Below are 72,089 nucleotides of genomic sequence, written 5' to 3' on the forward strand. Positions count from 1 at the left end.
CTTGAGAAGATGGGAATGGTGGCCTGTTGTTGAACCTATTCTGGTTCCTTCCACCTTGATTATTATTGAAGCCTTGCTGAGGCTTCTGTTGATCCTTCCATGAAAGGTTAGGATGATTCATCCATGAAGGGTTGTAGGTGTTTCCATAGGGTTCTCCCATGTAATTCACCTCCTCCATGGTGGGTTGATCAGGATCATAAGCTTCTACTTCAGAAGAAGCTTCCTGAGTACTGCCAACTGCGGTTTGCATTCCAGTCAAATACTGAAAGATCATATTGACCTGCTGGGTCAAGATCTTGTTCTGAGCCAATATGGCATTCAGAGTATCAACTTCAAGAACTCTTTTCTTCTCAGAGACCCCATCGTTTACAGGATTTCTCTTAGAGGTGTACATAAATTGGTTGTTTGCAACCATCTCAATGAGTTCTCTTACTTATGCAGGCGTTTTCTTCAAGTAAAGTGATCCACCTGCAGAGCTGTCCAATGATATTTTGGACATCTCAGATAGACCATCATAGAAAATTTCTAGGATAGACCATTCTAAGAGCATGCCAGGAGGACACCTCCTAATCAGTTGCTTGTATCTTTTCCAAGCTTCATAGAGGGATTCACCTTCTTTTTGTCTGAAGGTTTGAACTTCCACTCTTATTTTGCTCATCCTCTGAGGAGGAAAGAGTTTGGCCAAGAAAGCATTGACCAACTTTTCTCGAGAATCTAGGCTCTCTTTAGGTTGAGAATCCAACCATATCTTAGCTCTGTCTCTTACAGCAAAGGGAAAGAGCGTAAGTTTGTAGACCTCAGGATTCATCCCATTGGTTTTAACAGCATCAAAGATCTGCAAGAATTCTGACAGGAATTGATGTGGATCTTCCAGTGGAAGTCTATAGAACATGCAATTCTGTTGCAGAAAAGAGACTAACTGAGGCTTAAGCTCAAAGTTGTTAGCTCCAATGGAAGGTACAGAGATACTTCTGCCATAAAAGTCAGAGGTAGGCATGGTGAAGTCACCAAGAACCTTTCTTGCTTCTCCTTCCTCTTCGGCCATGCCTTCAGCTTCTTGTTCAAAATTTTCTGAAAGGTTTCTTCCAGAGTATTGTGCTTTAATTTATTGTAAGCTCCTCCTTAAAGTCCTCTCAGGTTCATGATCAAGATTAAAGAGAGGTTCTTTATCCCTATTCCTAGTCATAAACAAGAAAAGAAGAAACCAATGACAAAGGAGAATGGGAGCTCTATGTTCAAGAACAGAGGACTTCCTGTGAGATGTGAAGAAAGAAGAGAAAGAAGAATGAAGATAGAAGAAGGAGAAGAAGAATTCGAATAATAGAAGTAGAAAGATAAACAAGAATTAAAATATTTTTGATTTTATTTTATTTATTAATGCAATTCGAAAATAGAAGTTAATTAATTAAAAATAATTAAAAATTAATCAATAAATTTCGAAAAATAAGAGAGAGAAATAGAAGAAGAGATTTCGAAAATTAGAAGAGAGAGGAACTAGTTAGGAAATTTTGAAAAAGAAGAGAGAGAACAAGTAACTAATTAAGAAAGATTTGAAAACAAGATAAGATAGAAGATTAGAAAAGATTTGATTTTGAAAATATTTGAAAAATTCAACAAGATGAGATAAGAAATGAAAAGATTTGAAAAAGATTTAATTTTGAAATTTAAAAGAAGATAAGATAGAAAGGATAAGATAAGCTAGGTAAGAAAGATAAGATAAGGAAGTTAAGAGAAGATAAGTTTTTAAATTAAAAAGATTTGAAAATTAAATTTTGAATTTTAAATTTTGAATTTTTGAACTTGAAACAAGATGAGATAAAGATTTGAAAAAGATTTAAATTTTGAAAAGGTTTAATTTTTAAAATTTTGAAATTTGAAATTTGAATTTGAAATAAGATAAGATAAGATTTTTGAATTTTGAAGAAAGATAAAAAGATAAGATAAGATTTTGAAAAAGATATGATTTTTTGAATAGATTTGATTTTGAATTTTGAAAACTAAGATAAGATAAGATAAAAATTAAAATATGAATTTTTAATGTAATTTTTGAAAATTTTAATTAAAATAAAGATAGAAAATATATTTTTTTGATTTTTGAATTTAATGAAGAAATAGAGAAACAACAAAAAGACACCAAACTTAAAATTTTTAGATTTAACGGGACCTTGTGTGTGAAAATTAACAAGAAAAACGCAAAGAGACACCAAACTTAAAAATTTTAAGATCAAAACAAAAAGAAAAACAAGAACACTTTGAAGATCAAGAAGAACACCAAGAACAAAACTCAAAGAATTCAAAGAACACAAGAACATGCAGAAGACACCACACTTAAAGATTGACACAAGATTTAAAGAAAGAAACTATTTTTGAAAATTTTTTTAGAAAGAAAGACTAAAAAATTTTGAAAATTTCAAGAAGAACAAAAACAAAAGACTCAAACCAAAAACAAAGATTAAACAAAGAAAAGAAAAAAAATTTTTGAGAAAGGTTTTTGATTTTTCGAAAAAGAAAATTAAAATAAAAGACTCTAACAAAATTAAAGACAATACCTGATCTAGGGAACAAGATAATCCGTCAGTTGTGCAAACTCGAACAATCCCCAGAAACGACGCCAAAAACTTGGTGCACAAATCCCCACATTTCGTACAACTGTACCAGCAAGTGCACTGGGTCGTCCAAGTAATACCTAAGCGAGTCAGGGTTGATCCCACAAGGATTGTGATTTGAAGCAAGCTATGGTTATCTTGTAGATCTTAGTCAAGTGAGTAGCAGATTTGTTGGATTTGGTTAAAAGCATAAAAGGAATGAAAAATGGAATTACAAGGTTTGATTATAAGTAGGGATAAGAAGATGGTTAAGGCTTGGAGATGCTTTGTCCTTCTGTATTAACTCTGGTATTACTGTCTCCTTCAATTGTGAGTGATTTCTTCTATGGCAGGCTGTATGTGATCAATGTCGTACGGTCGCGGTCGCCGATCTCCTCTAGATCTGAACCCCAGGGTTAGTGCGGATTCATTCTGATTGAGGGTGAAGCTCCTGTAGCCCATTCTCCTTAATAATGCTACTCAAAACGCCACAAACAAGGTCGAATCTTCCAGATCGGAGGATACTGCACCTTTGGGCTCTAGCCTCTACCGTAGAGACCCTAATCTCCCCGTACTTCAGCTAAACTGGTATCTCGAGAAGTCCCAAATGAAGTCGTGGATTAGCCGTCTAAGAGATGTATAATCAAGTTGGTGGTTCGATGCTTTCCAATCACGTATTCACACGAACCCAAGAAGAACACGGGTGGTTGTCAGGCACGCGGTCTTAGTATGAAGAATGAAGATGATTGTCACGGGTCATCCCATTCATCAAGTTGAAGAACGAAGATACACCTTAGATTTGAATCAAACATGGATTGAAGAGAAACAGTAATACTTTTATTAATCCATAAAACTCAGCAGGGCTCCTCCCCTCAACCTAGGAGGTTTAGAAACTCATACTGATAGAAAATACAATGTGAAAAATGAAATATGCCATAAAGGTCTCTATGATTATGTAAAATATCCCTTAAATACTAAACTAATGGCTAAGGATTACATAAGAAAGGGTAAAACAGTCTTTTAGTGCTAAAATCCACTTCCGGGCCCCACTTGGTGAGTGTTTAGACTGAGCTTGATTGATATCCATGTGATAGGAGGCGTCTAAGGCGTTGAACGTTGGCTATGAGGTCCTCTTTGGGCGTTTGGACACTGGTTTCCTCCTTTAGGCACTGGACGCCTGGACTGGGGTAGGAGGCTGGCGTTGGACGCCGGTTTTGGGCCTTTAATTCTGAAGCAAAGTGTGGCCTCTTTTATATTGCTGGAAAGCTCTGAAAGTCAACTTTTCATAGCCGTTGAGAACGCTCTATTTGGACTTCTGTAGCTCCAGAAAAGCTCTTTCGAGTGCAAGGAGGTCAAATCCTAACAGCATTTGCAGTGCTTTCTCTGTCTCTGAATCAGACTTTTGCTCCAGCTCCTCAATTTTAGCCTGAAAATATCTGAAATTGCATAAAAGCACACAAACTCAAAGTAGAATCCAAAAATGTGAATTTTACACTAAAACCTATGAAAACTTAATAAAAATTAAACAAAACATGCTAAAAACTAGATGAAAATAATGTCAAAAAGTGTATAAAATATCTGCTCATCAGTTTACATTCATTAATTATATAACCAATAAAATTTATTATTTTTTTATCAATATGGACAACTCTAAATACCATAGTTTTAAAAATCAAACTGAACAGATTAATTGGGTTAAAAATAAAGTGTTGACCTAAAGTGTTCATTAATATTGATTAAAAATGTTAGTCCCTAACATTTCTTATTAAAAAATATTTTGACAAACAATAACACAACAAATCATGATATGTGTACACTAAAAGGTAGGCACCAAATTAAATTTGTCACCCGTTTAGAATACAAATTGAAATATAAAATATATATTGAAAATAAGTTAAACAACAGATGTATTTGCATACAAATATATAGTAGCTGATTTGTTAGTTAGTTTTTTGTGCAACTATACTAGATATATATCAAAATTAGTCATCAGTGTAGAATACACATTGAAATTCAAAATACACGTTAAAAATAAATTTTATGACACGTCATTTTGAGTAGTTTTTAAGGTTCTTTTTCATTTGTTTTCTTATATTTTAATCAAGTATTTGGAGTCGTGTTCGTATTTTTGTATTTTTAGAAGTCTTTATCTCAAAATATCCAAGAATTAAAGCCTTTTTAACAAAAAAAAATACAAATACGATTCATAGAAGGTCCAACCAGGCCCAAAAACATCAAATCGAATGCCAGCCTTCAAGACATGGATGCCTAGCGGCTCAACACACAAGCCTGGCAACCATACATGCATGCCCAACGGCCCTCTCCAAATGGCATGCACGCCCGGCATGCCTCCTAGAAGCCTGGCGGCTAGCTTTCCCTGCAAGATAAATTGGGCCAATGCCCAAATTTGAGGATGCAAGCGTTCCAAAGGATTCAACTCCCAGCATGCAACACTACAATATTATTAAGCCCTAATCTCAATTATACAAATACTGAGAAGCCTTAATCTCATCCGAAGATTCAAGATTCAAGAGATTAGTTAGCATTAACTTCTTCTAGAAAGATAAAAATTTGGTTATTAGGATTTGTTTCTAGATTAGATTTGAACTATTATTTTGATTTGAATTTGAAGTAGGTAGTTAGCTATCTTATCTTTCCCAAAGATAAGATTAGATTGAGTTTTTGAATTTGAATTTTAGATAGAACTTAAAATATAAATAAATAAACAAAGTTCATAAGAGGGAAGGCATCTGGATAAGGATCTTCGAATCCCAATCCATCAGCTGATCACACACCTCTCTCATCATTAGTATTAGTTTCTTTTCTATCACGAGTCACTAAACCTCCCTTATTAAAGGTTAGGAGCTCTATTTGGTTTAAGGATTAATAACGTAAGTATTTTCTTTATTTTGATTCATGCTTCTTTATTTTTTTAAGATTGAGTTTTGTTCTTCATCACTAATCATTAAAACTATTGAGAAATATTCTAATTCTATTTTGGATTCTAATTTTATATTTGGGAAAATTAATTTCGGAATTAGCTTAAGACTCATCGCACAATCTTTAATTATCTAGAGCTGATTTGAATAAATGACATATAATTGACTAGTGATAGTTCATGAAGATTATGTTGCTTAAAATCAAAACTGTTTTTCACCTCTTCTCTTGATTATTTGACCAAGAAATTGACGATTAATTGAGTTTTCAGAAATTAAATCACCAAGGAATTGGGGTTTGGTTATAAATGATTTGCTGTGAAAAGATTTTTGCATGAATTAAATAAGAAATGATAAGTATTGTTCTTCTAAGAAACAAACACCTCCGGGACCTTCAACATTCTCATATATTGATTTTCTTTCAACTTCAAGCATTCTCCTAATTCTCTTCTTTTGTTTCTTCTTTCCTTCCAAATCCACAATCCAAAATTGAAGGTTTGATCGATCTAATTAGATATTTAATTAAAAATTTCTTGCCTCAATCCGTTAATTCTCGTGGAAATGATATCCACTCACCGTGGTATTACTTGAATGATCCGGTGTAATTGTCGGTATCTGTGAGCGTTAATTTTCTCTCATCAAAGTTAAACTACCCATATATTTATACATAAATATATGACGACTAATTTTAATATGCACATATAGCATTTTTATTTTTGTGTAAGCATAATATTTTTTTAATAGTAATTATCTAAATCAATCCCCAAGGATTTTAAAAGTGGACATTTTAGTCCTTATAAAAATTAATATACAAAAACATCCCCAAGATTTTACTCTGACAGACAAATCAGTTTCCAGTCTATTTTTCAGCGAAATAATTACCCAAATCAATCCCCAATAATTTTAAAAACAGACATTTTAGTCTCAAAAAAAAATTAATACACAAATCAATCTCCAACATTTTTCTCTGTCACACATAATAGTCTCTCTTCCATTTTCGATGTAACTCACTAACGGAGAATACAAATTTGACACACTTTTTTTTATGTTAACATGATTTTTGCACACATTATAAATCACATAAAAATAACATGTATGTGCCAAATGGATGTGAATGTTAAGTTAGTCTAATTATGAAGTAGAAATTCAGTTAGCTTTTTGAATTAATTGATAATTTAGTGATCAAATTAAGATTCAAGTGAAAATAGAAGAATAACTTTAATTATACTTAATTACTAGCTATTGAACCAAGCTAAGTTATATTAAATACAAAAATATCAAATGATTTCAATCTTAAATTTTTTGTAGAATAATCTCTAATAACTTTATTGAACATTATTATTATTATTATTATTATTATTATTATTATTATTATTATTATTATTATTATTATTGAGTGACAATATATATACGTTTGCATATTTTTAATGCAAAAATTCTTTTTATATTATAAATACTCACATAAGAATCTAATGAATAAATTTATTATTATTTTTGTCCAAAAATATGCAAAAACAATTATAGTAGAGTATTATTGTATAATTAATAAGAATAAAAATAGGAATAAGAATAAGGATTTTATTTTGTTTTACTTTTTTTTATGTGGTGTAATTGATATTCATGAAAGTCACTGAATGTGCCTTCGATGATGATGATGATTGTATGAACATATCTACTTACAATCTTACATATAGTGCGTACACATGTATATAATCAATGTTTGGACAATGAAAGATATATCTTCGAGATAGAGAATATTCAACATAACAAAATAAAACATACAAACAACAATACATGAAACTAAACAAACCACAATAATATGCTTTTAATTTAAGAGAATATGAGACTTAGGGTCCGTTTGGAAAACTCCAGAAGCTACTTTTTTTAGTTTTTGACTTATAAAAAGTTACATTAATAGTGTTTGGTACAATTTTTTAGATAAACTTTTAATTTTTCAAAAAGTTATTTAAGAGCTTTTGAAGAAGTTAAAAAATGTGACTTCTCCTATTTTCAAAAGCTATTTTATCACTCTTATTTAATGCACAACTTTAAAACAAGAATTTTTATAATAACTTTCCAAATACAAAATAACTTATTTAAAAGTTGTTATTAATAAAACTCCTTATATTTTAAAAGCTCCTTTTTCAAAAGAACTTATTTAAGAAGTTTAGCCAAACTGACCCTTAATACCTCTCTTTTTGTTAGATTTGAAATTGTGTATGTAGTGAGGATGATTCAATAATAATTTTTTTTTTTGAAAAACTACAATATTAAAAATCAAATAGGTTTTACTTAATCTTAAAATTTAATTTGATTATAATATCTACTAATATTCTTTTTCTAATAAATACTTAAAGAATTTAGTGAGTCATGTAAAAAAATAGATAAGGACTGTTATGTCTGACAGAAAAAAAGTTAGAAATTGATTTGTGTATTAATTTTTTTTGGAACTAAAATGTCCGCCTTTAAAATCTTTAAAAACTGATTTAAGTAATTACTCCGCCAGAAAATAAACTGAGACTGATTTGTCTGTCGAAATAAAATATTGGGGATGTTTTTGTGTATTATTTTTTTTTAAACTAAGATATCTACTTTTAAAATCTTTAGAACTAATTTGGGTAATTACTTTTTTTTTAATAAAACTATACAAAAGTTTCCAACTTTTGCAGCAATTTTTTCTTTCGTGACAATTTCATTGTTAGGAAAAATGAGTATATGGCGTGACTTTCTAGGGTTGTCTTAATTAGTTTAATTTTAGCCTAGCAGTGGTTAAGACTATAATCATTGTTGACATAATGAATCATATAAAGCAGTCGTGGTAACAGTTAAAATTCAGATTCATATTATTAATCGATCTTTAGACACCAATTAAAGGCGAACCAAACTAATTATATGTTGGCTTTTTGCGGCTTAGTGCTCATTCTGCTTATTTATGAGACTTTATTTAATTTCGCATTTTTCGATGCCGCCACTACAACATAAGACCTTTCAACTATACATTTTCTTTTTCTTAGTTTAACAAACATGTGTTATTAGTGAAAATTTTAAAATTTTTTAATAAATATGAGTTTAAATTTTTTTAAAATGTTAAAAACAATTAGGTATCATCAGACCTCGAAAAGATTGTTAGGAAGTATTCGAGAGGGAGGAAGAATCACAGCGAGATGGTGAGCTGAATAATGATTCTGGAAATGTATTGAATGAATGTTGAAGTAACTACAGGCTACAAGTGTTCTATATTACATATTGCGGTTGCAGCTGTTGCGATCGGGGCAATTGCATGCAATGTGTTTGACCAAACATATGGTTTGTTTTTTCTTTGCGAGATGTTTAAATAATATTTTTTATTTGTAAAATATACTATTTCTTTTTCTCTCATGTAAAATTAAAATAATCTATCTTTTATTAAACTATAATACCCTTCAAAAATCATTATATAAATATATTTGCAATAATCGTTTGGTTTATTTAAATAATAATAATAATAATATATTTATTACTAATGTAATAAATTTATGTTTATCTTTAATATTTTATCATTAATTATAAAATATATAAAAAATTTTAAATTAAATATTTTATACTATGTGATAAAATTTGAAAATAAATACAATTTATTATAAATAGAGCTTGCATGCATTTAGTTGTTGTGAAAGCATGGTTATTATGGAAATGAATCTCCTAATTTTTTTTCTCAGGTGATATGTTGCAAAGTGTGTTCTTTTATCATATGGTAATTTTTTTCATATATTTTCTCTTTATTTCACTTAAAAAATATATACTTGGGAGCATTAAAACTGAGAAAATCTAGTTTTTGGTAATTATTAAGAGAACATCCAAGCTTGTTAAGGTCGGATAAGGTTGAGTCACCAAAAAAAAAAAAAAGGTCGGATAAGGTTGTGTGTGTAATTTGAAAATTATTGAGATTAGAAGAAACAAATAATAATCCTTATAGCTTTTGTTGATCAATTGGTTTTAGTCAACACATAATTCATAATCAAATTTTTACTTTTTTTTTCCCATTTACATAAAGGAAAAAGAATATGCACATATGTACTCTTAGTTGAGGATAATCCGATCCATCAGAAAAGATTCGGACCGACATCGCTCAATTCAGATCAGGTTCAACTAATTTTCATTTTAGATGGGTAAAAGTTGAGATCAAATAGTATCACTACAACATTTTAGGTCTATGGTCACGGTTTTTTTTGTCACGGTAAAAAACCGTGATTATAGACCCTCTATGGTCACGGTTTTTTAGGATGAACAAAATAAAAAAGCTATAGCCACGGTTTTTTTAGAAATGGTGACCATAGAGTACCTATGGTCACGGTTTTTTAAAAAAGGGTGGCCTAAAAGGGTCTATGGTCACGGTTTTGAGGGGTGACCTAAAGGGGTCTATGGTCACGATTTTTTACAGTGACCAAAAGGGGTCTATGGTCACGGTTTTTCAAAAAAGGGTGACCTAAAAGGGTCTATGGTCACGGTTTTGGAGGGTGGCCTAAAGGGGTCTATGGTCACGGTTTTGGGGGTGGCCTAAAAGGGTCTATGGTCACGGTTTTGGGGGTGACCTAAAGGCGTCTATGGTCACGGTTTTTTACAGTGACCAAAAAGGGGCTATGGTCACGGTTTTACAAAAAAGGGTGACCTAAAAGAGTCTATGGTCACGGTGTTGGGGGGTGACCTTAAGGGGTCTATGGTCACGGTTTTGGGGGTGGCCTAAAAGTGTCTATGGTCACAGTTTTGGGAGGTGGCCTAAAGGGGTCTATGGTCATGGTTTTGGGGGGTGGCCTAAAAGGGTCTATGGTCACGGTTTTAGGGGTGACCTAAAGGGGTCTATGGTCACGATTTTTTACAGTGACCAAAAAAGGGCTATGGTCACGGTTTTTCAAAAAAGGGTGACCTAAAATGGTCTATGGTCACGGTTTTGGGGGTGACCTAAAAGGGTCTATGGTCACGGTTTTGGGGGTGGCCTAAAAGGGTCTATGGTCACGGTTTTGGGGGTGACCTAAAGGTGTCTATGGTCACGGTTTTTTACAGTGACCAAAAAGGGTATATGGTCACGATTTTTCGGAAGGGTGACCTAAAAGGGTCTATGGTCACGGTTTTGAGGGTGACCTAAAGGGGTTTATGGTCACGGTTTTTTACAATGACCAAAAAGTGTCTATGGTCATGGTTTTTCAAAAGGGTGATCTAAAAGGGTCTATGGTCACGGTTTTGGGGGTGACCTAAAGGGGTCTATAGTCACAGTTTTAACCATTTGAGTTTAAATTAATTAAAATTTTTATGTATTTTTTATAATTTTAAATATTTTATCTTTTAAAAATTTTAATAATTAAAAACTAATAATAATTTTATATGATTTATTTTAAATATTAAAATTTTAAATTTAATTTTATAAATAAAAAATTAAGTTGAATACTATTAATTTTAAATTAAAAAAAGATTTAAAACTTAATAACATAAAAAATGATTTAATAACTTAATAATGATTTAAAAAATGATTTATAATTAGTTACTTTATAGAAATTGAAATTAAAGTTGTGATAGAAAAATAATGAAATGTAATATAATTTAATTTAGGTAATCGATATTTTAGATTTAAAATCGTATTTTATAAAATGTGATTTGTAAGACCCATAATTTTCGAAAAAAAATATTATTTGAGTTAATTTCAATTTATATATTCATTAAATACTTTATTTTTAGAAATTATTTTATTAAAAGTAATTAAATTAAGTTTTGATAATTAAATGAAAAATTTTACTTACTCTTATAATATTGAATAATTTTTTATATTTAAATTATAGAACTTAATAATTTTAAAAGAATAAAAATTTTGTATGATTTAGTTTGAATAATTGAGATTTTAAAAGTTAATATTTTAATTTTTATAGATAAAAAAAATTAATTATAATATCTCCAATTTTTAAATTAGAAAATTTGATTTAAAAGAAAATTAATAAATTGATAATCAAATAATATTTTTAAAGTAATTTTAAAAAAATAAATTAGATTTTTATTTAATACTCTATACCCTAATTTAATTAAAATTACTAAATTTCAATTTACTCAAAAACCCTAATTCCTAAATTAATTTAGAAAACCCTAACCCACTTACCCTTCACCCTAGCGCCGTTTCTCCCTTTCACTCATCAGCTTCATTTTTCCTCGCACACAACAAAGAGAGAGTGAGACCCGAAAGAGAGAGAACGAGCTGAACGGAAGAGAAAGGGAGACCCAGAGGAGGCGCCGCTGGGCCAGAGCTGCCGCTGGGAGTGTCCTCGCCGCTGCCGCCATAGCCACGCAGCCGCTGTCTGGTCGTCATCGTCGTCGCGCTCGCCAGAAACGAGGCAGAGAGCAGCGCCGAGAGGAAGCCCGTCAACCCCATCGCCGCCGTCGTGCTCGCAAGTATGGAGGAAGCCCGTTGCTGCCAGCTTTGTCGGATCTCTGTCATCGAACCCGTCCTTGCCGCCGCCATTGGAGTCGCGAATGGAGGAGGGAGAAGAGGCAAGAAAGGGAGCGTCGCGGTGTTGCCGTGGTCATCGAGTGACTGGGCTTGCCATCGTCGCGTTTGGGTGGCTATTGCGCCGCCGTTCGTTGCTGCCTTGTCGCCATTGAAGCTTCATGTTGCCGCTTTGACCGCCGGTAACCACCGGTGGAACCTCATCTTCTCGGTAAGCGTTTCGTTCTAGAATCTTTGAAAATCGAAATTCTGATATGAGTTATTGAAGGTTCTGAGACATTGGTAACGTAGGGTTGAATTCCGAGTCTTGCATGCTGAATTCAATGGTTGTTGCCTGCGACATCAAGCTGCTGCGTCATTGTTGTTGCTGCCCCAGAAGAAGTGAGGCTGCTGCTGCTGTTCCGGCCGCATTGGCTGTTGTAAACTGGAAAAAAGAAGGGCATCATTGCGTTTAAATTCGACGGTTTCGATTAATTGAGGTAGGGTTTAAACGATTTCAATTTAAGAATGCCTACAAGGTTTATTGAATAACTGCAAATAGATTTAATAGCTGTGAGTAATTGATTGATTATGTGAATATTGAATTGTGGCTGAAATTGTGATTGGAATAGTTGAGATTGTGATTTGGAATTGTTGATTAGTGATATTGATTGATTATGTGGATTGGGAATTGTTTGATGACTAATTGTTGAGAATTTCTGAATTTTAATGGGTTATGTTGGATTTGTTGCCGTTGAGCTGTTATTTGGTATATTGTAATGTTAATGAACTTGGTTGGTGGTTGATTTGGAATTGGTTTTGAGGGGTATTGAAGGGTTGGATTTTGAATACTAAATGGTTTGCTGAAAATCAGGTTCTCTTGAAATAAAACGGCAACTTTGAAAGTGATTTAGTAACTCTATAGTGACTGAAATTATAAGAATTTAAATGTTAAGTAAAATATATTTAGTGTAATTGTGAAAATTCAATTTTTAAGGTTTCGTATCAACTAGAGAATTAGTTATGATTTTTCAAAGTTGAACTCTAAAATCTGATTTTCTGCATAATTTTAAACGAAGTCAGAAACTTTGAAAAACTATAACTACTTACGTAATGATCGGAATTGCATGAGACAGGCCTGGGTTAAACTTGGGGATATAAGGAACTAAACTGGTAAATTTGAGACTTTTTCATTAAGTTTATGATTTATGGTGAATTTTTGAATTGGGGATGTCAAATCTGGTTTTTCTGCAGAACGTTTAACATAGCAGCAACTTGATTCCTCTATTGGAAATTCTGCAGTTTAAATTTTGAAATGGAACCAATTTTAAATGAAACTTTGGTCCTAATACTTTAATTTCATAAAAATTTAGAATGGTTAGAGTTGTGGTTTTAAAGATTTGGATTTTCAGAGAAAGATGTATTATGCAGTAAAAGTCAGGCTTTGTTTTCTAAGTCAGTAACTTTGAGGCTTCATAATTTTTAATTCTGGAATGATATTGAGATGCAACCAATTGGAGGTAAAAGATGAGTATGTTTAGTATATATGATTCAAATTTCAGGGTTTTCCATGTTTTAGTAAGTGAGTTATGGGACTTGGAAGAGGTTATGTTCAATGATTTGTAAAACAGACTTCAGTAGAAAATTACCTAACTTCCAAGCTACGTAACTCCTTCATTAAAAATGGTATGACCCTGGAACTAATTGAGAAAAAAATTTGAATAAGTTATGTTTAACCACATAAATTTTGAAGGTGGTTGGATTTAATTTGGATTTTATATGAAATTTCGAATGTTGTACGCTGCTGCTGTCTTCTGGATTTAAAACACTGCAGAGCAGTCATGGTTTTGCTTATATTCCCGAAGCTAGAGTCAGCGAAAAATTCTGAACTACTTTGAATAAATGTGATTGCTTACTTGCCTGTGGCTAGTTCTGAATATTTATTTGATATTGAAGTAGTGAATGAAGGATTGATTTAAAATTCTGATTCGAATGTTTATCAAGTATAATTTGAGAATTGGAAAGTGATTGGATGTTAGATTTAGTTTGATTTCGGAAAATGATTTGAGATTTGTGAATGACTTGGGTTTGAAAATGTTGGAAAGTATTTGAGAAGATGTTAGTTGACTTTGTTGGAAATGAATTGGAATTTGGAAAGGGTTATAATATTGGAGATGAGCTTGATTGGTAGAAAAATGAATTTAAATTGAAAATGGTTTGAGATATTGAAATTGTTCAGATTTTGAAATTGAGTTGAAAGGAGTTTGAGAAATGGTTTTGTTGGGACCCGGAAAGGCTAGATTGCTGATGCAGATGAGCATTGTAGTGCTTTCCGGTTGTGTGCTTTGCCAATGATAATTGGCGCTTCGATGAGATTATATTTCTAAAGCCAGTCTATTCTCTTCATCTTTAATATCCTAGGTTTCAATGCATCTTTTTAGGCTATTTTTATTTTCTCTTTTCTGTTTTCCAGAGTTGCTTTTTCTGAAACATCTGACCTCACTCTGATTTAAATTTAGTCAAGTAGTAGATTCCCTTGTTCTCAAATGTGAATCCTTATGGCTAGTTCTCAATGAAAATTTCTGTGTTTTCAATTTTTCAGTGCAGCAATAAACAACTTGTTTGGTATGCTTGTAGGATGGTTATTTGTTGGGACTGTCTGTGAATTTAGGATTTTTTGAACTAACCTAGGGATTAGCATTTCTTGTTTCTTCTGAAATTGGTAATAGCAAGGTTTTACACTAAACAAAAGGGTGAATATAATGAGTTGTAACAGTGATGAATTTAAGCACTAAGAGTAAATTTTTGCATGAAAATTTCTCATTCCAATTTTACCAAAGAAATATATATGGGAACTACTAAATCATTTTGATTTCACTCAATCAAAACACATCACTTTATAAATGTCATGTAGATGATATGATATCACTATTTTTTGTCTTAATGATAGATTAGGAATTTTAATTTTATTTATTTTTCAGAGGTCATGCATCAACTTTATTTATGTGATTAGTGTGTAAAAATTTTAAAAGTTTTTGTATCTATTTTCTTTTATTTTTCAAATAGCTCTGTGTTTTTCAAGATATTTTATAATTATTGATATGTAAAATCTTCAATTGCTAAATTGCAAATATTTTCCAGAACATACTTGATTATGTCTCATTTTAAGACAGAAAGTTTAAAATAGAAATTATTTTGTATTTTATATTAATTTAGGATTAATATTTGTTAATTGATTATTTTGTTTACCTACTCTTGAATGTTCTTTACGAGGAATTTTTTGTTTTATTTTGTATACAAGATAATTTTTTTGGACTCGTAAAGACAAAAGGAGTTGACTAGTTGTGGCACCCTATATAAGATGGGATGGGTCTTATAATGAGTTTGGTTATCTAAATGTATTATTTTGATGTGTTCTTTACTTTTTGATAAGAGACTTTATCCGATATTATATGTAATGGATAAATTACGCTCTATTTTGATTAGTGTTGTAATGAATATCTAATTTTTAATGAAACTTTTATGATTTGGATTTATCAAATTTTTTATTTTTAGATTTATTTTGTGATTATCATCATTTGGGATGTGATTATGATTTAAAAAAATTAAATCTCATAACATAAAACAGGCTATGGTCACGGTAAAAACTGTAACCATAGATAAGCTATGGCCACAATGAAAACCATGACCATAGATAAGGCTATGGTCACGGTCAAGGTGAGGTGACCATAGAGGCTATGGTCATGGCAAAAAACCGTGACCATAGATAAGGCTATGGTCACGGTTAAAACTGTGACCATAGATAAGGTTATGGTCACGGCCAAAACCGTGACCATAGATAAGGCTATGGTCACAGTTTTGGTGAGGGGTGACCATAGAGGCTATGGTCACGGTTTAATGAGGGGTGGCCATAGGGGCTATGGTCACGGCTAAAATCGTGACCATAGCTAAGGCTATGGCCACGGTTTTTGGTGGGGTGACCATAGAGGCTTTGGCCACGGCCAAAACTGTGACCATAGATAAGGCTATGGTCACGGTTTTGGGAAGGGGTGACCATAGAGGCTATGGTCACGGTGAAAACCGTGACCATAGATAAGGCTATGGTCACGGTTTTATCGCGTGACCATAGATTAACCTATGGTCACGGTAAAAAAACGTGGCCTAAAGTGCCAGAATTTGAACATTACAACCGTGACCATAGAAACCGTGACCATAGATAAAAAAAACCGTGACCATAGGTCTATGGCCACGAGAGAATAGGCCACGGCGGAAAAACCGTGACCATAGACCTATGGTCACCCTTTTCACTAGCTATGGTCACGGTTTTTCACCGTGACCATAGACCTTTTTTTTTTGTAGTGTATTATTCAATAAATATTTTTAATGAAGTGAGATTTGTGGTTCGAGCATCCAGTCCGGTCGGAATAAAACCCTAATGTTCTTAAATCTCTCTAAGTCTCCCTCTTTAATTTTTATCCCATTCTCAGCTCAAGTCTCCCTTTCTCTACACTTCTCTAGCTTTCCATTATTCTTCATCATTAACCAGCCATTACAACACCACATGTGCTCCTTTTCTTCATCATTAACCAGCACCACATATAACCATGCATCCACCACAGCACCATCGCTCATCTTCTTCCTTTCTCTTGTTCATATATACTTTCGTCACCATTTTTATTCTGCTTTGTCTTGTTGCATATCTATTTTGTCTCATGCCATTGCCACCTTTGATCTGCTCTGTCTTGCGTCATGTAACATCCTGGTTCTTGCGAGCGTAACTGAACTCCACACTTTCGTACAGCAGTACCAGCAAGTTCAGTGGGTCGTCCAAGTAATACCTGAGCGAGTCAGGGTCGATCCCACGAGAATTGTGGTTTGAAGCAAGCTAGGGTTATCTTGAAGGTCTTAGTCAGGCAGAATCAGAAGGTTGTTGATTTTCATTCATCAAGAGAAACTATTTAATTTAGAATAAAGAAAAAGAGGTAGAAAATACTAATAGGAATAGGAATAGGGTTAAGGATTTGAGTTGCTTTATCTTTCTGAATTAACTCCGGTATTACTGCCTCTTTTCTCGTGAATGATTTCTTCAATGGCAGGCTGTATGTGATTGACACTGGTTTGAGCAACTGCCAATACTCCTATGGATCTGAACCCCAGGTTTAGCGTGGATCCATCTCTACTTGAGGGTGAAGTGCGTACAGTCCATTCTCCTTTATGATCCTACTCAAAACGCCACAGATAAGGTCGGATCTTCCGGATCAGAGAATGCTGCATCTTTGGGTTCTTGCCTCTACCACAGAGACCCTAATCTCCCTGGAAATTGGCTAAACCGATGTCTCGAGAAGTCCCCAACAAAGTCGTGGATTAACCGTCTGAGAGACGTATATTCAAGCTGTTGGTTCGTCACTATCCAGTGAAAGACGCGTTCTGAACCCAAGTAGACGCGGGTGTTTGTCAGGCACGTTCATCATAATGTGATGAACAGAGCTAATTTGTTAGATCATCCTATTCACCACGATGAAGTACAAATATACATCTTAGAATTAATCAAACACGGATCGAAGAAGAAACAGTAATACTTTTATTAATTCATAGGACTCAGCAAGGCTCCTCCCCTCAACCTAGGAGGTTTAAAAACTCATACTGAAGTAAAAACACAATGAAAAACTCGAAAATAGCATAAACTCCTCCAATGGTTATGAAAAATACACTTTAAATACTAAATAGATAACTAGTAAGGATAAAATAGTCTTTTTAGTGCTAAAATCCACTTCTGGGGCCCACTTGGTGAGTGTTTGGGCTGAGTTTTGATGAGATCCACGTGCTATGAGGCTCCTTGGATGTGGAACCAGCTAGGGGGTCCTCTCTGAGCGCTTGGACATTGATCTCTACTCTTTGGGCGCTGGACGCCTGGAAAGAGGCAGGAAGCTAGCGTTGGACGCCAGTTTTGGGCCTTCTAATACGAAGCAAAGTATAGACTATTATATATTGCTGGAAAGCTATGGAAGTCAGATTTCCATAGCCATTGGGAGCGCTCCATTTGGACTTCTGTAGCTCTGGAAAAGCTCTTCCGAATGCAGGTATCTCAGATCCGAATAGCATCTGCAATGCTTTCTTTGTCTCTGAATTAGACTTCTGCTCCAACTCCTCAATTTCAACCAGAAAATGCCTGAAATTGTACAAAAACACAAAAACTCTTAGTAGAATCCAAAAATTTGAATTTAACACTAAAACCTATAAAAACTCAATAAAAACTAAACAAAAACTACTAAAAACTATATGAAAGTGATGCCAAAAAGCGTATAAAATATCCGCTCATCACAACACCAAATTTAAACTGTTTCTTGTCCCCAAGCAACTAAAAACACTGTAGGATAAAAAAAAAATTAAGATACAATAAATTTCTAAGTTTCAAATGAAGCTTAGTAAAAATCAGATGAGCGGGACTTAGTAGCTTTTTGCTTCTGAATAGTTTTGGTATCTCACTATCCATTGAAACTCAGAGATGTTGGCATCTTTAGGAACTTAGAATCCAGATGATATTATTGACTCTCCTAGTTAAGCTTATTTTGATTCTTGAACACAGCTTTTTGAGTCTTGGTCGTGACCCTAAGCACTCTGTTTTCCAATATTACTACCGAATACATTCATGCCACAGACACTTTACCTGGGTGAACCTTTTCAGATTGTGACTCAGTTTTGCTAGAGTCCCCAGATAGAGGTGTCCAGAGTTATTAAGCACACTCTTTTTTGCTTTGGACCACGACTTTAACCGCTCAGTCACAAGCTTTTCACTTGACACCTTCACGCCACAAGCACATGGTTAGAGATAGCTTGGTTTAGCCGCTTGATGCATGGCAGAAATTAGACCAATTAAGAGATTACAATATAAAAACAGCGTTGCAAGTATAGTTCTTAACGAGCTAAAATTTGCCTCATCAATTTAGAAAGGTTGTCACAAAAGTTTAGAATAAAAATACTGGGAGTATGAATCCCAGGTCATCTCCCAACGAGTTGCTAGAAAGGTTGCTAAGTTATTAATCAGGAGTTTTTTGAGAATTTTGAGAGTTGAATGACAGAAAATAAATCGTTGTAATTTAAAAGAGAAATATATATATTCTAATTAAAAAGCCTTGACTGGGGAAATGATTAATTGGAAGTTCTATCCTTGTTGGAATTTTCTCAAGTGTAGTATAAAGAGGTTGTTGTTTTCACTTAGTTAACCCTTACTAAATAAAGGAAAGTCAAGTGATTGAGCTAACTCTTATTCGTAAATCCTAGTCCTCTCCCTTGGGAAGGTCTAGCGTTAGTAAATACAGAATTAGCCAACAACTTCCAATTTAACTAATCACTTAAGAATTCCAACTCAAGTGTCTCCTTTTAATCAACCCCCATGTCAAGTTAGAAATCTACTCCATTGACATGAAAATTACTTGCATAGAATTAAAAAGGGAATAAAAGAAAGACATGATGGACAATAACTGCAATTTAATTAAAAGTAAAAGTAATCCTTTTCATTAACAATCCATGAAAATAATCCAATTGTAACTTTAAACAAGAATTAAGAATATGGAATAAATAAAAGAGTAAGGAAACAAACTAGAATAGTATCTTCAACGGAGGTGATGACTCTTCAATATCCAAAAGCAAAAGCATAAAACTAATAAACTATGAATGTAAAGAAAACCTAGAGGAAGAGTAATTTTTCTCTCTAGATTCAAATCTAAAAACCTAAAACTATGCTAATGTGAATCTCTCGAGTCTCTGCAGGTTCCCTGGCTCTATTCTGTATTTTTGGGCCAAAAACTGGGTTAAAACTCGGCCCAAAATTGCCCCCAGCATTTTATGTTATTTCAGCAGATCGCGCATGTCACACGTACGCGTCAGTCACGCGTGCGCGTCATTTGGCGAATTTCCTTGTCACGCGTACGCGTCAGGCACGCGCACGCATCATCTTGCAGAACTCCGATCCACGCGTACGCATCAGGCACGCGCACGTGTCGCTACAAATTTCTCCATTCCGCGCGCTCGCGTGAGCCATGCATGCGCGTCGGTGCTCGCTGGTTATCTCCTTGGTTTCTTGTGTTCCTTCTATTTTTTGCAAGCTTCCTCTCCATTCTCTAAGCCATTCCTGCCCTATAAAGCCTGAAGCACTTAATACATGGATCACGGCATAAAGAAGAATTAAAATATACTAATTAAAGATCTCAAGGAAGCAAGTTTTCAACCATAAAACAAAACTAAGAAGGGATTGTAAAATCATGCAAATCATATGAATAAGTGGGTAAAGACTTGATGAAACCACTCAATTAAACACAAGATAAACCATAAAATAGTGATTTATCAACCTCCCCTCACTTAAACATTAGCATGTCCTCATGTTTAGCTCAAGGAGATTAAAAGACTAAATAAGGGAAAGTAAGACTCATGCAATGCAATGCAACCTATGAATGCAACTATATGCTAAAATGATTTTTGCCTACTTGGTTTAAAATTAAATAAGTTCTTCAAGACAAATATAAATCAAATATCACCAATTAAAATTATATAGTAAAAACAAGTAAACTTGTAAGAAGATAGCTCATGAAAACAGGGAACATAAAATCAAGCATTGAAACCTTACTGATAGTATATGTGCACTCTAATCACTCAAGTGTATAGGATAATCACTCTAATCTTCTCTAGTCATGCTTTCTAAACTTTGTTCTTCACCTAACCAGTCAACAAATATTTAATGTACCAATGCAAACATCATGAGGTCTTTTTCCAAGGTAAGGGTAAGGGTATATATATGGCTAAGTGAGCTATAAATTGAATCCTTGATCAACCTAAGCTTTCACCTATACATACTCTATATACTTTTAAATTCATGCCTAACTACCCAAAATTCCCACTTTTGTACTACATACTCATGCATCAACTCTTCTTTTAATTTGTATCACATATGCATTGATCTTTTCATTAACTTAACATTGCATTGGGGTAATTTTGTCCCCTTATTTATTTACTTATTTATTGAATATATTTTTTTATTTTTTTTAAAGCATAAAATTAAATATAACATTATCAATGCACATGGACTTTTAATTTTTCTGGTCTTACATGAGTAGGTACCCAAATTCCTAATATTTTATCAATTGTAAAAACATAACATATTCCCTTATTAACCCATGTTTCCATAGTTTTCTCACACTTAGTTAACACACAATCTCTATCTTAAGCTAACTAAAGATTCAATTTGGGGTATTTAATTTGTTTTTCTGCTTAAGGCTAGTGATGTGGTAAAATATAGAACAAATGGGGATGAAAAGACTCAAAGTGGCTAACAAAGGTGACATAAAGGGTCGGCTATTTGGGATAAGTGAGCTAATAATCAAATAATGGCCTCAATCATATGTATGCATATAACACATTAAGCATTGGACATATAGGATGGAACAAAATATAGATTACAATCATAGAGAAGCAAACACACAAGAATAAAATATTATGGTTAAATATTGTAACCAAGTAATTAAGCTCAAGTCTCACGGGTTGTGTGTTCTTAGCTATCATTTATGTTCCAATTTATAGTCTTCAAACAGGTTTTAACACAAAGGTTTTGATTTAAATTAGTGAAAATTTTCAAAATAGAGTCTTGAAAAGAAACTTATTATTTTTCAACCAAAAAGAACATGCATGCAGATACCTATTACTATGCAATTTATCCTATCCTAAACAAAAGAAAAATAAATAATTTATTGGTATTAAGAAGGAGAAATTACCTCCGGAAGTCAAGTACTGACCGACCTCCCCACACTTAAAGCTTGGCACCATCCTCGGTGCCATCAGTCAGGAACAAAGGGGGGCTGGTAGCAGCATTTTCACAATCGGGACCGTCATGGCTCCCTGTGCTGGTAAATAAAGTGGAGTCCGGGATGTCTGGGTCTTCTTCAGGTGGGTGGTTACCAACAAGCAGCTCCTTGAGGTATGTAAATCTGCGCTTGTTACGACGCTCTCTTCGCTTTCCTTGCCGGCCAAGCCGGTCTAACCTCTGAATTATCTGTAGGAGTAGCTGATTTCTTGAAGGTTCTTGTGATGTGGAAGGAGGAAGGACATCTTCGGCTGGTTCTACAGTCCTGCTGGTAGTAGTTGCTGTTGGTCTGATGTACTTCCCGTTAGGGACGATCTGATCATCCCGTGGAATCATGGTCTTAGTGTCCCCAGCTCTGTAGGAGACTCCGACTGCTGAGATTAGATCTGAAACCAAGGCGGGAAAACGTAGGTTGTCTGCAATCTGTACGTGTCCCATAGCATTCCGGATGTGTCTTGGTAAATTGAGAGGCTGGTCTGTAAGGATACACCAGAGTAGAACAGCCATGTCTGCAGTGAAGGAGGACTCGTGAGTGCTCGAAAAAACGTAATGGGACATAATTTGTGCCCATACTCGAGCCTCCAAGGTGAGTGCTGAAGCCAATATTCCCTTAGGTCAGGATTGATGGTATCTATAGATCCATCTGCTTCCCGGTTGTGCTATAATTCTGAGAACGGCGTCCCAGTCAAATTGGTATGTCTGGCACTTAAAAGAGCCTTTTTGGAATACGTCCAATCCTTCTGGAGCAGGCGAAAGATCTAAAGCTTGCTGAATAGCTTCTTCAGTTATGGGGACTTGCTTCTGACGGACATAGACAGACTGCAGGGTTGGCATGTGAAAGTTTGAGTAGAATTCAACTACCCATGAAAGATTGACCTGCCGTGGCTGTCTCTGTAGGAATCCCCATTGTCTTCGTTCAATTCGGGGCTCAACAAATTCAACAATGTTGGTCGGGAGGATGAGAAGGTACTCATTATTATAGTTTCGCTCAGCCAAGATGGGGAACATCTGCTCACAGTAGCAGTTAGTGAACCGCGCAGTGTCCTTTGCTGAAAAGGCTTTCTCTTTTTCATCGACCTTGATGATCCTCTTGATTCGCTTTGTTGAGGGCTTTATAGCTGTTGAAGATGGCTCTGCAACTAGTGCTCTTTTTGTTCCTTTCCTTGCCGGTGGTTTGGGAGTAGCTTTCTCTTTACCTTTCCTGGTGGCCATCTTGAAAAGGGAAAAAGAAAGTAACTTTTAAAGCTAAGGGTTAGAGCAAGGAAGAAGATAGTACAAGTGATAATCAATGCAAGGTAAATAAGGATGTCGTTAACACATGGTCATGACTACATGTGAAAAGTTCATCAATGGAAATATAGCAAGTGCATGTTATGGCAAGTAGATGCAAGATGTTTATTGACATGCTAGCAAAGGCATGAGTAGCATAGATCAAGCATTAATTACTTAAATGTATTGTCACTCGTAACAAACTAGCCATCACGTTTGTATTGACAATTATATTTATTTAATAAAATATTTAAGGAGTTTTGTGAAAAACAGGCATTAGAGTAGAAGAATAGGATAATTAAAATGCACAATGCAATACGGGCTTTTACACAAACATTTAGCATGCATGGTAAATATGTTATTGAAAGTATTAGATTTGAACATGCAAACAACCCTTAAGAAGTAATATTAATTGTCAAACAATTCCTTAATAATCCACAAGCAATTATAAAAGTAAACAATCATCCAAATAAATTTCTAATACCAATTAAAATAATGTAAAAAGAAAAAGAAAGAAAAAGGAAACATAGAGTATGAAAGTAAAAAAGAAAAAGAAGAAGAAAACATAAATAAAAATAATAATGAAAAAGTAAAGAGGGAAGAAGAAAAGAAAAGAACCTTGATGATGATAATAACGAAGGGGGGAGAAGGTAAAAAGTGAAAAGGAATAAAGAAGAAAGAAGGAGGAAGAAAGAATTAAGAAAGGAAAATAAAAAATTAAGATTAGGGAAGAAAAGATAGGAATTCTGGCGCAAGTCTAGTTAAACTGTGCGTCGCATGTGAGGCGGACGCGTGGAGCACGCGTTCGCGTGGTTGGCGCTAGTTTCAAGTGACGCGTACACGTGGGTGACGCGTACGCGTGACCTGATTTGTGCTATTGGCGCGAGTACAGCCTCGCGCACACCCAACCCTCTATTTTATACGCACATTGCCAAAATTTAGGGTGACGCGTACGCGTGAGTAACGCGTACGCGTGATGGGGTTTGTGCTTCCAGCACCATTCCAGCCCCACTCCATCATAACTCTCTGCCATACACCCCTTTATGTTGATTTTGCAGGGTCACGCATGCGCGTGGGTGACGCGTACGCGTGGGAGGCTGATTTTTTAGGTGACGCGGACGCGTCAGGGACGCGTTTGCGTGGGCGTGTTTGTGCCTAAGGCATGCCTCCAGCCACGCTCCCGCGTAACTCTCTGCTTCTTTTCTTTTTTGTTTCGAATGCACATATGACGTGTACGCGTCAGCGACGTTCACGTGTCGCGTGCATTTTTTTTATATGCAGAATGCAAATGCAAATGCAGACTATATGCAGAGATTATGAGAAGAGTCACTAAGAAAAATAAAGTAGAATAAAATAAAACAAAACTAAGACTGAAACAGAACGATCATACCATGGTGGGTTGTCTCCCACAGAGCACTTTGCTTTTACGTCCTTAAGTTGGACGTTCTTCAAGCTCATTCTGCTTCTGTTGGTGGGTCTTCCAAGAGGAAGATCTCTATCTCTTTTTCATCCTTAATCTTCTCTCCATGATAAAGCTTTAGGCGATGTCCATTGACCTTGATGAATTTGGAGCTAGAAGGATGATGCAGGTGAAAAACTCCGTATGGCTCTGCCTTTTCTACTCTGTAGGGACCTTCCCATCTTGATCTCAGTTTGCCTGGCATGAGCCTCAGTCTGGAGTTATAAAGAAGAACTAACTCCCCTGGTCTAAACTCTCTCCTTTTTATGTGCTTGTCATGGACAGCCTTCATCTTCTCTTTGTATCGCCTGGAGTTATCATATGCTTCTAGGCGAAGGTTCTCCAATTCTGCCAGTTGCAGCTTCCTTTCAGCACCAGCTTCCTCAAAATTTATGTTGCACTCCCTCACAGCCCAGAAAGCCTTGTGTTCCACCTCTACTAGAAGGTAGCAAGCCTTTCCGTACACTAAGCGGAAAGGGCTCATCCCAATGGGTGTCTTATACGCTGTTCGATATGCCCAGAGTGCATCTTGTAGCCTGGCACTCCAGTCCTTCCTATGAGGCTTTACTATTTTCTCCAGAATGCGCTTTATTTCTCTATTAGATACTTCTGCTTGCCCATTAGTCTGGGGATGATAAGTTGTTGCTACTTTGTGAACAATTCCATGCTTCCTCAGTAATCCTGTTAATCTCCTGTTACAAAAGTGAGTGCCTTGATCACTCACGATTGCTCGTGGTGATCCAAAGCGACAGATAATATGATTTCTAACAAAGAAAACAACAATGTTAGCATCATTAGTGCAGGTAGGAATTGCTTCCACCCATTTAGAGACATAATCTACAGCTAACAGTATATAAAGGTAACCACTAGAGTTTGGAAATGGACCCATGAAGTCAATGCCCCAAACATCAAAAATTTTACAGAAAAGCATAATCTGTTGAGGCATCTCATCCCTCTTGGATATATTACCAAACCTTTGGCATGGGAAGCAAGATTTACAAAAAGCAGCAGCATCTTTAAAAAGAGTAGGCCACCAGAATTCACAGTCTAAGATTTTTCTAGCTGTTCTTTGAGGGCCAAAATGTCCTCCACTCTCAAAAGAGTGGCAGGCCTCTAAAATGGACTGGAATTCTGATTGGGGCACACACCTTCTAATTACCTGGTCAGAACCATACCTCCATAAATATGGGTCATCCCATATATAATATTTAGACTCGCTTTTCAGCTTGTCTCTCTGATGCTTAGTAAAATTGGGAGGGAAAGTATGGCTAACTAGATAATTAGCTACAGGTGCATTCCAAAGAATTACTTCAGATATTGCATGCAAGCTATCAAATGGGAAAGTATCATTGATAGGAGTGGAGTCATCCTTAATGTGCTCAAGGAGACTCAAGTGGTCTGCCACTAAATTCTAGTTACCACTCCTATCCTTAATTTCTAAATCAAATTCTTGCAGTAGTAGTATCCAACGTATTAGCCTTGGTTTAGACTCTTTTTTAGCTAATAAATATTTTAGAGCTGCATGGTCCGAGTACACTACCACCTTAGTACCAAGTAAATAGGCTCGAAATTTATCCAGAACAAAAATAATAGCTAGAAGCTCTTTTTCAGTAGTAGTGTAGTTAGACTGAGCAGCATCTAAGGTCATAGACGCATAAGCAATTACGAAAGGATCCTTACCTTCGTGCTGGGCCAGCGCTGCTCCTACTGCATGGTTGGAGGCATCACACATAATCTCAAATGGCTGGCTCCAGTCTGGTCCTCTCACGATTGGAGCTTGAGTCAGGGAAATCTTCAGCTTATCAAATGCTTGCATGCAATCCTCACTGAACTCGAACTCAATATCTTTCTGCAGCAGTCTGGATAAAGGTAATGCTACCTTACTGAAGTCCTTAATGAATCTCCTATAGAAACCTGCATGGCCAAGGAACGAACGGACCTCCCTCACGGAGGAGGGGTAAGGTAAACTAGAAATGACATCTACCTTTGCTGGATCTACATAAATACCAGTATTAGAAACAACATTTCCTAGAACAATCCCTTGTTTTACCATAAAGTGACATTTTTCAAAATTCAATACAAGGTTTGAACTAACACACCTGTCTAATACTCTAGCTAAACTATCCAAGTAAAGGTTAAAGGAATCACCATAAACGCTAAAATCATCCATGAATACTTCCATACAGTTCTCAATAAGATCTGAAAAGATACTCATCATGCATCTTTGGAAAATAGCCGGTGCATTACATAAGCCAAAAGGCTTCCTCTTATATGCATACGTTCCAGAGGGACATGTAAAAGTAGTCTTCCCCCGATCTTCAGGAGCTATATGAATTTGAAAGTAGCCTGTATAACCATCTAAAAAGCAATAATAGGATTTACCTGACAGGCGATCAAGCATCTGATCAATAAATGGCAAGGGGTAGTGATCCTTGCGAGTAGCTTGGTTGAGATGCCTGTAATCAATGCAAACTCTCCATAAATTCTGCACTCTAGTTGTCAGGAGCTCTCCATGCTCATTCTTGACTTTTGTGACTCCAGACTTATTGGGCACCACTTGTATTGGATTGACCCATTCACTGTCTGAGATGGGGTAAATGATATCTACTTCAAGTAGCCTGGTCACTTCTTTCTTGACAACTTCTAAGATGGTGGGGTTCAATCTTCTTTGGGGTTGACGGACAGGCTTTGCTCCCTCTTCTAAGTATATTTTGTGCTCACAAATTTGAGGGCTGATGCCTACTATATCCGCCAAGCTCCACTCAATTGCTTTCTTATGTTTTCTCAGCACACTAAGTAGCTACTCCTCTTGTTGGGAAGTGAGTTCTCTTGCAATGATAACTGGAAATTTCTGATTATCCTCATGGTAAGCATACTTGAGGTGGAGAGGGAGTGGCTTTAATTCCAATTTCTGATCATGGCTAGGTTCTGGATTATCTGGAACTAGTGATAATGGCAAGGTGTATTCATTATGTTCAGAGGGTGTTCCCACACTTGAACCTTGTTCTATGTGCTTCTCTTATACTACTTCTTGGTGAACTTCAGCTACAGTTTCATCAATGATGTCACACTGGAAGATAGAATGATCTTCTGGAGGGTGCTTCATAGCTTCATTTAAATTGAAACTCACTGCTCTGTCATCTATCTCAAAGGAGTAAGTTCTTGAGAATGCATCCAGCTTGAACTTCGAGGTCTTTAGGAATGGTCTTCCAAGCAGGATTGATGATGATCTTCTTGAGTCATTAGGGGGCATTTCCAGGATATAGAAGTCAATGGGAAATGTGAGCCCCTTAATGCTTACTAATACATCTTCAGCAATTCCAACTATTGTAATAATGCTCTTATCTGCTAACACAAAACGAGCTGCTGACCTTTTTAAGGGAGGAAACCTCAAAGCATCATATATAGACAATGGCATTATACTAACACACGCTCCTAAATCACACATGCAGTTAGAAAATATTACACCTCCAATGGTACAGTTAAACATGCATGGACCTGGGTCACTACATTTTTCAGGTATACCCCCCATTAAAGCAGATATAGAACTACCTAAAGGAATAGTTTCTAGTTCATTAATTTTGTCTTTATGCATGCATAAATCTTTCAGAAACTTTGTATATTTAGGTACTTGTTGAATAACATAAAAAAGGAGAACAGTTACCTCATCCTTTTTGAAAATTTCTACCATTTTGGGATCAAGTTCCATCTGCTTCCTGGGTTTCTGTGCAAGGTGTGGAAATGGAATAGGGGTAGCGCCACTTGCAGCCTCTGTATCCTTTGGTGCTCCATTCCTTGGCTGAGCTACTTCTTCTTCAACCTTGTCTTGTACTTCTTCTTCCTCTTCAGCATCTTCCACTTCAACTATATCTTCAACTGGGGCGTGTTCTATTGGGCTTGGCTCCTCCTGGTTCCTCTCTGGCCGTGTGGTTCCAGACCTCAGAGTGATGGCATTGATGCCACCCTTGGGGTTAGGTAAGGGTTGAGAAGGAATTCCACTAGAGCTTGAAGGCTGGTTGGTAGGAGCAGATAATGAATCTATTCGGGAGACGAGAGCTTGTAAAGTGGCATTCAGACCATTTAGAGTAGAGTTCAGTGTAGTCTGCATGTTTTGTTGTCCTTGTGCGAGAGAACGAAGCATCTCGTCATTTGATGAGGAAGTAGGATAAGTGATCTGAGGGGCCTGTTGTTGATTGTGCCGGGGTCCTTGGGATTGCCTAAGGTGAGGTGCTCTATAAGGCTGGTTCTGATTCTGCTGTCTGTTATTGTTATTCCACCTCTGATTTCCATTGTTGTCTCTGCCTCCTCTATTATAGTTGTCCCTCCAGCCATGGTTGGAATTATCTCTCCAACCCTGGTTGGAGTTGTCCTGCCATCCTTGGTTATAGTTCCCACCTTGGTTGTAGTTGCCGCCTTGTTGATTGTATCCTTGACTCGGGCAGTCATAGAAGTTATGAGTAGCTGCCACAGTGTTGTCTTCTTGTTGGAGCTGCGGGCATTAATCAATGTAATGACTATAATCAGCACAAATTCTGCATACTCTTTGGGGGACTAACTGTTGGCTTTGTTGTGGTGGGGAAGGCTGAGTTTGTTGTTGATTCAACTGCATCTGCTTCAGTAGGTTGGTCATTTCACATATACTCTGTGTAAGAGTAGTAGTCTCACTGCTAGAGGAAACCTCTGCAACTAGGGGTGTTCATAAAAAAACTAAAATATGGTTAACCGGTTAAAAAACCATAACCACATTTTAGTTAACCAGTTTAATAAAACAATTTTAAAAACCATATCCATATTTTTTAAAAATGGTTAACCAAAACCAAATTTAAAAAAACCGGTTTTTAACAGGTTAACCAAAACCAAAACCAAAACCAAATTAAAATCAAAACCTAATTTCAAAACCAAATTACATGCTCTTTCTCTCCTTCCTCTCTCTTTCTCTCTCTCCATCTCTTTCTCCCTCTCTCTCTCCCCCCATTCCTCTCTCTCTCTCTCTCTCCTCTTTTTTCTCTTCCTCTTTGTCCTCTCTTTTTCTCTCTCCCCCTCCTCTCTCTCTCTCTCTCTATTCTCTCTTCTTTTCCTCTTATTTCTCTCTCCTCTCCCTCTCTCTCCCCCTTCCTTCCCCCCTCTCTCTCCCTTCTCTCTCTCACTCATTTTTCTCTTTATCTCCTCTCCCCCCTCTCTCTCTCTTTCTCTCTCTCTCTCTCTTTCTCTCTCTCTCTCTCTCTCTCTATCTCCCTCTTTCTCTTATCCGCTCTCTCCCTTATCTCTCTCTTTCCCTTTCTTCCTCTCTTTCTCTCTCTCTCTCTCTCTCCCTTCTCCCTCTTCTCTCTCCACCTCGTCTTTCTTTCTCTCTCCCTTCTCTCTCTATCCTTCTCTCTTTCTCTATTCCCTTTCCTCTTTCTTTATCTCCTTCTCTCCCTCTCTCTCTTTCTCCTCTTCTCTCTTTGTCTCTTTCTCCTTCTCTCCGCTCTCTCACTGCCTCTCTCTTTCTCCTTGTCCTCTTTCTCCCCCTCCTTTCTCTCTCTTCATCTCTCTCCTTCCATTCCTCTCTCTAATCATCTCTCCCCTTTTTTCTATCTCTCTTCCTCCCCTCTCTCTCCCCTTCTATCTCTCTCTCCTCTCCTATCATTCTCTCTCTCTTTTCTCCTCTCGTTTCCTTTTTCTCTCTTTCTCTCTCTCTCTCTCTCCTCTCCTTCCTCTCTCTCTCCTTTTCCTCCCCTCTCTTTCTCTCTCTTTTTTCTTTTCTCTCTTTCTCTCTCTCACTCCTCTCTCTCTTTCTTTTTCTTCTTTCTCTCTCTCATTTTCTCTCTCTTTCTCTTCCTCTCTTCCTTTTCTCTCTTTCTCCTCTTTTTTTTCTTACTCTCTCTTTTCTCTTTCTCTCTCAACCTTTTCTCAATCTCTATCCCTCTTCTATCTCTTTTTGCCTCTTCTCTCTAAAGCGAGAGAGAAGAGAGAGAGGAGGAGAAGATAAAGGAGGAGAAATAAAAAAAGAGAGATAAGAAGAGAGAAGAAGGATATGAGAAAGAGAAGAAGAGAGAGAAAGAGGACAAAGAGAGAAAAAGAGAGAGGGGAGAGAGAGAGAGGATGGGGAGAGAGAGAGAGGATGGGGAGAGAGAAAGAGAGAGAGACAGAAAAAGAGAAGGAGAGAGAAAAGAGATGAGGGGAGAGAGAAGGAGAGAGGAAGAGGAGGGGAGAGAGAAAGAAAGAAGGGGAGAGAGAGAGCATGGGGAGAGAGATGGAGAGAAGGATAGAGAGAAAGAAATGGGGAGGGGGAGAAAGAGTGGAAAGAGAGAGATAGATAGAGAGGAGGGGGAGAGAGATAAAAGAAAGAGAGGATGAGAGAGAAAATGGGAGAGAGAGAGAGAGAGAGAGAAGTGGAGAGAGAAAAGAAGGGGGAGAGAAATGGAAGAGAGGGGAGAGAGAGAGAGAGAGAGAGAGAGAGAGGAAGAGAAAGAGAGGGGAGGGGGAGAGAAAAGGAGAGAGATGGATAGAAGGAGATAAGAAAAAGTTACTCGTATCATTTAGAAAGAAAATATTTATATTAGAAAAAATTATTTATAGAAAATGCTGAAAAGAGATAAGAAAGAAAAAGGAACGAAAGCAATGGAAGGGATTTCATTATTTACAAATGTTACTCGTATCATTTAGAAAGAAAAAAAATTAGATTAAAAAAATTCAATTAAAAAAAGGTTCAAAAATTTGGATTTTTATATGTAAAAATATTAATTTGTGTAAAAAACTATTTTTACATGTAAAAACCAATTTTATGGTATAAAAGTCAATTTTTTAGTATAAAAACCGGTTTTGTTTTTAATGTAAAAATCGGTTTTTGTTTTAATAACCGGTTAAAAACCGGTTTTGAATTTCACTAACTGGTTAATAACCGGTTTCATCATGTAAAACCAATTTAGTTAATTAACCAATACTATATTTTTGGTTAACCAAAAAACTGGTTTGGTTTTTGGACTAACCAAACCATGAACACCCCTATCTGCAACAGTCTTTGAGTGGCTGTTCCTATGCCTGTGATTTCTAGTGGACTCAGCTAAGTCGCTGATCAGTTGTCATGCTTCATCTGCAGTCTTGTACTTTTTCAGAGAACCATTACTAGCACCATCCAGTGTAGTTTTATCCCGAGGCTTCATGCCTTGAGTGAAGTAGCTGATCAACACCAACCTGTCAATCATGTGATGGGGGCATGCGTCCAGAAGGTTCTTAAAGCGCTCCCAGTACTCATAAAGAGTCTCTAATTCTCCTTTAACAATGCAGGAGATCTCTTTTCTCAATCTATCTGTAACTTTAGCTGGAAAGTATTTTTCCAAGAATTCTCTCCTGAGCGTATCCCAGTTGGTGACAGTTGCTTCAGGTTGGGAGTAGTACCACTCCCTCGCCTTTCCCTCAAGAGAAAATAGGAAGGCGGTTAACAGAATAGAAGATTCATTTGCACCATGACGCCTTACAGTAGAACAGGCTGTCTGAAAATCCCTTAGGTGCTTCATAGGCTCCTGAGCAGGTAAGCAATGAAACTTTGGCATCAAGTTGATTAGTGCAGTCTTCAGCTCAAAATCTACAGCCAGAGTTGGATGATGTACTTAATACGACTGCAGTGTAAAATCTGGAGCTCCAGCTTCTTGGAGAGTAATCCTCCTAGGTGTTGCCATTCTATCTGCACGTGAATCAACTGAATCAGTAGTAAAGGAGTTTGTTTCTTCCTCAGATGGCGGTTTAGATTCACCCTCAGATGAGACTGGTGAATCGATAACAATCACTTCACCACCCTCTGAGGCTAACCTGCACCGAGCTCGCCTAATACGTGAAAGAGTTCTTTCAATTTCAGGATAAAATGCAGCTAAGCTCGGATCAGGCAGTGAACGCGTCATTCAATGAAAGAAACATACAGCTCATGGTAATAAAATAAAATGAAATACGCAAATAAAATAAAAATATGCACACTAATTAATAATTCAGCACACAATTACAAGTCCCCGGCAACGGCGCCAAAAATTGATGCGTGGCAGAAATTAGACCAATTAAGAGATTATAATATAAAAACAGCGTTGCAAGTATAGTTCTTAACCAGCTAAAATTCGCCTCATCAATTTAGAAAGGTTGTCACAAAAGTTTAGAATAAAAATACTAGGAGTATGAATCCCAGGTCGTCTCCCAACGAGTTGCTAGAAAGGGTGCTAAGTTATTAATCAGGAGTTTTTCGAGAATTTTGAGAGTTAAATGACAGAAAATAAATAATTGTAATTTAAAAGAGAAATATATATATATATTCTAATTAAAAATCCTTGACTGGGGGAATGATTAATTGGAAGTTCTATCCTTGTTGGAATTTTCTCAAGTGTAGTATAAAGAGGTTGTTGTTTTCACTTAGTTAACCCTTACTAAATAAAGGAAAGTCAAGTGATTGAGCTAACTCTTATTTGTAAATCCTAGTCCTCTCCCTTGGGAAGGTCTAGCGTTAGTAAGTAAAGAATTAGCCAACAACTTCCAATTTAACTAATCACTTAAGCATTCCAACTCAAGTGTCTCCTTTTAATCAACCCCCATGTCAAGTTGGGAATCTACTCCATTGACATGAAAATTACTTGCATAGAATTAAAAAGGGAATAAAAGAAAGACATGATGGACAATAACTGCAATTTAATTAAAACTAAAAGTAATCTTTTTCATTAACAATCCATGAAAATAATCCAATTGTAACTTTAAACAAGAATTAAGAATATGGAATAAATAAAAGAGTAAGGAAACAAACTAGAATAGTATCTTCAACGGAGGTGATGACTCTTCAATATCCAAAAGCAAAAGCATAAAACTAATAAACTATGAATGTAAAGAAAACCTAGAGGAAGAGTAATTTTTCTCTCTAGATTTAGATCTAAAAACCTAAAACTATGCTAATGTGAATCTCTCGAGTCTCTGCAGGTTCCCTGGCTCTATTCTATGTTTCTGGGCCGAAAATTGGGTCAAAACTCGGCCCAAAATCGCCCCCAGTGTTTTATGTTATTTCTGCAGATCGCGCATGTCATGCGTACGCGTCAGTCACGCGTGCACGTCATTTGGCGAATTTCCTTGTCACGCGTACGCGTCAGGCACGCGCACGCGTCGCTGCAAATTTCTCCATTCCGTGTACTCACGTGAGCCATGCATGCGCGTCGGTGCTCGCTGGTTATCTCCTTGGTTTCTTGTGTTCCTTCCATTTTTGCAAGCTTCCTTTCCATTCTCTAACCCATTCCTGCCCTATAAAGCCTGAAACACTTAACACACGGATCACGGCATCGAATGGTATAAAGAAGAATTAAAATATACTAATTAAAGATCTTTAGGAAGCAAGTTTTCAACCATAAAACAAAACTAGGAAGGGATTGTAAAATCATGCAAATCATATGAATACGTGGGTAAAGACTTGATGAAACCACTCAATTAAACACAAGATAAACCATAAAATAGTGGTTTATCAAAGCTTAGGCCAGGATTTTATTCCTTTAGGCCTCCTAACCACTGATGCTCAAAGCTTTGGGCCCTTTTACCCTTACCTTTTGGTTTAAAGTGTTATGGGCTTTTTGCTCTTGCCTTTTGCTTTAAAGAGCTATTGGCTTTTTCTGCTTGCTTTTTTTTTTCTTTCTTTTTATTTTCGCCACTTTTTCTCTTTTTTTTGCAAGCAAGCTTTTTCTTGCTTCAAGAATCAATTTTATATTTTTCAGATTATCAATAATATTTTTTCTTTTTCTTTATTCTTTCAAGAGCCAACATTCTAAAATCACAACTTCAAATATGCACTTTTTAATCATACATTCAGAAAATAAAAGCAAATGCACCACATCAATATAATTAAACTAATCTTATTTTAAACCTGAAATTCATGCATCTCTCAATTCTTTTCAAATAAAAATTTTCTTTTAAACAAGTTGAGAGATATATGGAACATTTTACAACTTTAAGACATCAAATGTAGATGATCATGCAACTAGAAGAAGGGAACAGATAAATAAACAGACAGAAAATAGAAAAATAATAGAAAAGGAGTAAAAGAGAACGAATCCACTTGAATGATGGTGCTAGTGCTCATCCTTGAGGATCCAATGTGATGCTTGATCTCTTCTATGTCACTCCTTTGCCTTTCTTGAGGCTGCTGCACAGGTTCACGTGTATGCTTTTTGGTTTGCTCCATCCTCTTCTTCTATACTTAAGAGTGGTAGAAGTCACAAAGCAAAGCTTTTGCAACACCAAACTTAAGAGTTTTGCTCATCCTCGAGCAAATATGACTAATAGGGAAGAAGAAGGTGGGGTAGGTGGAGCTTCCGTGGGACCTGCTGGTCTTGGGAGGCTAGGGAATTCCAGATTCCCTGTTTCTCTGCATTAGCGTTTGAACACCCAGGGGCTGCTCCCTGGCTAGCGTTCAACACCAGCAATGCTCCCCTCTTGGGGATTTGAACGCCTAGTGAGGGCTTCCTCACTGGCATTCAACTTTGACACTCTCTCCGGAGTGTCCTGTTTTCACTACTGTGAATTCTGTCTCTTTACTGATGCACATGATCATGACTCTGAAAGAAAAACAAAACAAAACAAAAATAAATATAGTTGAGTAAAGTTTGGTTGTCTCCCAACAAGCACTCTTTTAATGTCACTAGCTTGACATTTAGCTCCTTACGGAGGTGAGTATGGGCCCAAATTTTTGCCCCTGACAGTGAACTTTCTTCCTGTCCTCTCATGAATGAACTCTACATGCTCTAGAGATAGGACATGGCTCACTGTATGTGGTAAGACTGGCTTCTTAGAGAAGACAACTCTGATGCCAGGTGAAAGGCTTTCAGTAGGAACTTTCTTCTCCCTCCAGCCTTTAGGTACTTTCTTTTTAGTACCTTTGTGCTTAGAGCTTGTTGATGGCTGCCAACACCAAACTTAGAATTGATGTCTAGGGCCTCTACAGAGCTCTGCATAGAAAGAAAGGGTTCACATACTAGGTGTTGCACGGTTATCTCTTTTTTAGAGGGAGAATTGGGGTGAGGTATCTTGAATAAGATGTGATCCTCCCCTAACTTTGGGGTCATTTTTCCCTTAGCCACATCAATGATAGCATTGGTTGTGGCTAGGAAAGGTCTTCCAAGGATGACACAGTCATCCTCATCCTCTCCTATATCCAAGACTATGAAGTTTGCAGGGATGTAGTGGTTTTTAACCTTCACCAGGGGCGCAGGTACGTATAAATAAAGGGGGGAAATGGCCCCCCCAAAAATTTTAGTTTTTATTCAAAAAAAAAAATAGTCTGATCCCCCTTTTTGTTATTTCCCAGCCCCCCCTCTCTTTTTGTTCTATCTTTTCCAACCCCCCTCCCCCTCTCACTTTTAATTCCTACAAAACCCAGCCCAATAGCCCATTCCCTATCCCTTTTTCTATTTTCCAATCCCTATCCCTTTTTTATTTCCCAACGTATAATCACTAATCAGTTCTCCAATCCCCTTTTTTTATTTTTCAACATACAACCGGTCTCTTCCTCTCCCTCTCTTCCCGCCTTGGCTTTCAAAAAATTTGGGTAACAACTTTTCCTATTCTTCTTCTTCTTTATCTCTTTAATCTTATTATCTTTTACAATTTTACCTTTTTGACTCTTATTTTTTTTGTTTTTTGCAGATTAAAAAAAAGAGAGTAGTTTAACAAGTGATTTTTCACTCCTCTTTCTCAAAAAAGGTTCTATTTTTATTCTTTTTTATATATTTAGTTATTTACTTAATTAGTTAATTTATTATTATTTGTTAATTATGTTTATGTTATTATATGTTAGTTTGTATATTTAGTTTTTTTTATTAGTTAACTATTTAATTACAATTTTATATTATTTATACTAGGATGTTAGTATTATTGTTCTGAATTTTAATATTTTATTTTAAATTGAAATATAATTTTTATATTTTATAAAGATTTAGACTGTAATTTACACTTTTTGCTAAATATATTTTAAATTATAGGAACTTATTTGGCCATTTGAATTATGAGTAAGTTCAAAACCATTGATACATTTTTTAAAAGAAAAGATCAAGAGAATGAAGATGCTTCTACTATTACTATTCCAATACTTGAGGGGTCATCAAATTTCATTACTTCAAGTTCTTCATTGAATTGCTCAAAGCGTCCATGACTTCTTCCAAATCAACTGGATGTTTTTCGTTTGGAAAGAGATCCTGGAATGCGACCAATGATTTGGAAGTTTCCTCCAAATAAAAGAGATGAAATCCGTCGGGCTTATATTAAAGTTGGGCCAAATCAGCCAATTCTTGATAATTATCCATTTTCTGGTGATAAAATTCATCGTCGCTTTCAAGCTTCATGGTTTAAATTGTTCCCATCTTGGTTAGAATATTCTATAGAAGATGATGCTATATATTGTTTTTCGTGCTTTCTTTTTGCTAAGGAACCTTCAATCAATACGGGTTCAAATGCTTTTATTGAGAATGGTTTCAGAAATTGGAAGAAAGTAAATAGTGGAAAAGAATGTGCTCTTTTGAATCACATTGGCAAAGGTCCTAACTCATTCCATCATAAGGCGCTGAAATCATGTGATGATTTGATGAAACAATCACAACATATTGACAGACTTCTTCATAAGCAAACATCAGAAGAGATTGAAAAGAATCGAATTCGACTAGGAGCATCTATAGATTGCATTAGATGGTTGACATTTCAAGGTGGTGTATACAGAGGACATGGTGAAAGCCAAAGTTCAAGCAACAGAGGTAACTTTTTGGAAATGTTAAAATTTTTGGGATCTTACAATGAAAGAGTGAAACAGAATGTTTTGGAAAATGCTCCAAAAAATGCTAAGTATACTTCAAATGATGTCCAAAAAGAAATTCTACATATTCTTGCTACTAAGGTGAGAAATTCAATTAGAGAAGAGATTGGAGATGCCAAATTTTGTATTATTGTTGATGAAGTTAGAGATGAATCTAAAAAGGAGCAAATGGCCATTGTTTTGAGATTTGTTACTCTAGATGGTTTTGTTAAAGAGAGATTTTTTGATCTTGTGCATGTCACTGATACTTGTGCAACAACTTTAAAGAAAGAATTGATTTCTGTCCTTTCTCATTATAATCTCCAAGTTAAAAATATTAGGGGTCAAGGGTATGATGGTGCTAGCAACATGCGGGGTGAGTGGAATGGTTTGCAAGCTTTGTTTCTTAAAGATTCTCCACAAGCATACTATGTGCATTGTTTTGCTCATAGGTTACAATTAGCATTGGTGGCAGCTTCAAGAGAGGTACTTCAAATTCATGAATTTTTTACTCAATTAAACTCTATTGTCACTATTGTTAGTGCTTCTTCAAAAAGACATGATCAATTACAAGAAGCTCAAGTAATTGAAAATGCAAACTTGGTTGCTCAAAATGAATTAGAAACAGGCAAAGGTGCGAATCAAATAAGCACTTTACAAAGAGCTGGGGATACTTGATGGAGCTCTCACTTTAATTCTATTTACAGTTTGGTAAAAATGTTTCCTGCTACCAATATTGTTCTCAATAATATCATTGAAGACGGGACAACTTATGCACAAAGAGGCGAGGCTTATGGTGTTAGTAAAATATTATTGTCATTTGAATTTGTTTTCACTTTGCACTTGATGAAAGAGATTATGGGAATCACTAATGTTCTTTGCCAAGCACTGAACAATCTCAAGATATTCTTAATGCAATGCATATTATTTCTACATCAAAGTTACTTCTTCAACAATTAAGAGATGGTGGATGGTGCAATTTTCTTGCAAATGTTAAAGATTTTTGTGAAAAATATGAAATTGAAGTCCCTAATATGAGTGCACAATATGTTTTTGGAAGAGGTCGATCTCGTCAACCAAGTGTGACAGTTGAGCATCATTATCGAATAGATGTATTCTTGGCAACAATTGACTCTCAAATACAAGAGTTGAATAGTAGATTTAATGAGCAAACAATAGAGCTTTTGACTTTGAGTTGTGCTTTGGATCCTAAGGACAATTTCAAATCATTCAATATTGAAGAAATCAGCAAGTTAGCAGAGAAGTTTTATCCCCTTGACTTTCCTTCTAATGAGCTAAATATTTTGAAATCTCAGTTGCAACATTATCAGCATGATATACCAAATCATTTGAAAGGCATTGGTACACTTTCTGAATTGTGCAACAAGTTGCAAGAAACGGGAAAATCAAGAACTTATCACATGGTTGATAGATTAATACGTCTTGTTTTGACTCTACCAGTGTCTACAGCAACAACAGAAAGAGCTTTTTCAGCAATGAAAATTGTTAAGACAAGACTCCGAAGTAAGATGGTTGATGAATTTCTTGCAGACAATTTGGTCATCTATATAGAAAAAGAATTAGCAGCTATTTTTGACACAAATTCAATTATAGATGATTTTGAAAATAGAAAAAAAGGTCGAATAGCCTTTTCATGATACAAAACTGTAAGTAGTAATTTTTATATATTATTGTCTTATTTTTATTGAGATTATATATTTATTTTTTTTAATTTTACCAATAGAAATAGTAATATAAAATATAACACCGCCCCCCTAAATAGTTAGCCTAGCTCCGCCCCTGACCTTCACCAAGACATCCTCTACTAAGCCATAGGGCTTCTTCATTGTCTTGTCTGCCATCTCTAAGGAGATGTGTGCAGCTTGTACCTCAAGGATTCTCAGTTTCTCCATTACAAAGAGTGGCATGAGGTTAATGCTTGAACCTAGGTCACACAGAGCCTTATCAAAGGTCATAGTGCCTATGGTGCAAGGAATCAGAAAGCGTCTATGGTCTGGAAGCTTCTGGGGTAGCTCTTGCTGAACCAAAGCATGGAGTTCTTTGGTGAGAAGTGGAGGTTCTTCCTCCAGAGTCTTTGTACCAAATATCTTGGTATTCAGCTTTATTAGAGCTCCTAGGAAACGAGCAACTTACTCTTCCCTAGTGTCTTCATCCTCATCTGAGGATGAGTAGTCATCAGAACTCACACACTGTAGAAGTGCATTCAAAGGAACCTCTATGGTCTTTATGATTTTCTTTGGTTTTGAGATAGAGGGTTCTTGAGTGGGATTCAGGCACTCAAAGGGTGTGCGTTCACTGGCGTTCAACGCCAGCTCTGGCAGCTTATTGGGCATTGAACGCCCTTGCTGTCCACCCTGACTGGCGTTAAACTCCAGTCCCTCTAGCATTCTGGGCATTGAATGCCCAGCAGGGATGTCCTTGCTGGCGTTCAATGCCAGCTTCCCTGGGTGAGGGGTTCCTCACTGGCGTTCAGCGCCAGAATGGCTGCATGGTTAGGCGTTACCCCTCACTGGCGTTCAGCGCCAGAAAGGCTGCATGGTTGGGCGTTGAACGCCCAGCCAGTGCTCCCTAGCTGGCATTCAACGCTAGCTTTTCTGCCAGGATGGGCGTTGAACACCCAGTGAGAAGTTCCTCACTGGCATTTAACGCCAGGCTTGCTACCATTGTGGGCGTTGAACGCCCAGTGAAGGCTTCTTCACTGCCATTCAACACCTTCTCATTCTCCTCTAATTTGGCCTCTACATCCATGGTTATGGCCTTGCACTCTTCTCTAGGGTTCACCTCAGTGTTACTGGGAAGAGTGTCTGGAGGAGTCTCAGGGATCCTCTTGCTCAGTTGACCAACCTGTACCTCCAAGTTTCTAATGGAGGACCTTGTTTCACTAATGAAACTATGGGTGGTCTTAGTGAGGCTGGAAACCATAATGGCTAAGTAAAAAAGGCTCTGATTAGAGGTTTCCATGTTCCCTTGAGAAGATGGAAATGATGGTCTGTTGTTGAACCTATTCTTGTTTCTACCACCTTGGTTGTTATTGAAACCTTGCTGAGGTTTCTGTTGATCCTTCCATGAGAGGTTAGGATGATTCCTCCATGAAAGGTTGTAAGTGTTTCCATAGGGCTCTCCCATGTAATTCACCTCCTCCATGGTGGGTTGTTCAGGATCATAAGCTTCTTCTTCAAGAAAAGCTTCCTGATTGCTGCCAGCTGCAGCTTGCAGCCAAGGCAGATGTTGAGAGATCATGTTGACCTGTTGGGTCAGGATCTTATTCTGTGCCAATATAGCATTCAGAGTCTCAACTTCATGAAATCCTTTTTTTCTGAGAGGTTCCATGGTTTACAGGATTCCTTTCAGAAGTGTACATGAACTGGTTATTAGCAACCATTTCAATGAGTTCCCTTGCTTCTGCAGGTGTTTTCTTCAAGTGGAAAGATCCACCTACAGAGTTGTCCAATAAAATTTTGGACATCTCAGACAAACCATCATAGAACACGCCTATGATGGACCATTCTGAGAGCATGTCAGGAGGACATCTCCTGATCAGTTGCTTGTATCTTTCCCAAGCTTCATAGAGGGATTCACCTTCTCTTTGTCTGAAGGTTTGAACTTCCACTCTAATCTTGCTCATCCTTTGAGGGGGAAAGAGCTTAGCCAGAAAAGCATTAACCAACTTTTCCCAAGAGTCAAGACTCTCTCTAGGTTGGGCTTCCAACCATAGCTTAACTCTGTCTCTTATTGCAAAGGGAAAGAGCATAAGCTTGTAGACTTCAGGATTAACTCCATTAGTCTTTACAGTATTACAGATTAGCAAGAACTCGGCTAAACACTAATGTGGATCTTCCATTGGAAGTCCATGAAACTTGCAATTCTGCTGTAGAAGAGAGATTAACTGAAGTTTAAGCTCAAAATTGTTAGCTCCAGTGGCAGGTACAACAATGCTTCTGCCATAAAAGTCAGAGGTAGGCATGTCCTCCTTTTCTTATTCAAAACTTTCTGAGAGATCTCTTCTGGAGTGTTGTGCTTTAGTTTATTGTAAACACCTTCTTAGAGTCTTCTCAGGTTCAGGGTCAGGAGTCAAGAGGGGTTCTTTATCCATGTTCCTAGTCATAAACAAGAAGAAAAGAAGAAAAGAAGAAAAGAAGAAGACTCTCTATGCCAATAGACAAGAAGCTCCTCCTTAGAATGAGATGTGAAGAAAAAAGAAGAAGAAAGAAAAGAAAAAAGAAGAAAGCTTTTTGTGCCACGTGGATCAAAGAGCTTCCAGTTAGATGTGAAAAAGAAAGGAAAGAAGATAAAGAAGTGAAGATGGAAGAAGACAGAGAAGTAGAATTCGAATATATAGATGAGAAAAGAGAAGAAGTATAAATAGAAAAAGTAAATAAGAATTAAAATAATTTATTTATTTATTAATTAATTAATTTTTAAATATAGAAGAGAGAGAAGGAGTTTGAAAATTAAGAGAGAAGAGAGTTAGTTAGGTGGTTTTGAAAAAGTAGAGAGAGAGAGGAAGATATTATTTTCGAAAATTAAGGAAGAGAAGAGTTAGTTAGGAAGTTTTGAAAAATAAGAAAGAGAAGATAAGATATTAATTAAGAAAATATTTGAATTTAAAAATAAAATAGAAGATAAGATAAGAAAAGATTTTGAAATTAAAATTTGAAATTAGAAAAAGATAAGATAAGATTTTTAAATTTTGAAAAGGATATGATTTTTTATTTTTGAAAAAATTTGATTTTTGAAAACTTGACAACTAAGATAAGATAAGATAAAATTTTAAAATTGAAATCTGAATTTTTATTTGTTATTTTCGAAAATATAGTTAAAATTAAGTTTGGAAAAGATATTTTTTATTTTTGAATTTTATGATGAAAGAGAAAAGCACATAAAAGATACAAGATTTAAAATTTTTAGATACAACACTTAAAAATTTTAAGTTCAAAACACATACAAGACTCAAGAACACTTTGAAGACTAACAAGAACACAAAGAACAAAATTTAAAGACTCAAAGAACACAAGAACACAAAAAAAACACCAAACTTAAAATTTTTAGAAACCTAAACATAAATTTTCGAAAAATATAAAGAAAAAAAAAGAAGACACAAAACTTAAAATTTTGACACGAGATTTAAAGAAAGAAAAATTATTTTTGAAAAGTGTTTAGAAAAAAAGACTCAAAGGAACACAAATTACCAAGAACATAAGCACAACGCTCTAACCAATTGAAAACAAAAAATAAAAATATTTTTGAAAAACCTTTTAAAAGTTTTCTAAAAAATAGAGAAGAAAAAAATAAAAATAAAAATAAAAGACTCAACAAGAACATAAGACTTAAACAAAGAACGAAGATTAAACAAAGAAAAGAAAATATTTTTGGAAAAAGCTTTTTAATTTTTCAAAAAATTTGAAGAAGAAGAAAACAAAAATAAAAGACTCAATTAAAATAAAAATGACCTGATCTAGGGAGCAAGACAATCTGTCAGTTTGTCCAAACTCAACAATCCCCGGCAACGGCGCCAAAAACTTTGTGCGTACGAACCCCACACTTTCATACAGCAGTTCCAGCAAATGTACTGGGTCGTCCAAGTAATACCTGGGTGAGTCAGGGTCGATCCCACGAGGATTGTGGTTTGAAGCAAGCTAGGGTTATCTTGCAGGACTTAGTCAGGAGGAATCAGAAGGTTATTGATTTTCATTCATCAAGAGAAAATATTTAATGCGGAATAAAGTAAAAGAGGTAGAAAATATTTATAGGAATAGGAATAGGGTTAAGGATTAAAGTTGCTTTGTCTTTCTGAATTAACTCCGGTATTACTGCTCTCTTTGCTTGTGAGTGATTTTTTCAATGGCAGGCTATATGTGATTGACACTGGTTTGAGCAGTTGCCAATACTCCTCCGGATCTAAACCCCAGGTTTAGTGTGGATCCATCTCTACTTGAGGGTGAAGCGCGTACAGTCCATTCTCCTTTATGATCCTACTAAAAAAATCACAGACAAGGTCGGATCTTCCGGATCAGAGAATGCTGCATCTTTGGGTTCTAGCCTCTACCACAGAGACCCTAATCTCCCCAAAAATCGGCTGAACTGATGTCTCGAGAAGTCCCCAATGAAGTCGTGGATAGCCGTCTAAGAGACGTATATTCAAGCTGTTGGTTCGTCACTGTCTAGTGAAAGACGCGTTCTGAACCCAAGTAGACGCGGGTGTTTGTCAGGCACGTTCATCTTAATGTGGTGAACAAAGTTAATTTGTTAGATCATTCTATTCACCACGATGAAGTACGAATATACATCTTAGAATTAATCAAACACGGATCGAAGAAGAAACAGTAATACTTTTATTAATTCATAGGACTCAGCAGGGCTCCTCCCCTCAACCTAGGAGGTTTAGAAACTCATACTGAAGTAAAAACACAATGTAAAACTCAAAAATAACATAAAGTCCTCCAATGATTATGAAAAATACACTTTAAATACTAAATAGAGGACTAGTAAGGGTAAAATAGTCTTTTAGTGCTAAAATCCACTTCTGGAGCCCACTTGGTGAGTGATTGGGCTGAGCTTTGATGAGATCCACGTGCTATGAGACTTCTTGGGCGTTTGGACATTGGTCTCTGCTCTTTGGGAGCTGAACGCCTGGAAAGGGCAGGAAGCTGGCGTTGGACGCCAGTTTTGGGCCTTCTAATCCGAAAAAAAGTATAGACTATTATATATTTCTGGAAAGATCCAAAAGTCAGCTTTCCATAGCCATTAAGAGTGCTCCATTTAGACTTCTGTAGCTCCAGAAAAGCTCTTCCGAATGCAGGTAGGTCAGATCCGGACAGCATCTGCAATGCTTTCTCTATCTCTGAATCAGATTTCTGCTCCAGCTCCTCAATTTCAGCCAGAAAATGCCTGAAATTGTACAAAAATACAAAAACTCATAGTAGATTCCAAATATGTGAATTTAACACTAAAACCTATAAAAACTCAATAAAAACTAAATAAAAACTACTAAAAACTATATGAAAGTGATGCCAAAAAGCGTATAAAATATCCGCTCATCAGTAACGTCTATGATAAGTTTTTCTACAATTTTTAAATAAAATGAATAATAATGTAATATTAATATTATGATATTATTTAATTTTATTTGACGAATGACACTCACTTGATATTGGGCTCGAAAGATTGTAAAAACTCGGCTTTACTAATGTTATTACATTAGTAATTTACCCAATCCTTATTTTTAATTTTATACCACCACTTGAGATAATTAATTAAATTTTTATCATACCCAATTACTTTAATTACCTTTCAAGATATTTAAAAATTAAATTCGCTGACTCAGCGGTTTAAAATCGCGACACATAGCACTTAATGCGCCACGTGTCGCGATGCATGCCTTTTTCCCCTTGATTAAGTGACACTTATCATCAATCAAGCTGTATAAAAGCACAAAATTCTCTCTCTTTCCTCATGGAACTTCCGAGGCCTGCATGGAGAGAAAATGGAGGGTTTTGGTTGATTTCTGACTTTTCGAGCTTGATTTTTTGAGATTTGTGACCCTACAAAAGTTCTGATCCAATAGAAGTTACCGTATCTTTCTCCTCTAAGCAGTGACGTGTGTTTTGTTCACTGAAATTGCGAAGTGGAGCTGTCTCTACCAGGAACCAATTTGGCCGAACAAAGGGAGGGAAAGAACCACCGAGTTTTCGACGTTTTCGCTCCGTTTGACTTATCAGAAACCCTCTCTGCTATCTTGTGTGTGTTCTTCGTTTCACAGAGGTAGGATTTGACTCTTTAATCAGTTAAAATTATGAATTAATTGATATATGTGGTTGAAATGTTGTCTACTGTTGATGTCTGTTGTTCAAATATGTGATTGTTGGCTGTTGAAATTTTAGCTAAATTACTACTGGAATTGTTGTTGTGATTCGGCCATATTGTGAAATTTGAAACTGAGATATTGTTGTTGAATAATTGGCTGAAATTTGAGTTATATAATAGTATATAACTGAGTTTTCTCGGTCGGATGTTGATTTGGGATTAAATATAACTAAAATGAATATTTTGGATGGAAGTTTTGAGTAAAAAAGAGCAGAGGCTTGGCTTTTGAAAAAGATTTAATGAATAAAAATTATTTATTTATAAATATATGAATTTTATTGAAATTAATTGAGTGATTTTTGAAGAAAAATAATTGGTTTGCAATAAAAGGGTTTAAAGTGGAAGAACATTTTGAAAAAAATATGACTTTAATTGAAAGAAAAAGATTTTATTTTGAAAATGAAAGAACTGTACACAATTTACTTATTTTAATGAATTTTTGGGTATTTAAAAATTAGTACAATATTTTGAATAAATTATAAAATAACCAGTGAAAACAGTGTCTCTTTTATAGATTTTCAGAGTAATTTTTAAAGTACATCAACTTAACTTGAGTAACTTGCATAAGATGTTGTTTTAATAAATTTAAGAATATTTATGCACTTTTTAGTCATGTAGGCATATTTATGTATTTTTAAAATGTATTTATAAAGATTAAGCATAACTTTGAAATATTCAAAAAAGTGATTCTAAAGTTAAATCTTATGACCCGCTCTATTTCATTTGATTATTTTATAGAGATTGTGAAATTTTGAATAAGGAATTATTATATCTTAAAAAGTATTTGATTATGTGATGAGATAATTGCGGTTGGAAGTGCTACACCAATGACTCTTCTTGTCATCGATTTATCCGGCAATTTGTCGAAGAGCAGTATGGGCGCTATAGTCTAAGAGTGTGACCTGTCACTTTAATCGTGGGAGCGGTACGGTCGCCATAGCCCAAGAGCGTGCGGACACCATAATCCAAGAGTGTACCAGGTACTATACCCCGAAGCAATGGCAACGAGAGACAACATCCGTAAGGATGTAATATCGGGCGCGGGTCGAAAATCGACAGATGAGCTTATTATCTGCACTAGGACTAGACATGCATCATACTTGTTTGTGCATATCTCTTGTGTGTTTTGAATTTGTTCTTGTGGTTGTATGTTTGCTTTGTTTGTTGTTTGCCTATGTTCTTTTGTTGTGGTCGGTTTGATCTGGGATACATGACCGTTATATAAAAAGCAAATTAACTAGATTACCCGGACCCTACTAAGAACTTCCAAATTCTTATCCCTTATCTTCCTACCCCCTTCAGATAGAGAAAAATGTCATCTTCTATGAGCTCGAACAGCCTTATGAGTATGAGGACTCTATCCTTCACAACTTTTATGCGGTGGGCGCGGAGCTTCGAGTCCGTAAGTACGTAGTTAGAGATCATCCCTTCTAGCTAGCACCCGCTAGCTTCCGCTCTCTTTGATCCTGATGCACTGTATACTTTTTCGCTATCTTGGTTACATCTCGATTCTATTCATCATCCTTTTGATCATGTGCATGGAGGTTCCGTTCCAGCACAACAGGATAGTCAAGCAGTGCCTGAGCCTGGCTTTGTCGTCAATGACTACATCCTTGTGTCTCCTCCAGTAGGTTTGGATATGTGAATAGAGTCTCTTTCTACTAGTTTCACCATAGAGCCTATTGGGACTTCCATCGCAGCTTCTGGTCAGCCCTCAGTAGTTGAGCAAATTTCTCCTAATGGTACAATTCTCGCAGACGACAGCAGTGATGGTATTCCCCAGAGTACATCAAAGGTCATCGTTATTTCTGACAATGAGGACATCGAGGAGATAAAGATTGTGGATCTGGCTTCTAAGGACGATGAGGATCTTGAGATGGATATAGAGATCGTGGACTTGACTTCTAACAGCGATTAGGTAGCGACATCAGCATTTTCTTTTGACAGCTTTCTGGTTTAGTGTTTCTTTTGTCTTAAACTCTCACTTTTATTTTTCGAGAGATCAGGTTATAAGACTAGGCTAGTGTGGACATCAGATTAGGAGTTTATGAGCCAGACTCCAGAGATGTTTTAAGTTGTATATATGTATATAAGTGTGAGGGAGAAACTAACTTTTTATCTTTTGGGTGATATATATATATATATATATATATATATATATATATATCTTTTTAGTTTACGTAATCTCTTGTTTCTTCTTATTTGCGAATTTTTGTTAAGGAAGGTTTTTTTTTATAAAAATCAAGTTCTGTTAATCCCGTTACAGGCTTGATATTATTAATAACAATGTCAATATAATTTTAAATTGATTACACTCGATATTTCGGTATAAACATGCAATACTGAAAGTTGGGTCACGTCATTGCCTCCTTTTTCTCTGCCTTGCATAGTCGTTGCCTCTGTTATTAGTCGCTATTCGGCGTTGACTTTTTAGAGATTATCTCCATGAAATTGAAAGAAATTTAATATGTGATTTGTTGTGGTATTGATGATTTTGTTTAATCTATAAATCTGTTATTTTTGTTGTTCTGTTTGGCTCCAATCTCTATATTTAGACCCGAGTTTAAATCCGATACATGCCCAATATAGAATTAACATTATTTGATAAAGTTTTGTTAGGTCTAAGGTTGAATAAGAATTCAAAAATAGATCCAAACATAATTTAAGAATGGATCTAGGCAAAATCAAACGCGGCTTCACCGCATCCATGAACACACATATTTCACCATATAAACATGATTCAATCTTAAATACTAAAATAATTCACGTCTTTTAAATTTATTTGAAATTAATGTAAATACATTTAGATCATACCAAAGTTTTGAAAATATTGGATATAGGCTTAAAAAAAATGTTTATATTGGATAGTATCATTCCAAATCAATCCCTAAGAAAATTTTAATAGAAAATTTTACTTTTTAACAAATTTTAATTACCAAATGAGTCATCAAACTTTTATTTTATTAGATAAATTATTTTTTACATCATATTATTTGTCTATATAGAGAGATTCATCTAAAAAAAAATTGAAGACTATTATGCTTTTATTAAATAATAATATAGATTGATTTGTCTAATTTTTTTTTATCGAATTTTGAGATGAGAATTAATTTGTCTATCAAAAGAAAAATTAAAAACTAATTTGGTTATTAAAATTTGTTAAGTATTAAAATATTCAACTAAAACTTTTTTTTGGGACTAATTTAGGATAGAAAAATTTTAGGAAGCCAACATTTTTATCAGTATTAACTAATATTTTGGACTAATACTTTTATTTTTATACTATTAAAATTTAGGATTTAATGTTTAAAATTTAGAATTTAAAATTTAATCTTTAATGATAAAGTTGACTAAGTATTGACCCAAAATGATAAATATTATTAGTCATATAATATTATTTTTTAGAATATTACCCTTAAATTATACATCCCTAGTTAATAAATAACAATGTTAGGTATATATAAAAATTAGTCACTAAGCATATTTGTTGTGCCAAATTGGTTAACATTGCAAAGAAGTCAATGGTTAAAGTCAAAGATCATATATATATATGAAGTACACTAGGGTTGGAGAAAATAAAAATAAGTTAGGCTTGGTGGTTAACAAGTTACCTTATGCTTAGTGTCTAAGTTTGCTTGAGGTGCAAGATTACTTGGGGTTCAAGTTTGTTTGAGATCCAAGACTACCTGAAATTCAAGGCTACTTGAAGTTCAAGTTTGTTTGAGGTCCAAGACTACTTGAAGTATAAATTTACTTGATGTTCAAGGTTATACCAATTTGTTTAAAATTTTTTTCTCTACAAATAAAATTAGTTTCAATAAGTTAGGAGAGCTTCCATTTATTCACACACTCACTCTAAAAATTCCTAGTTACACTGACGCATGAAAACATGAGTCACGAGTTTATATAAGTAATGGGAGACTCTATTTTTATTTTAGTCATTCCAATTCTTTTTTTCTTATTATTTAAATTTTGTTATTTTCATTCAAACTCTTGTCAATTTTCGCACATTTTAATACAAGCCTTATAATTTTCAATTCTTTATATTTTTGCACTTATTCTTTCTTACTTCTAATTTTCTATAATTATTTTATTTTACAGTTTTATTTGGCATGATCTCTAAATCCTAAGAGCATTCCATAAAAAAGAGTTGTACTAATTACTCGAATTGAGATTTTGATACAAGTTTGGTCGACACCTACTATCAAGGTATAAAAAGCAAAATCTAGGAGAAACAAATTGGCACGCACAGTGGGACCTTGGTTAAAATTAGCTGCCTAAAATAGTTGTTGTGTATGCGTTTGTGAAGTGATAAATTTTTATCCTATAGCGATCCAAACGCATCTATTTCTATGTCACCTCAGTCGTCCTCTTCAACAAAAGGGTCAGACTACGACTCTGACAAAATAGTATTATATCCACAACCACAAGTCATTGAATTGATACAAGTGCTTATGAATTTCGCTAGAAGTCCGACTAGGCATATAAACAACACAAATATGATTTCAATGGCTTCTCCTAGTGTAGTCAAAGTAAATCCAACTACTTGGCCTATGTATGGATTATCTCAATATTCGTCATCTTTGGCTAATTCACCTATTCCTAGGTTTATATACAATTGTTCAGTTGAACCCAATTGTTGAAATAAATCCATAAGTTTTTGTACAAGAATACAATCCGTACTTATATCAATATATGATGGTCAATCTTTCCTATTTAGGATCAATTATATCAGGACCCATAATATCACAACTACCTCAATAAAACATTTTGTCAATGTGGACACAACCATATATGTAGGGACAACATCAACTTAAATTAATTTGCTGATTCCATCATCAACACAGATGGAGATACCTTGTTCAATTCTCGTTATGCCTTTGACACCTAGAAAAATGCATAAAAATTCATTCTTTTCAAAAAGGTCATGAAAAATACCAATGTCAAAAATAATTTTGCCTAACACCATAGATTCTTTATTATTTTTAGACAATAAAAAGCAAAAAGTCATCATGATTTAATTGACCTGATGACTTAGCAAATGACAATTGTCTTAAATTATTTGATAAGAAATAATAATGCTAAGTTTCAACAAGTAGCAAGACAGATGAATGAATTAATTGGGGTAGTCCAGGATAACTATAAGGCACCAAATCTACTAGGAGGTCACCAACCTCATTTGGGAGGTTGTTAATTACCTGTAATAGTTAATAGGGGACAAAAATCTATTGATGTAGTGAATGATACTCGACAAAATCAGTTTGTCCAATGTAACATTGCACAAGCTGATAGAGTAAGTTAGATAGAGTAGGTTTTAACATAAATTTGATTCACCAACCATATTCTATATCTTCTTTTTCTGATCATGTGTTACAAGTAAAATTTTTTAGAGGAGTCAAAGCCCCAAAATCACTCACTAAATTTTTAGAAAAAAAGTGATGAGTCAACTGTCGAGCATGTGGTTCGCTATATAGTTGAAATTGGAGTTCTAGCAAGCAATGAGCAACTTAAAATGAGATACTTTTCTTCTTCTTTGACTGTGAATGCTTTCACTTGGTTTTCAAATTTATAACCCAAATTAATCCATTCATGGGAATAGTTGAAGAAGAGTTTTGATGGTCAATTTTTCAAAAAAGAACTAAAAGTTACGCTGTGATTTGTTCTTAATAAAAATATCCAAGGCAAAGACGACGAAAGACTATCTTATTCGATTCATAAAAATGAAAAATAAGTGCCATAATTAGATCCCAGAACCTAAAATTATCAATATATTGATTAATGAGATTGACTTTAAAATTAAAAAGAAGTTAGTTGACCAACAATTTATTGACGTTGTTCAATTAGCAGACAATATCCAATTCATCGAAACATTTCAAAAAGAAAAAGAGTAAGAATATGAGAATTTTTTTGAAAAAAAAAGTAGCTTTTATTATATGTGTGATGTATTTTGAGTTGAAAGTAAAAAATGATGTGTTTTCAGTCAAAACAAAAGAAAAGTCACGTACTATATGTCAATCTCTTAATCTTGTCAAGGAAAAGGTATTCCCAAAGAAGGGAGTTATTAAAAGCAAATTAAAATTTTCTAACAAAATACTAAATATGAAGGTTGGCAAAAAATCTTTGTGAGTTGACCTCGAACTTTGTTGAATTTAAAGGGTTTGTTGTTAATATGATGGTAAAACAAAAAACTCAGTTTGATACCAACATGCTCAAAGTGAGACCTATATACCCTAAAGTTAGTGAAGATTTGTTAGAATTTTTTATCCGACAAAGAATGTCAAAAATGAATATAACTATGTACTTTATGAGCATTGCAAAAGAGAAAAAGAGAAGTTGATAAACAGTCAAGATAAAATACGCACTTGTGAAAGTTGATTTAGAATACGACGATTAATTCTACTACTTTGGATTGAGTTTAGAGGTGGCTTCAAAGTTTTTAATGTTTCTTCATCAAAATCGAAGCCATCCAAAACTTCAAGGGGCATTTTATTGTGCCAAAAATTTGGCAAAAATGATCGACGATAGAAAGAATTCAATAGTTAAAGTCGAAGATCATATATACACGAAGCATACCGTGGTTGGAGAAAATAAGAATTTGTTAACCTTGGTAGTCAAGTTACCTTATGATTATTGCCCAAGTTTGCTTGAGGTGCAAGACTACTTGGTGTCCAAGCTTATTTGAGGTTCGGGACTATTTAAAGTTCAAAAATTCTTGAAGTCCAAATTTGTTCGAGATCTAAGACTACTTGAAGTCTAAGGTTATACCAATTAGCTTCGATTTTTTTCTATAAATAGGATTAGTTTCAATAAATCAGGAGAGCTTCTACTCATACACTCACTCACTCTAAAAATTCCTAGTCACACACTAACACATGAAAACATGAGTAGTCACCAATGATAAACCCAAAAAATTTTAAGAGTGAGGGCAAAAATATATATCTTAAAATAAATTTTGTTGAACATTGCTAATTATATTAAAAATATAATAGAGATATAAAAATTAAAAAGAGTTAGTGAACATTTTTATTCTTAAAATATTATTTATTATATATAATTTATAAAAAAATTATTTCAAAAATTTAAACTTAAAATATTTTAATTAAATTATAGATAATTTATCATCCTCATTAATTTAATTTTTATTTATTTTTATATACATTTAATAATCAAAGACTAAATTAATTGGCACATTAGCGCCTATTAATACGCTAGCATTTATTGTAAGACCCAGAATCTTTGAAAAGTCTTATTATGATCAAGTCTCAAATCCTACAGTTATTTATAGCCTTAATTTCAGAGATTATTTTATTAAAGATAATTATGGCAAGTTTTGATTTATTGGATTTGAGATAAGTTATGATTATTATCCAATTTTATAATTATTGGATTATTTTCTATATTCAAAGTATAAAGTTGATAGTTATGAAATAATAAGGATGTTATATGTTTTGGACTAAGTAACTAATATTTTGAATATTAGTACTACTATTTTGGAAAATAGAGAAATTAATTATATTATTTCTAATCTTTAGATTTGGGCATTTTGTTGAAAATAATTTGTAAAAGTAGATGAACCAATAGTATTTTTTCATATACAATAAGTGTTGGATTTACATTGGATTTCAATTACCATAATGCCCTTAACCCTAATTTTCACATAAGGAAAATCCTAACCCGGTAACCCATTACCCGACCCGGTTCTCTCTCAACCCCACTCAGCTCCCAAACCCAGCCGCCACACTTGACCTATTTTCCTTCCTTCTTTAATTCACGACACATAGCTTCCTTCTGTTTCCAAGAAGGAAAGAAAAGAGCAGAAAGTGGGAGAAGAGGAACGGGAAGGAGAGGAGAGGAGGAGGACGGCGCCGGCGGGCGTCACTGCCGCCGCGCCGTCGCGTCGCGTAGAGACGAGAGGAGCGAGATCTGAGGATGAGACAAGGATCTGCGCCGGTGGCACTGGGATTTGCTGCCGCCGTTTGATGCCGCCGAGGGGAGGAGGGTTACAGCCACCGCAAGGGGCCTGCCGATGTCACCCTCACGAGTCACCATTCCCGAGCTGCAGCACCATGGAGCCAGCCTCGTCGCGCCGTCACGGCTGCCCGCGCTATCGTCGTCGCCGTTGGTCCACCGGGGGTCGCCATCGAAGTTGAGACACGAAGAGAGGGGGTACGCGAGCGAGAAGGGGTCTGAGGGCCTGAAACCGCCGCGCTTGGTCTCGTCGGTGAAGCCATGGCCGCCGTCATCGGAACAGAGGGCGCGAGAGAGACAGAAAGCTCGCGGTGGGGGAAAGGACAGGCGCCGCCATGCTGCACGGAGCTATCGCCGCCGTTCCTGCCGCCGGTAAGCCTCGGTTAACACCGCCAAAGCTCCGGCCATCACCGTCGCTGAGGAAGCTCACCAGAGTTGCTGGAGGCTGCCGCCGCTCTGCCTGGTTGTGTTGAGTCGCGCCGCCGTGCCTGGCCGCCGGAAAACCCCGCTGCCGTCGCCGAAAAACTCTACCTGTAAGGGTTTTTGAATTCGGTCTTCATTCGTTTAAGATTCTGGAAGCTTTAACGTCTCTGTTTGTGGGTTCAAGGCGCCATTGCCAGAGTCCGGTCACTGCTTACTGCTTGAGGTGGCTGCCAGGCTGCTACCGTTGAACCGGTTCAGAGACCGCCGCTGTTCCGGTTTAGCTGTTCCTTCTTCATTCGGTAAGCGTTTTCAATTTGAAAGCTCTCTAGTTACTATTCTGGCTTCATACACTAAGGTTTTGCGACATCAATTGCTATAAGATTGAGTTTCTATTGTTATATGTCGCGATTAGTGTTGCTGTGGTTACCGCGGGAGTGGCTTGGAGCCGAGGTTGCGGTTGTTGGTGATTTCGGTTTAAGAGAGGAGGTTCCTATGACGCGTTTGGGTTATGGATTTGCGTTTTGAGGTAGGGGCGCTTTCCAAAAACTACAGTTTATTACTGGAATTATTACATATGGATACTGATGTGAGATATGGTGTAATTAGTGATTGTATCTGCCTTATGTATTATTTGATTGACTCGAACGATTATGGATGTTGGCTTGGCTGAATTGTTGTGTGGCTTGTGAAATGTAATGTTTGAAGTTGATTCTTTAAATATTTGAAATGAGTTTAATCCGTTGAGGATTGGTTTGAATTGAGTCAATTATTTGATGATGTGAAAGATAGAATGCTCTTGAAATCCAGCCTGGGTTGCGTTAATTGCTCTGGTTTTGATAAATGATTTATTGCGGAACCAATTCTTTAAAGCTTTATAAATGAGTTAAATTGGTTGATATTGAGTTGATTTTTGAAATGGTTTCCTTGAGATATGCCAATGAGGCGACTGTTGAATTTAGCTTGATTTTGAATTGATTTTGGATTCTGAACTGTTGAAAAGGATTGTGGGACGGTTTAGTTGGGACCCGAACCGGGTGGCAAAAGTCCAAGTTTTAGGGGAGGTGCTGCCGAAATTTCTATAAAATCCGAGTCTTTATTGAAATGTTGTCTGGAAAATGATGAGTTAAAGACTTCTGCTATTTTATTTGAATTATCAAGAAAAGGATGATTCATGCTTTCGAAATGAGTTAGTAAAGAGGAAATTGTGATTTAGTCTTGCTTCTTAAGAAAGGCATTGTATCTCTTTCAAGAGAAAGTTATTTAGATGAAACTTGTGTTTTAAAGCTGTTTGAATGCGAAAAGGGTTTATGCCTTTGAATTTGACTTGGGGATTTCAATTAAAGAAGTTTCAATGACTTTGAAAGAACCTGAATGTCTACTGACAAGTTTTATTTTGAAATATTTTGAGAAAGGTTTTAAGTACTCTTTGAACTCTAAACTTTTGCAAGACTAAAACAATTTTGAATAGTTGAAACGCTTTAGAATTTATCATGGGGGTTGAAGCTGGTTTTGCCTAAGTAAAGGAAACGGCTTTGAAAGAAGTAAATGATTACGTGACTCGGCTTGGCTTAGATCCTATTTTATTACTCAAATCGGAAAGCCAAGGTTTTAATGATTTTAAATGAATTCGGCGAAATGAGTTATGCTATTCTCCCCTAAAGACTTGAGACTCTGTCGAGAAACTTTGTTATAAAATCCCATTGTGGGATGGGTGATTTTGAATGTTCCCAAAATGAATCTTTAACTTTCCATGGTTTTGGAAGTTTTGGAAAGAGAATGCCGAGAGTGGCTTTGTTTTAAAAAGGGAACTCACTTTGAGTAAATTTGGCTTATGAGCCTGAGATGATTTGAGAAATGAGATCTTTAAAGCCAAGGCTAAAAAGAGTTGAAATTTGATTTCAAAGTGAAATGGCTTGAGAAAAGTGATTTATGGCTTAAATGCCGGTTTTATGAATTTAATGATGTTGAATGGTGGAAGTGTTGCTTTGTTGTGAGCCGGAATGGCCGTGTATGCTATTGAACTATGGCTGATTGCCGAATGAGTTGTGAGCCGTATGGCCGATTATGAATTATGAACTTAAGCCGAAGGGCTGTATTTATTGATAAATTGGCTGGTTCTGGATTGAACCGTGAGCCAGATGGCTGAGATGGATGGTGATCCATGGTTGAGTATAAATGCATGTATGCAATCGAATGAATTGTGAATTTAAGCCGGATGGCTGAGATGAATGTTGTATGCGAGTATGCTTGTGTTTTCTCTCTGTTTGTAAGGGTGACAGGGCACCAATACCCTCTAATGGCGACAGGGCGCAGATACCCTCTAATGGCGACAGGGCGCAGATACCCTCTAATGATAATAAAGCGCAACAGAGAGACTGTGTCCGGGTTAGCTACCGGACACGTCGGGTTGGCTTGGTAACCGACAGATGATATCATCAGCCACTAGGGACAGGCATGCATCATATGCATTTATGTGACATTGTTTGGGTGTGTATATTATACTTGGTTTGCCTATGTGACTAATTGCTAATTGTTCTACTTGCAATAACTGTTTGTTTGTGCTTGCATCCTTCTATTTGTGTTTGCTACTGGAACTCTGTTGGACTGTGGTGATTGGTTGCTGGTTGGATTGTTTGGGCCTAGGGCCGTGGTTGGAATGAGGTGAACCGATGGTTGATTTCACTTTTGTGTTTCTGGTTTGGAATAAAATTATGAAAGGCTATTTTGGTTCCGCATAGATAAACCGTTTTGAAAGGCTTCTGAGTTTTTGAGAATTGAACCGTTCTTCTTTCCGAAAAGATTTCCGACTTTACTTTCATTGTAAACCGTTGTTTTTGAAAGGAGGCATAAGACGGTTATGAATCACTGGTGCGGTTATCTTCATGTATCATATTACAGTAATTCCCAAAAACCCTCTACTGAGAACCCTTTCGAGGATGATGTTCTCACCCCCCCCTACATTTTTCCCCTTTCAGGATATGGGCGCAGAAGTCACGAAGAGTTATTTAGTTGTTGTTGAGATGCTCTGTATTGTTTTAGTTATGGTTTATTGTACCCTCGCCTTTATCTTGATATATTCTGTAAGAAGGATAGTGACTGTATTGGATAATGCTTGTAATATTATCTATGTATATAAGTGTATATATGTATGTACTCTTTATGAGTTTTTGTAAGTTGTATGGTATCTATGGATGTCGTTGTATAGCAAAGTATCTTTTGGATCGGTATTGCGGTTTAAAGATTTAAACAGGCTCATATTTTAGTATTAAATATTATAAGTGTCGTCGTAATGTCCGAGCTATCAGAGTCGCACAGCCGGAAGTGTGAGCTTTGGTAGTTAGGATGTTACATTTATAATTTAAAACTATAATTATATATAAATACCATAAAAAATAAATCGATATATGAAAAATATATTTATATCAAATAATAAAAATTTAATTTACACTTATTTTTCTCTTTTTATTTTGACATAATTAATTTTTTATATTTGTTAATTTAATTTTGATATACTCTTAGATTAAAAAATTTATACATCTATTTAATTATGTATTGTAATTAAAAAATATCTTTTATATTTATCATATAAATAATTATCTAAAAAAAATAAATATAATCAAATGACTATATAAAAAAATATACATATTTTAATATATTAAAATTAACTTCTATAATTTTAAACAATTGTTCTACTACTCATTATAATTTTTAAATATTAATTACCTCACATTCAATTAGAAAGTTTATTTGTTATAATATTTATGACATAAAATACTTTTTAATTCAAAATAGTTATTACAAGTAAGATTATTTAAGAGACAAAATAAAAAAATATTATCTAATTTTAAAATAAAAAATATTAATTAATAAATAAATACTATTTTTTTCTATCTCAACTAATTTTTGAAGATAAAAAAATACTGATAATTTTATTTATATTTAAAAAGTTGAGATTTAGTTTAGTAATTAACTAGTTGATTAGATTTAAAAAATTATGTTATCACTGTTTATTAATTTTTTATTTAGTTAATTTATTTACTTATTTTTAATTTTGATATTAAATCAAATTTAACAAAATAAATATTGTTACACATTAAATTTAATAAAAAAAATTATTTTAACATAAATCTCAAAATAAAATTTTATAAATTTTTGTGGGACAAATTTATTGATTTATATAAAATTATTACTTTTTTCTTTAAATTTTCTAGGGGTGCCCCCTCTTTCTATACCCGGGTCTCTGTTCCTGTGAGTCACGAGTCCATGTAAATAAGAAAAATTTTATTTTATTTTAGTCATTTTAATTTTGTTTTTTTCTTTCTCTTATTTAAATTTTATTATTTTTATTAAGCTTTTGTTAATTTCTAAACATTTTAATATAAGTGTTGTAATTTTTAATTTTTTTATTTTTTTTGTACTTATTCTTTTTATTTCTATTTTTCTATAATTGTTATTATTATTTTTATCTTTTTTATTAGGTACAATCTCTAAATCATAAGAATAACCTACAATAAAAAAATATTTTTTGAATTGAGATCTTAATATAAATTTGGTCGATACCTTTTATCGAGATATAAAAAATAAAATTCAAAAAAAAATAATATTAAAAATAAATTAAATAACATATTATTTATATATAAATATATACTGATAAATTTAGTAATGAATTTTTTGTGTGCATGTAAAATTTTTTGTTAACCAATTAGCCAGTGGCGGAATTTGAAATAAAATTTTGGGGGCCAGATATAGGATAATTATCAAAGATGCTTTTGATATGAACCCCATTTAAGATAAGCTCGTCTAATCTCATCTCTCTGATTTGGGTGATATTGCCAAATTTAAAGCCGTTTTCCAGGGTCTCGTTCCAAAAAATTAAGGTTAAACTCATCAGACGTAGTTTTTTGAACTTTTAAAGGTTGTATCTCACTTTTTTCGTGATTCATTAAAGTAGAAGAACTATCGTTCTACAGGTGTTGATATTGTAAAAGTTATATGTTCTCCTTCTTAAATATTAGCCTTCCTCTTAAAAAATGCATCAATTCTTTAATTTTTCATTATTATTTTATATAAAATTTGAATATATATCCTGTAAAATATATAAGGAAGAAGTTAGAAGGACAAATATTAAAATTTATAATATTTATTAAATTATTTTTTATCATATAAAAAATTAAATTAATTAAACAGTAAAATATAAAATAATATTAAATTAAATAAATAAAAAATATCTAATTTTTTATATTTAAATTTAAAAATAGAGAAAATATTGTTTATTGAACTTATTAGATACTTTAAGTCATAGTAAAGTATTTAAGTCAATTAAACTATTTTTTATCTTTTAAAAAAATATTACTAATTTTTTTATAAAAAATTAGGGGGTCATATCCCCTTATCTGAACTAAACTCTGCCCCTACAATTAGCCTACCTTAAAATATGGGTTACATGGACCTTTTTAAATTAAAGCCGAAAGCAACTTTGGTTTCGTCGCTCTGAATTGGTGGGAGGGTTCCTTCCTATGTTGGGGGTAAATGCCAACAACGTTTAACAATGTTTCACCAGTACCTTATCGAAAATTAAATTGACATTAATAATAAAGGTCACGTGTTTATTAAAAGAGCAATACTACTACATGAATGCTGAGGTTTAATACCCAAATTTAACCTTCTATATATCTATAAAATACAGATATTTTGTTGAATTATTATATCTGCGTAAGATATATTTCAAAAACAATATTCATCGACATTTGTTTGACATGCGTATTTATTGTGTCCAACCATATGTTAATAAAAAATAAAAAATTTTTTTCCGGACATACTTAGACACAATACCTAAATACTATCACGTGTCAGTATATCTAGTCTTATTCTTAACATGTATTATTGAAATGAGTTTAGAAATAATATATATAATTATTTATTAAATAAAAAATATTTTAAATAATTTTATATAATTAAAAAAAGACATTAAAAACAGTTAAAAATTTATTTTTTATTTTAATACTAATAAAATATCAAAAATTCATTGTAATTTATCTAAAAAATACTTTATATTTATATATATGTCATGTCTTCGTATTTTATGAGATTTTAAAATTTGTATATTTATGTATTCCATGTCATATTGTATCCCATTTTCGTGTCATTGTCCGTGCATCATATACCTTAATCAAAATTTCTGTATACTTATTTATTTGCTTATTGTTTGAAGGTTTCGACTTTCGCATCTTCAAAAATAAATAATTACATAAAAATAAATATTAGCCAATTATTTTTGTTAATATTTTATTTTTATATTATTAAAATTTAAGTATAATATTTAAGATTTATATTATTAAAATTTATTTATATACTATCAATTCAGTATTCGAAAGATTTAGCAATTGACAAAAAAATTTCTAAAAGACATTCTTTTTTAGTATTATTTTTGTATTTAGTTTAGTCTTCCTAATGAAATCAATAATTTATATTATCAAAAAATAACAATAATAAATAAAATACATACCAATTCAAGAATATGTAATAAAAATTATACAAAATTAAATAAAAAGATAACAAAGTTCATAAAAAAAATATGTATCAATAAAAATAATTAATAAAATTTATGTGAACAATGAGTGTTAAGAACTTCATTAAAAAATCCAACAATATATACATCAGAAAACATCAAAAAAAAAATTCTAAACAAAAACATACAATAACATTTATAGTATGAACAAGAAAAATAAATAAAAAATTGGTAACAAATTTACTTAGAAGAAAATACTGAAAATAATAGTATAAAAAAATATTTGTTTGTAAAGTGTAGGTATAAAAAAAACAAATGCAAAAATTTTAATGATTATTTTTTATATTTTTTATTATAAATAAGATTAAATGATAAAATTAACATAAAAAAATTTTTTAATTACTTATCCAATCTAATAATCAAACACAAACTACAATTTATTATTTCTAATTAACAAGACTTAAAATACAGAATCATATTTACTTAATTAAAAAAAATTAGCTAAACAAAAAATTATGAAATTCAAAAAAATTACACGTATTTTCTGTGTCTCAAATACTAAATGAAACACACCTACGTGTATCCGTTTTGTGTTTGGATCAACTTTATAGTTTTTAAAGTTATATAAGGTCATCAAGCTGAGTGGATATATATATATATATATATATATATATATATATATATATATATATATATATATATATATATATATATATATATATATATATATATAAGATTATATCTTCTTAGAATAAATTGGAATTTTAATTTAAGCTTGTATCATCTCCGTTACAAATTATAATTTTCTAACATAGATAAATATTTCATTCACTAAATTTATGTTTCAATTAAGAAAAAAATAAAAAAAATTTATAAATTATATTTTCTCTATAAGTTATAAATTATCTTAAAAAATTCTCTGAAAAATAATAACATCTTTATTCTGTGATTTTCCAATTATTAGTAGATGAGTTGTGTTAATGTATGCTATAAGGATATATTTTAAGAGTACTGGAAAAAAATGTTTTATTAAAAACTATTAAAGTTAAAGATAAATTCTTTTATATTTTTAATATATTAAATGTTTTTAAAATAAAAAAATTTCTATTGTTAATTTTAATTTTTAAAGTGTACTCAAACTATAAGATAGCTAAATTCTTAATAGATTATTACTTATTCTTTAGCTCCCATGTCTCAATTGGTCCAACTGTAGCCAAACCCGATCTCAAAGTAAAAAATAAAACAACTTTATTAAATTTATTAGGTCAATTAATGCTTCGGATAAATTAAAAACAGTGACTAGCTTTTAAACGACATGAATTGATGAAGAAACAGCTTAGTGCAGCAGTGCATGACCAACCTATAGTAGGCGGGAATAATTATTATTTGCAACACCTATTCATTTATTTAATTATTTGTTGTTAGCTAGGTACCCCAAATATACTATCATGCTAATATTTTTACCGTTAGAATATCATGCTTTTGGGTAAGCTATTCTAATAGCGAGAATATTATCTCAACTTTTATACACTTAATAATAAAATAGAAGTTTTTAATATGAAATTGTATTATTATTTTTTTTAAAAAAAACCAAAAATATTTTTTTCTTAAAAACATAAATACATACATACAAAATCAATCACAACACTTTGTATATATATATATGGAGAAAAAATAATAACTAAATTAATACAACAATATCGCATAAGAAAAAATATAAGGATCTCTTACAAGTTTTTTTTTTTCATTTTTTGAAAAGAAAAGTCTGTAGATAGGTGAGAACCTAACCATACGGTCTCAACAGAAGAATTTTAGAATTGTCATAAGAAGATATTTAAAAAGAAAACTGTTTTCAATCCCAATGCTCATCACTCGTCTTATGAATCCTTTTTGAAAACCAACTGTTAATCATTCAAAATCCAAACCTTTTCGAAAAACTATTATTTGATTATCCGAAATACAAAACTCATATTTTTCTTATAAAAATCTTAAAAGTTACTTAAACTATATGAATGACTAGCCTGTTCAAAGTATAGGTCCATTAAGTCTATGTTGAACTAATTTAATTTTTCATACTTTGCTAAACCTCAAATACAAACCAATCACGATTTTCGGCCCATCACATACTCAATCATGGCCTCTGACCCAAGCAACTCAATCAGCATCCAACTCATCACAATCCAACCAATCAGTCATAATCACAAGTAATGAAGTTCAAACATAATCAAGAGTAATTACATCAAGTATAGAAATTAACAGTAAACAAAATTATTTATATAGGCAAACCAAGTGTATAATATGCACACCCAAACAATATCGCATAGATGCACATGATGTATGCATGTCTTAATGGCCGTGAGCTCATATGTCACTTACGCTGTCAGAACCTGACACATCCGATAGCTAACTCGGATATTGTCTCTCTGATTGCGCATTCCCAAGAGGTATATAATTCAGATTTAGTACCTTACCACCTTTTCTTAGAGGCAAACATCAAGGGGATAAATCCAGAAAAAGTGCCCTACCACCTTCCCCTGTGAGGCCGTGCCATACGGATCAAGGGATTAGTGTCCTACTACCTTGCAAAAACAAAAAGAACCACAAACAAGTGAGATTAACCAAACAACCCTTGTTCGAGTTGTTATACATATCCAAGAGGAATCAGGAAGGGGATCCAAACCTTTCACTGTCTCTCTGGATCGGAGGCGATCTTACATTTTCAGAAGGAATAAAGAAGGGGATCATTTCCTTCCACTATCTCACTGGAGTCGCACTTCTGACATATACAACTGGGATATAGTGCCTACGCACACTCTTGGAACATAGTACCCGACGCACTTTTCAATCTCAATCAAACTCAAACTCATACTCAACTCAATATAAATTTTTATACTCATCTTTACCCCAATTTGAAATCATTCTTGACCCATTCACTTTCAATAATAAAATACATTTAATTTATATCATGCCAAGAATCACTTTTGCTCAAATCATCTTCTTTTAAAACCATAACCACTTCCAGTCTAAATTTCTTTCAGAAGATTCAAATCATTATATTTACCAATTACAATACTAATTGAAACGGCATAAAGCATTTTTCTTGTATTAATCACTTAAGTACTTTAAATCAAGATTTGTTAATTAAACCCAACGGCGAAGTCTCTAAACTTTAGGAGAGTGACAACCAATTTCTTCTTTTAACAAAACTTATAAAAATTTTTCATGAATCAAAATCCCAATTTAAAGTATTCCCACGGTCTCCAACCGTCGTCTCAAAATTAAATGAGATAAATTATAAAAATAATTTCTTGAATTAACAAAATTATAGAACTCATTACTTTAATTTCATTAAAATTCTTAAATCATAACTCCTTAAGAATCAATCAAATAAACTCACTTTCGATTTAACCAAGTTTTTTCAAAATAATTTCCAACTTCACTTTTAAGTTTGAGACATTTTCAAAAGTCTCGAAATTCATTATATTTTTACTCCTTTTCAAATAAATCAACTTTAACTTCTTTTCAAGCTCAAAAGTTTTTTTCAAAGTCTCAAAAATCGTTTATTTTTAAATACTCATTTTCATCACTTTATTTTTCACTTAAAGCACCCCAAAAAACATAGTTCTTTTCATAATTAATCAAACTAAAAACAATTTGATTCTCATTATTAAATGTTATTTAAAACACTTATAAAAATTTCGGCGACACCTTCCCTAAAACCTAGACTTTTATCACCCTTACGGGTTCATCAAAACCACATTTCATAATCATTCTCAATAGTTTCAAAACTAAATCATTCCTCAATATAAATATATGTATAAATCAGATTTCCAAAACAAAACCATTTCTCAAAATATATATATATATAACTCCAAATTCTAATATAAAACCACTTTTCATTATAAACATTCGAATCAGCTTTTTAAATTAAATTTTTTTATCAACAACTGCAAGTTGACTCAAGCAATCAATAGTTCAACTAAGTAAACAGTCATATTTATCTAAAACAAACCAGTCAATCTATAAGACTCACATAATCACCAAATATATATATATTTCACATCAATATCAATTTATAACAATTTCGTAATATAAAATAAATTTTAAATAAAACCCTACCTCAAATAGTCAAAACTACAAAACTAACGTGTCTAAAAACCCTTTTTTCTCGGCCCGCAATCAACGGCATTGAATCCGACTATTTTCCATAGCAACAACAGCCACAAAAGCACCACTCACAACAGAAACTCGACCCTGAGATATTAACGTTGCAAGAACCTTAGTAATATATAACAGAATAGCAACTAAAAGGATTCAGAACAAGGAATAGCTTATCGTACTTATGAATAAGCGAGAGAACGGAGCAGTGGTAGTTCCGGTGACAAGGCAGCAGTTTAATGTCGCATGAAACAACCATAAAATTCAGCATGCAAGAACTAGAACTCAGCCCTATGTTACCAAAACCTCAGAACCTTTAACAACTTAGAACAAAATACTTATTTCAATGGTTTTGAGAACAAAAATGCTTCCAAGAAGACAGGGGCTCCAGCGACGATTTTCAGCGGCGTGAAGCTCCGACGATGGCGACAGAAGCTTCATCGACAACGATGCAGTAGCGGTGACGAATCTGACAGCGACGGGACCCAATGGTGGCGGCGACGAGTGTCCTCCCCTCCATCGCGTTATGCTCCTCTCCTGGAAATTACGTGCATGGTGATGGCGACAGATCCAACAACAATGGGCTTCCTCTCAGTGACAGCGGCGATACGACGGTGACGCGTGCTCCAACGCGGTTACGAACCCAGCTTTGGTGGTGGCAGCTTCCTCGTGAGATCCCTCTCTCTCCTTCGTGGACCCTCTCTCTCCCTCTCTCTAATGCATCTCTCCCTCTCATCCGCGATGACGACTTGGCAATGGCGGCATCCCCTTGCCGGTACCGTCGCCTTCCCCCCTCTTCTTCTCTTCCCCATTTCTCTCTTACCCTTTCTCTTTTCTTTATCGTGCGTGGGGGTGTGTGTAGGAAATGGTGGCGGCGGGAATAAGGGGGCAAGGTGAGTGTAGTATGTTTTAGGGTTAGGTTAGGGTTTGGGTAGTGTAAATTAGGGTTTGTTTTGGAGATTTTGGGGTTAAGGTAGTGTAGTAATTTTAATAAAAATAAAAAGATAGAGTAATAATTTAAAACCGAATTAAATATAAAATAACCATTTTTGAAATACCATTTTATTATCAACTTGTAAATTTATTTTCAAATAAATACTAATTCAATAAAAATTAAAGATAATTAAATTAATTCTCTTTTATTTATAAAATAAGATTCAAAAGCTTAATATTCAAATTAAAGCACATAAAATTCTCATTATTGTTCAATTATTAAAGCTCTAAATTATAAATAAGAAATTATCCAACTTATACATAAAGATCTCTAAAAATATAATCTTAAATGAATATAATAAATCATAAGTAATTTATTATTTAATTTTAAAAATCCAGAGTCTTACAACCATAACAAGCTAAGCATGTTGCTATGTTTACTATACGTCTTAGCGGAGGCGTTAGTTCAAATGGTAAATCATATACTTCTTAATATATTGTATTTGGGTTTGAATCTTGACGAATATACCAAGTATTGAATAAAATTCTTTAAAATTGTGTGGGTGAGTATGTTGTGATGTTATGATATATAGGATTGGAAATTACCCAGTTTATCTATAAAAAAAAATTAAAATAAACTATTTGTCAGATACTGCATAGAGATTCATATATTTGGTATTTATGAAAAAAAATAATTATTCTATTATGATAAATATAATTTGATGATAAATTGTTTTGTTAGAAAATTTATAAAATTATATATATAAATAAATATATACAAATATACAATAAATAATTTAGTAACTAATTTTTTATTTTTATAAAATATTATTATCATTCCTATTGTGTCTTGTTGATATTGGTTTTTTTATTAGTATTGAATTTATGAATTTTCATCTTTAAATTTGGATTTAAGAATGTTAGAAATATAATTATTTATTTGTCTCCTCTTATCGATTTAAACTTTTGATTAAAATGATTTCATAATATAGTATTCCTAGCTCACTAACTTGCAAGACAAGAAAACCAAAATTGAACAAATATAATATAAAAAGAGTTTGATAAAAAAGCAATGCATAACAACAAAAATACTGAAATGAAAATGTATTAGACAAAGTGAACTAACTCATGATATCAGAGTTACAAACATTGAGAAACTCACATTTTGAAAGCATCAATAAGCTCTTTGTCCATTATGTCTTTGTTTTTCTCAATCATTTCATCGAGAGTCAAATGACTTGGTTTGATTAGAAGAAGAATTATCTTGATCTTTCAATCTGCAAAATACTCTTTCAATCTTTTAACATAAATAATTATATTTCTAATGTCTTTTCATTCAATAGTCTCTTTTAAATTTGTGTAAATTTTGTACATGCCTTTTAATTTTTTCTCTACTTATATGTCTTATGTTATAATTCTTGAATTCTAGATCTTTAGATTGTAGAAGAGAGTAAAGATAAAGAAGTCAAATATTGATCTTGTTCTAATGTTGTTAATTAATATATGTATTCATGTTATGGTATAATATTTATGTACTCAACTACATAATTTGTGTGGTGTGCAATGTTTTTAGTTCTTTGTTTTCGTTTTAACATTAACTTACATAATTTATATTTCAATCCAACTGAACAAGGTCACAATATTGTTCCAGTTCTCACAATGGAACATTTACCATTACTCCCTACATGTAAGATTTCTTTGTGATTTGAAATTCATTAATTTTTTTAAATTTCTTTAATAAGATTCTCTATTTTTCAATTTTTTATTTACGTGTATTCCAAAATTTCAAATTCTGTAAGGTAATTTATCTTCTTGTATCTTATTATGCTTCTCTTATAGAGGACAAGACCCTAAATTCTTTTTTAAACTCCATGTCTTAGCCATAATTCTTTTGTATGGGACTTTCACTATCTTTAAACTCCTAAGTTTGAGTTGTTACCTTTTATAAACTTTGGCCTTTTTTGCAAATCAACATCCAATGCTCCACCATTTAATATTCCAAGAAGAATCATAAGTTGGTCATCCGTTTTCAAAAGAGCATACTGATGTGGATCGATAATGAAATTCATGGAAAAAAGATTTACCCACTCAATTTGTATTCGAAACGGTGTCATTCTTTTAGATTCTTACACGATGACTTCCACCTCTTAATTGCTGATATCTTCTCCATATTTTTCATTGCTCAAAGTGTGTATTGGAGGTTGTGCACATTCTTCCTCAACATCGCTTTCACATCTCATGGAAGAAGGTTTAACAAACTCATCAAGATCATTGGATGGTGTAGAATCGTCCTCAATGGTAAAGTTTGTTCTTTGCTCAACTTCTCCTAAGTTTTTAACTACTCCTTCTGATTTAATGCACTCATGCTCTTTCTCTTGTTGTAAATTACTCCTCGACTCCTCTTTTCTCATTTGAGATTTCAAGCTTTCTTCCATACCACTTTCTTCGGTTGGATCTATTTTTGAGCATTCGTTCATTAGTCGTACAAGCGAAGAGAGGGTAAGTATGCTTGCGACAATCCGGTCCATTAACCCCTTAAGATGATTTAGTTGCTCGTCTCGTCTTTGAAAAATAGATTAAAACTCTTTTTATTTTTGTATCAACGGTTGAAAGGCTTCTTCTATTGAGGGTTGTAGTGAAAAAGAGGATTAATTGTATTGAAGAAAGTCATGGTGCATGGGAGGTGGTATTTCAAAAGGACTATAGGAGTAAGGATGTTGGAATGATTGTAATTCAAAGGGTGGTTATTCATAAAACTCATATGGATGGTGATAAAGTGGATATGGATTTGGTTCCTATGGAGATGATTAGTGTAACACCCTACCATACAGAGTCTTATGCTTAAGTCATAATTCAGAGATGGCAAGGTATTACGACCTCTAAAACAAAAATTTAGTACGTATAGTAGTATGAATAATTGATTATAACTAGGAGCCTTTGTAGAAAAAGGGGTAAACAAAAAACGTAACTCGAACGCGCAACACTCCGATCGATAACGTAACGAGCAAAGGATAAGCTAACGCAAGATCATATATATAAAGAGTGTCAAAAACGGGAATATCAAGACTCAAAATCCAGCTGCGAAGATAACCGGTCCGAGCATAATAATATATACATATAATAAAATAAGGAAACCCAAAGGGACACAAATACAGAAAACCTATTCTCCAAAAATCCCCTCTAGAAGGAGTCATCACAGTTTGTATTATTTAATGGAGATAAAAGTATCTAAACAAGATATATAACCCAAAACAGAGTCCCGAGAACAAAGGATCTTCACTAATCCAGAAGTCTCCAGCATGCCTCAACGAGAAGCCTCGCGTCCTGCATCTGAAAACCACAAAATCCGCATGGGTGAGAACCAGAGGTCCCCAGCACGGTAACAGCTTCCACATATATAATACATAATAATAGAGGAAAGCCAAAGGCAATCCTAGAACTTCCTCCAGATAATATCAAAGCTTATAAACAAGCTAAACCATATAAGGGTATCTGACTAAAGATTCTTCAGTCTAACTAATACTTCCCTTTCCAATTCCTTCAAACCTCCCAACCACCAGCAGGAGTATATTATAGCAAACACAGTTATATCAGACAAAGAATATACAAATAGGAGCAGTTAAGACATTTAGACAATTAGCAAGTAATATGCAGTCAAATAGGCAATCTCAAACAATTCACATAGTATGCATATGATGAATGCCTGTCCCTAGTGGCTGATGATATCATCTGTCGGTTATAGAGCCAACCCGACAAGTCTTGGTAGCTAGCCATTGGACTGTCCCTCTGTCGTGCATCCCCAACTCGAGTTATACTCATCATAAACTTGATCATAATCATGATCCATATCCATCACCCTCACTGGTGAATATTTATCCATCACCATCACTGGTGAATATTTATGGGGGCGAGCTCATCCGGGCCTTTCACAGTGCCCGGCCACACTTACGACATAGGGTCAAAAGAGCTTCGAGTCTCAACCTGGAGCACATGGTGGCTAGCCATTGCTACTACCCAGGGAAACCCTCATCTCCAATGGTGGAAGTGCAAACCTTCACAATTCAATCAACATCATATATGCATTTATACTTGGCCATAAACATGGCTCCGCCGTAACACGGCAATAATCTAGCCATCCGGCTCACGGTTAAATCCATAACCAGCCAATTCATTAACAATTACGGCCCTTCGGCCCATGGCACAACAAGCACTTCCACCGCCATTCTCCGCATCTCACATAATCATCTTTGATCCTCAATGATCATTCATTTTTCCCTTGCTTCACTCGCAAGTTACCACATTCACTAGCCCTTTTTCTCATGCTAGGCATATCATAATGATTTAAGACATAAGTGGTGAGATCGGAGGCTTAGAAGTATGAAATTTGGCTTTTAAAACTCAAAAATCAACTTTGGGATGAAAACAGGTCCACGCGTACGCGCACTCCACGCGCACGCGTGGATGGCGCTTTCTCGAAGAACGGCGCGTACGCACCAAGTGCGCCTATGCGCGAGGGGTCATTCTGCTAAAAATTTTCTAAGTTAAAAGCTGCAGAATTTACAGATTCAAACCCCAATCTTCCGACGGACATAACTTCCTCATTTTAAATCGTTTTTCACTCGTTCTTCGAACGGCATGGACATCCTGGATCCAATTTCATTTCTAAACAGATTTGGCACAAATCAGAGATCCGTAGTCCAAGTTATGTCCCGTCAAAGTATGCCCAAAAACCATGTTTTCATACAAAACCACAAGGTGCCATTTTCAAAACAAGCCACTTTCAACTCTTTTCAAAATCAATCAAACATGCCAATTTCAATCCTTCTCTTTGAAATCATTCAAAATGTACCAAAATCAACAACAAGCCATCCTCAACTCACACATTGACACTTTACCAAGGTTTCCAAAACCACATCCAACCATTTTAACACTTCTCAATCAAATGGCTAAAGGACAAACACAATATCATGTCATACATCCTTCCTCATCCCAATTTCCAATAATACCATTTCCAATTAACCATCATTATACATAATCAACATCATACTCACCATCAACATGGTACCACCCATCAATTCAACCTCAATCATCCATCAAGCATATATCACAACATGCATTTCTCATATTTCACACAATCAAGGCATCAATATTCATAATCACATATATGAACACATCATATATTTCAACCATTCAACAACACCAACAATTCAATGCCTATCTTAGGGCCTCTAGCCTAAGTATTTCCTACCACATTACATATTAGATACGGGAAACTAAAACCATACCTTAGCCGATTTCCCAAGCTCAACCGGAGCACTTCCAAACCACTTGTCCTCAAGCTCTCAAGGTCTCAACACCTCCAAGAACAGATTTTGTCACACAAAACCCTCTTCCAAGCTTTCCAAAATCACCAATCAAGCTCCAATATTCACATATACACAACCTGAGCCACAATCATCATACCCATACACAACATCTCAATGCCCAAACCTCATAGAACAACAAATTACACTAGGGTTAAGAATCTTACCACACCCAAGGTCCAAGGAAATAAGATTAACCTTCTCCTTCAAGAGAGTTGGGTCCTATAACATCAAAGAACCCAAAATCTCAACATTTTTGCTCATGAAACTCGAAATCAAGGGCTGGAATTTCGAACAGAAACACGTGGCTTACCTCAAGATTAGTTGTATGGGTTTTGTAGAGCTCTCCGCGGTGAACGCGTGGCCGCAAACGGAGCGGCAATCGGAGCTCTAGATCAAAAGTTATGGTGGTTTGAAGATCAAGTGAGAGAAAGAACTTGAGAGAGTGTTCTTCCTCCCCTCTCTTCAATTTCAGCGTGTTTGAGTGTGTTGTGAGGAGAGAGAGTGCTGAAAACTAGGGTTTTGGTTTAGTTATGTTGGGCCAAGGGCCCACTTTGGGTCCGGTTGGCCCGGTTTGGCCCGTTCGGTCCAATCTTGGTCCGAATTCTATAAAATTGGTACCGAAATTCTCGTCTCAATTTCCTCTATCATATTAAGCCATAAAAATATCATTTTTGGCTTTCTAGAATAAATTCTCATTTATGGGTTAATTAGTCGTTAATTAACTGGGTCTTACATTCTACCCACCTAATTGGGAATTTTGCCCACAAAATTCAAATTCAATTACCTGAGAATAAGTGCGGATAATCCGTTCGCGTCTCCGACTGAAGTTCCCAAGTGTGTTCCTCAACATCGCCTCGACTCCAAGCCACTTTGACTAATGAAACCTCCTTTCCACGCAACCGTTTGATACTAGTATCATCAATTCTGACTGGAGCCACTGGAAGCGTCAAATATTCTCTTAACTGAACTGATTCGGGTTCTAACACATGGCTAGCATCAGGAGTGTACTTTCGAAGCTGCGACACGTGAAATACGTCGTGCAGGTTTGAAAGATGGGGTGGTAAAGCCACCCGATACGCCACTGGCCCAATCCTCTCCAAGGTCTGAAATGGACCAATGTATCGAGGATTCAACTTCTTTTCTTTAATCGCTCTACCTACTCCTGTGGTCGGAGTAACTTTCAGGAAAACATGATCTCCTTCCTCAAATTCCAAGGGCTTCCGCCTCTGATCGGCGTAACTCTTTTGGCGACTTTGCACCGTAAGCATCCTGTCTCGGATTTTCTTGACTTGTTCAGTGGTTTCAGCTATCATTTCTGGCCCCAACAAGCCTTTCTCTCCAGCTTCATACCAACATAGTGGAGATTGACATTTTCTCCCATACAAAGCCTCATACGGAGCCATTCTAATGCTCGCATGGTAACTATTATTGTATGCAAACTCCACTAACGGCATATACCGATCCCAACTCGCCGGTTGGTCCAAAACACAAGCTCTCAACATATCCTCTAGTGTTTGGATCGTCCTC

General features: G+C 34.6%; 1 protein-coding gene and 1 pseudogene across 1 annotated transcript; both read left to right on the forward strand.

The window, feature by feature from the left end:
• Nucleotides 1–36,542: 36,542 nt before the first annotated feature.
• LOC107604684 (uncharacterized) lies at nt 36,543–38,000 on the forward strand (annotated as a pseudogene).
• Nucleotides 38,001–38,239: 239 nt separating this feature from the next.
• LOC148576052 (uncharacterized) lies at nt 38,240–38,980 on the forward strand. Its single transcript, XM_088502664.1, has one exon. It carries the CDS (start codon nt 38,240–38,242, stop codon nt 38,978–38,980), a length of 741 nt encoding a protein of 246 aa, XP_088358790.1.
• Nucleotides 38,981–72,089: the final 33,109 nt, after the last annotated feature.

Source organism: Arachis ipaensis, chromosome B1 (assembly GCF_059453495.1).
Source record: "Arachis ipaensis isolate K30076 ecotype BB chromosome B1, ASM5945349v1, whole genome shotgun sequence".
In the NCBI taxonomy this organism is placed as follows: domain Eukaryota; kingdom Viridiplantae; phylum Streptophyta; class Magnoliopsida; order Fabales; family Fabaceae; genus Arachis; species Arachis ipaensis.

Excerpts from the sequence above, each read along its gene's own strand:
- LOC148576052 (XM_088502664.1), top strand. The coding sequence starts at position 38,240 with ATGCATATTATTTCTACATCAAAGTTACTTCTTCAACAATTAAGAGAT.